Raw genomic sequence first — 72,089 nt, forward strand, 5'->3', positions numbered from 1 at the left:
AGTCCTCAACTTATGAGCACGATTAAGCCCAACATTTCGGTTCCTAAGTGAGATATTTGTTAAGTGAGTTTGGCCCCATTTTATAACCTATTTTTGCCACAGTTGTTAAGTGAATCATTGCAGTTGTTAAGTTAGTAACCTGGTAGTTAATCTGGCTTTCCCATTGACTTTCCTTGTCAGAAGGTTGCAAAAGGGGATCATAGGACCCTGGGAAGCTGCAATTGTCCTAAATAAGAACCAGTTGCCAAACATCTGAATTTTGATCACTGATCATAGGGATGCTGCAACAATTGTAAATGTGAAAAATGATCATAATTCACTTTTTTTTAGTGGCATTGCAACTTTGAACAGTCACTAAATAAACTTTAATGCAGACATTCAATGCAGAGAAAAGTAAAATCAATTAAAACTAAGAACAAAACAAGAATTACAAGAATTAGGTATTGACTTGGATTGGTGGCAATATATACAGATTAGCTCCAGATATCAAATGGATATTAAAAACTATATTTTTTGAAAAGAAAATAATGTATTAAGTAAATTATTACTTCAAAATCAAGTGAAATTAATTGGAAATGTATATAAATATTTAATAAATCATAGAATGATAGGTTGGATACTGAAAGATAACAGTTGGTGCAAAAATTTTGGCAAAGAGATAAATTTAGAAACATGAGAAAAGATATGGGTGTATAATTGGAAAATAACAAAATCAATTTCTTTCAAAGAAAATCAAATCAAGATGTTTTATAGATGGCAACTTCCACCATATAGGATTTCCAAAATGTTTCCTACTGCTTCGCCCCTCTGTTGGAAATGTAAAAAAGAAGCTGGCACATATTTCCACGCATGGTGGACATGCTCTGAAGCCAAGAAATATTGGAATAAAGTAGAGAAATTGATAAACGAAATAACAAAGGAGAAGATTAAAAAATCTCCCATACAAACTTGATAAAACCCACATTCAACAGCAGTGACTATGAGAGGGATCTTGAAGTCTTAGTGGACAACCAGCTAAACATGAGCCAGCAGTGTGCAGCTGCAGCCAAAAAAACCAATGCAATCCTAAGGTGCATTAATAGAAAGATACAATATAGGTCTAGCTTTTCTAGAGAAATAGCTTTTCTCATTTCTGTGCGATCATAGAAGTGAGAAAATGCTGTCTTTCCAAGGCCCAAAGCCATGTTTTCAGGCTATGTCATGTTATGGCTGCTAAATAGCAGTAGCAATAGCACTTAGACTTATATACCACTTCACAGTGCTTTGCAGCCATCTCTAAGTGGTTTACAAAGTCAGCATATGGCCCCCAACAATCTGGGCCTCTTATTTTACCAAACTCAGAAGGATGGAATTCCGAGTCAAACTTGTGCGAGTCAGAATCGAACTTCTGGCAATCGGCAGAGTTTGTCTGCAATGCTGCATTGTAATCACTGTGCCATCATGGTTCTTGAAGAAAAACTAACTGGGCTTCTTCCTTGAAAGATAACTGGGAAATATATCCTCCCCCCACCCCTCTCAAGCCAGGCCATTGACACTTTCCAATAACACCACTTTCCTGCTTTCAAGTACCCCTGAACAAATGACCCTGGTAGTAGTGCAGCGTTTCACTCTTCTTCCTTGTCTTCTGCGCTTCCTAACTCTGATTTGATCAGCCAAATCTGAAATGATGTGTGAAAGTAATGATATTTTGTAATTAAATCTCTGGTGATGGTGCCTCTAATTTGTGGTACATGCATTGTTCATAAAGGAAAAGGCATCAATTCATTTTCTGACTGGCTACTCCTGGGACTAGTAATTAGACCAGCCCCATCTTTTGCTGCCTTGCATATTAAAGAGCTGCTGAGATACAAAGAGAATTTGTGTAGGTTTTTCTTTTCTCCCCCCCCCTTTTTTTTTGCAGTTAAAAAAAACACAAGATCTAATCATGTTAGCTCAGGAACATCAGGGGACTTAAAGCAGGCACAGGCACATATACATATTATTTACAGGGATGAAAACAACCTATTGGGACTCTCTCTTGAACAAACCTACTCTTAAATAAACAAAAGTGACAAAAGAGGATTGCTGTATGTTCTTTTTACACATTCCAGACAATTGTGTCCACATTTTTAATGTTTCACGAGTTTCTTTTCTGTTAGTGAAAGTGTGTTTTGCCTTTCTTTTCCCTGATTAAAAATGAGTAATCTAGGATATTTTGATTTAAAAATACCTTCCTTTCTTTTGGGGAGAGTAGGGGCAGGTTTTTCAGAAATTTGGATACATTTTCAAAATGTACATGTTGGCTGAGAAGCATCTTTCAACTTTTTTATGTGTTTTAAAAAGCCAGGAGCACGTATAACAAATTGCTTGTAAATAATTTCATCCACATTTTTTCCTTCGCTTGCGTGTCTGTGTCAGGGATCATAAATCCATCAACCAACAAACTTTTTGTTTTTAAGTGGGAATACATATTTAGCTAAATTTCATTCCTGCTAGGATTTATAAATTTCCTGAAAGAAAACACACAAAATTGCTCTCAGCATGATCAGTAATGGAATTATTTTCATTCAATGTGACTGATTTCTTTTTAAAAATCACTCTTTCTTTCTGGAATATTCTGCTGTCTAAGATGATTAAATCCTCTTCAGTTTTAAAGCAGCAGCTTACAACTTGTTTCAGTTCATGTATTCTTTGTTACACTTTTTTTCTTTCATTTTCTACTTCTATTCATATTGTATTTTTGTCTTATGGCATATTGCTTTTAGATAGGTAATTCAATTTTTTTGTAGTATAAGAAAGCAAGAAGCACTATCTGTTTTGGGAGAAAATCCTGATAAACTCAATACAGTACATGTAACTGCCAAGAAAATAGGCTGAATATAAACTGTAACAAGGCTTCAGACATATGTTCCTATGTCTGCTATCTAATTCTAACCCTAACCTAGACAGGTCATAGTATCTGAGCTATTATCCGCCCCGGGTCTTCGGAGAGGGGTGGCATACAAATCTAATTAATAATAATAATAATAATAATAATAATAATAATAATAATAATAATAATAATAATAAATATTATTATTATTATTATTATTAGTAGTAGTAGTATTTAATTATTATTATTATTATTATTATTGCTTTGTGTTTAAAAATGTGATGTATTTTAGCTAAGTCGTTAACTTATTAGTTACAGAATACACTGTAGAATTTTTGAAGAGTGGTGTTAAACTTCACCTACATCTCTGAGGGTTTAAGATGTATTGCATTTAACTTTAAATCATTATCTGAAATAGAGCAACTTTCTCTTTTTTTTATTAAAACAAATGTCTGCAACAGGCTATAATAAGTTAAACTATTACCGTTTACCCAATAAAATCACTAACAGACTTTTGTGTCAAGGCTTATAACAATAACTGCTGATGACACTTACTTGAAACATGCAAAGTAGCAGAATTCTGAACTACTCTTTTTGGATTGTTGAAATGAGTTCTGATTAAATTCATTTTATTTTTCTAATGGGATCTTTTTAAGCATGTCATGTGTGACATTTGTCAGGTACTTTCAAACAGACAAATTGAGATAACATTACATACAATGTAGGTACCATACAACTTTTTCAAATTGTCAGTTATTCTTCATGGAAACTTTTTTTATTAATGTGTGAATTCTTCAGGAAGATTAATATTGATATAATCATATTCCAAAATTTTGAGATCCACCATGCAGTTTTCTGTTAACTATTTTTAAAAACCTTTCTGTCAATTGCTTCAGATTGCGATTTAAGAAACACATAATGAATCAGTAACTTTGACATACAATGGTTTAAAGTTATAGAGAGCAATGATAGAAAACTTGATAATTGTCTTGATAAAAAATGAAGAAATGTGGGGGCTTTTTCAGTATATTCAAGTGAGAATTATGTTTTTATTAAGAAACTATGAAAGGATGAAAGAAATTTGTTTTCATGATTAATTGTTCTGAAGGTTTTATGAGCAAGCTTCTTGCTGTTGATTCCTATTGAATAAATATATGATATTTTAATGGGTAAAATATTTGAGAAAAGAGAACCCATTAAAGAAGTTAAAAATGGACGAATGTACAAAGTAAAGATCAGAGCTTGTAATTAAAAATACCTGCATTAAAATATTATTTAAAAATCAGTGTTCATTCAAGATGAGCTAAATATATTTTTATTTATACTTAGAGAATTGTTTTGGGTTATATTGGAATAATATTACAGCAGGGACTTTGCATGTATTTTGAAAGAATACATAGGGGTCTTGTCTTGTGTATTTTCCCTTACAAATTTAATGAATAACCTGTTTCCACAAAAATAAGACATCCATAATAAGCCCAATTGGACTTTTGAGCACTAAAATCCTCCCTGAAAATAAGCCCCCCCCTGAAAATATTTAACAAATGCACAGTTGGTCTCCGCCATTTTGTTAGGTTAGGGCAGGGGTCCCCAAACTTGGCCACTTGAAGACTTGTGGACTTCAACTCCCAGAATTTTCCAGCCAGCATAGCTGGCTGGAGAATTCTGGAAGTTGAAGTCCACAAGTCTTCAAGTGGCCATGTTTGAGGACCTCTGGGTTAGGGAGACAGAGCTGGGAATCAGGTAAGATGGCAAGAGGAGCCCCATCTTGCTCCATGTGCCCCAAAATAATAAGACCTCCATGTGCCCCAAAATAATAAGACCTCCCCCAAAATAAGGCCAAACACTTATTTCAAGGTTCAAAAAAATATAAGACAGGGTGTTATTTTCGGGAAAACATGGGCAATACCAATTTAAAATTCTTGCACATTTCTTTATGGAGGCTAAAAGATGTAAAAGATGTTATACTGATAACTTGAAATAAAATTTTATTGCAGGCTGAATGCTTTGTAATGAACTAAAAGTGTAACGTTCTATGAAATGTATATAAGATCAAATGCTATGTGGTACATAAACAATGTCATTTGAAATACCAACTTTTATTTGCAAAGTTCCAAAATAATAAATACCAGACAATATTTAACCATAAGTTGCCTATTTATTTTGATTTTCTTTTCTTTTAATGAATATTTATGTTGTTGGTTCTGCTTTTTTCACCTAATAAATATAATAATAAAGCAATTATTATTATTATTATTATTATTTTATTATTTATTACAGTGTTTTTCAACCAGTGTGCCGTGGCACACTAGTGTGCCGCGAGACATCGTCAGGTGTGCCGTGAAGAAGGAAGCTCAGGTTCCGGTCTCGCAACTTTTTGCTGAGAGAGAGAGTGAGAGAGAGAGAGAAAGCAAGAGAGAGAGAAAGAGAGAGAAAGAAAGCAAGAGTGTGAGAGAAAGCAAGCAAGAAAGAGAGCGAAAGAGAGAGAAAAGAAAGCAAGAGAGAAAGCGAGAGAGAGAGAGAAAAGGAGAGGAAGGGAGAGAGAGAGAAAGCAAGAGAGAGAGAAAGAGAGAGAAAGAAAGCAAGAGTGTGAGAGAAAGCAAGCAAGAAAGAGAGCGAAAGAGAGAGAAAGAAAGCAAGAGAGAAAGAAAGCGAGAGAGAGAGAGAGAGAAAAGGAGAGGAAGGGAGAGAGAGAGAGAGAAAGCAAGAGAGAGAAAGAGAGAGAAAGAAAGCAAGAGTGTGAGAGAAAGCAAGCAAGAAAGAGAGCGAAAGAGAGAGAAAAGAAAGCAAGAGAGAAAGAAAGCGAGAGAGAGAGAGAGAGAAAGCAAGAGAGAGAGAAAGAGAGAGAAAGAAAGCAAGAGTGTGAGAGAATGCAAGCAAGAAAGAGAGCGAAAGAGAGAGAAAAGAAAGCAAGAGAGAAAGAAAGCAAGAGAGAGAGAGAGAGAGAGAAAAGGAGAGGAAGGGAGAGAAAGAAATGAGAGAAAAAAGGGGAGGAAAAAAGAGAAATGAGAAAATGATTGAGACAGAGAATGAGAGGAAAGAGAGAGAAACAAAAGAGAGAGAGAAGTGACTCTTGATTTAAAGCAAATGATAAAAAGCACCTAAAGAATAAGAGAGAGAAAACTCCCAGCCCTCACCTGTTTTTGGAAATGGTTCAAGAGTGTGTATATATACACACACAGAGAGAGGGGGGGGAGGAGACAGGGATGGAAAAAGAGAGGAGAGTGTCTTAGGGTGTCATTTTGTGTCATTTTGGTTGGTGGTGTGCCCCAGGATTTTGTAAATGTAAAAAAATGTGCCGCGGCTCAAAAAAGGTTGAAAATCACTGATTTATTAGATTTGTATGCCGCCCCTCTCCAAAGACTCGGAGCGGCTCACAACATTATAAACGGCAGAAGATTAGATGTTGATGATGATGATGACTCTTTTCAGTGTAATATGTCAGGACCTACTTAAGTAATTGTCGGTAGAAATTATCAGACTATGTTAATGTATATATCTTAGAATATGTCAATAATATATACAATTATACATTTTTATCAATCATTCTTAAATCAGCATCATATTTTGCACCTATTTTATATTGCTGTTCATCAATCCATTGTTTTTCATTTCTTTACACTCCCCTCCCTCTTTCTCCATCTCTTCCCTCTATCTTCTTACTTCTTCTCTCCCCCTTCCTACTTCCCTCTACTCCTTCTCTTCTCCCTTCACCCTTCACCCTTCTACTTCCTCTTTCTCTTTCTTTCCCTGAGTGATTCTTATCCTAGTTCTTGTATGCCGCCCTGAGTCTTCGGACAGGGGCGGCATACAAATCTAATAAATTATTATTATTATTACCGTGTTTCCCCGATAGTAAGACCCCCCCGATTGTAAGACATATGGGGGGTCTCAGGAGGGTTGGCTAATATAAGCCATACCCCGAAAGTAAGACATATGTCTTACTTTCGGGGAAACACGGTACTAAAAGCGAGGGAGGCGTCGGAGCAGTTCGCGGCGCGGATAAGGACTCCTCGGCCGGCAGAGGAAGCGCGGCGGCGGCAGCAGGCTCCGGAGGGAGCTCGGGCGGTGGCGAGAAGACGGGATTCCGGGTGCCGAGCGCCACCTGCCCGCCGTTCATGCCAAGGACAGGCACCCCCAGTTCCAGCACCTCGGCCTGCTCGCCCAGCCTCTTGCCCGGCGGGAAGAGCAAAGGCGGCGGCGGAAGTATTGGTGGCGAGGCGGAGAAGGCGGAGAAGAAAGAAGCAGCGGATAGCTGGCGAGGCGCCGACTAGAGGGCTGGACCCCGCCGCTTTGCCGCCGGGAAAGGCGACGAAAGGGGCTATCGGGTCCCTTCCAATTGCCCGGCCGGCGTCGCCTTAGTCAGCAGCGGAAAAGCAAAGGAAGCAGCAGGAGAAGCGAAGTTCTTGAATGATGGTGGCGGCCCTTGATCGCAGCCGATGAGGTTCGGCTTTCTTCGCTTCTCCTGCTGCTTCCTTTGCTTTTCCGCTGCTGACTAAGGCGACGCCAGCCGGGCAATTGGAAGGGACCCGATAGCCCTTTTCGTCGCCTTTCCTGCCGGGCAAGAGGCAAAGGCGGCGGCGGGGTCCAGCCCTCTAGCCGGCGCCTCGCCAGCTATCCGCCGCTTCTTTCTTCTCCGCCTCGCCTCCACTACTCCCGCCGCCGCCTTTGCTCTCCCCGCCGGGAAAGGCGACGAAAAGGGCTATCGGGTACCTTCCAATTGCCCGGCCGGCGTCGCCTTAGTCAGCAGCGGAAAAGCAAAGGAAGCAGCAGGAGAAGCGAAGAAAGCCGATCCTCATCGGCTGCGATCAAGGGCCGCCGCCACCATTCAAGAACTTCTGCAAAAGACGCAGGAGCGGCGGCGACGGCGGAACGCTGCTTGAACCGCCCCCGCCTTCTGCTTAAAACCCTCGGTTCGTGCCTTTCCTGCCCGCCTCCACTCACCCGCGCTTCTGCCACTTCTAGATTTTATTTATTACATATTTTAAAATAAGAAATTAAAAAATTGCCCAGGACAATATAAGACATACCCCCAAAGTAAGACACAGTGGGGCTTTTGGGGGTAAAAAGATAGTAAGACACTGCCTTACTATCGGGGAAACACGGTAGTTCATCTCTTGCTTAACAAACTGGTAACTTATTCCCATGCAATTTGAAACTGTCGGTGTCTCTTCTGAATTTGTTATTTTTAATCATTTCTATACATACAATTCTTTATTTTAGGTATATCCTATGTATCTAATGCTGCCTCCTCAAAACCTAATTTTGTCATCTGGGTCTACCACCATTCATTCTCCATTTTCATGTTTTATAGTCATTCTATTTATTGTCTATGTACAGTGTTCCCTTGGTTTTCGCGGGTATTTTCAAAAATATTAATTAAAAAATACTTTGCAGTCTTTCCCCCTATACCACAGTTTTTCCTGCCCGATGATGTCATATGTCATCGCCAAACTTTCGTCCGCCTTTAATAAATATATTTTTAATAAACTTTAATAAATAAGCATGGTGTGTAATAATCTAAATGGTTGCTAAGGGAATGGGAAATTGTAATTTAAGGGTTTCAAGTGTTAAGGGAAGGGTTGTGATACTATTCATAGCCAAAAATAGTGTATTTACTTCCGCATCTCTACTTTGCGGAAATTTGACTTTTGCGGGCGGTCTCGGAACACATCCCCTGCGAAAATTGAGGGAACACTGTACATTCATTTTCTATTCAATCATAAATTTTCACCCATACTTTATAATATTCGGCGTCTTCCTTGTCCTTAATTTTCATTATCAGTCTATTCATCTCTGCACAGTCCAAAATTTTCGTAATCACTTCTCCCTCAGAGGGAATTCTTGATGCTTTCCATTTTTGTGCAAATACAAGTCTAGCTGACTGTTCAGCAAGTTATTGTGACACATAAAAAAGAGGGAATTTGTCAGCATTCTATGATTGGATTAAATCAAGGGTCCCCAAACTTGGCTACTGTAAGAATTGTGGACTTCAGCTCCCAGAATTCTTCAGGAGTTAAAATCCACAAGTCTTAAAATTGCCAAGTTTGAAGACCTCTGGATTAAATAGATACCATTGGGACATTTATACTGCAACTTGGCTTTCATACAGCTTGCTAAAATTTGGGGAGCGAGGGGGAGATGGTTTTTGTTTTTTACTTGTCTTGAAAATGGAAAAAGCTGCCCTCCACTTATCTATAGATATTAGAAACAATGAAATAAGAAAACAGATATCCTCCACCTCTGTTATTGTTTATCCTGCATACGGTGCACTCCTTCACAATTTCCTAATAGGCACACCATTGGCCATCATTCCTAACCAAGGAAGATATCATGCCTTCAGAACAGTTTAATTATTCCAAGAATGCTTAGCTATTAGCAGAGACAAGAGAGCTTAGGGCTATTTTTCAGCATTAATTTTCCATTTGAAATGAATTCCTTTTGGTTACACTTTTTAAATGTTTCTTTTAATTAGACACAATTACTTCAGAAGAATCGCTTTTATTTCTATGCCTGAAATCTCAATGATAAAGCTGTTAACTGGCCAGGCTGAATGCTGTGTATGGCTCATTTAGCGAGTACACTAAAGTATATTGAACTAGGAAATTATACAGTGAATCAGCTATTAATTCATTTTATGATCTTTCACTCTAACATCTTGAATGAGCTCTTCAGGGGGAAATTTAGTCACAATACATATAATTGTCCAACTATATATGTGCCACTCATTTATGACCATAAGGTTACTGGCACTCTCGATCTAATCGGAGTGCAACTGTGCAAGCAGAGTTGACTCCTAATCTGCAGAATATTAAGGAGATCATTAATGTTCTTTTGACCAGAAAGAACTGGACCACATATTATGTGTTTAGCAATGAAAAAAAGTCAAAGAAGAGACATACTCTATCAGCAGGGTTTAATTTGAGGCAAGAGTTCACTGAAGTAATTGCCAGTATCCATTTCCAGCCCTAAAACACGAGCAAAGAAAATAATGCCTCTGGGTATACAGAGTTCAATTCCTCAACTCTCTTTCCAGATTTTCATAAGGGCATCTTCCACTCTCTCTCAAAATATCCCACAAACATGACTTACAGTGGCAAAGAGTCACAACTTAGAAAAACAGTCCAAACGAATGAATTCAGAAGGTTTATGCTTTCTGGCTTTGTGGACCAGGGTAGGGGAGAGGGGATGGTTCCACATGAGTGGCAAACAAGTGTGCACATGCACAGCTCCTTTGTGTGAGCAATGGACATGCTCACCTGCTTCTTGCTTTGCGCTCAGCCGCCACTTCTGCAGCCCATGTTACACCAACATTCTGCAGTCTGCATTGGTTGCCGATCAGTTTCCGGTCACAATTCAATGTGTTGGTTATGACCTATAAAGCCCTTCATGGCATCGGGCCAGAATATCTCCGAGACCGCCTTCTGCTGCACAAATTCCAGCGACCGGTTATGTCCCACAGAGTTGGCCTTCTACCGTCGACTAAACAATGTCATCTGGCGGGACCCAGGGGAAGAGCCTTCTCTGTGGCGGCTCTGACCCTTTGGAACCAGCTCCCCCCGGGGATTAGAATTGCCCCCACCCTCCTTGTCTTTCGTAAACTTCCTAAAACCCACCTCTGCCGCCAGGCATGGGGGAACTGAGACATCTCCCCTGGGCCTATACAGTTTATGAATGGTATGCTTGTGTGTATGTTTTCTTCTAAATAAGGGTTTTTTTAAATGACTTTTAATTATTAGATTTGTTTTATATTGTGTTATTATTGTTGTGAGCCGTCCCGAGTCTGCGGAGAGGGGCGGCATACAAATCTAATAAATTGAATTGAATTGAAATTTTATTTTATTTTATTTTATTTGTATGCCGCCCCTCTCCGTGGACTCAGGGCGGCTCACAACAAACATAGAATACATAATAAAACAATTTGGTCCAATTAATGACAGTTAAAAGACTTTAAAAAAATCCTAAAAACTAAAAACATTCAATTATCATTCACTCAATCAATAACTTATTCTAAACACATTTGTTGGTCGGGTGGGTGGGGAAGAGATCTAATGGCCCCAGGCCTGGCGGCAAAGATGAGTCTTCAGACTTTTTCGGAAAGCAAGGAGAGTGGGGGCAGTGCGAATCTCTGGGGGGAGCTGGTTCCAGAGGGACCCCCCCCACAGAGAAGGCTCTTCCCATAGGCCCCACCAGCTGACATTGTCTGGTTGATGGGACCCTGAGAAGACCAACACTGTGGGATCTCACCGGACGCTGGGATTCGTGCAACAGAAGGCGGTCTCGGAGATAATCTGGTCCTATGCCATGTAGGGCTTTATAGGTCATAACCAACACTTTGAATTGTGTCCGGAAACCAATCGGCAGCCACTGCATTCCGTGGAGTGATTTTGAGATATGGGCATGCCTCGGAAGGCCCAATACTGCTCGCGCGGCTGCATTTTGGACGATTTGAAGTTTCTGAACACTTTTCAAAGGTAGCCCCATGCAGAGAGCATTGCAGTAGTCAAACCTCGAGGTGATAAGGGCATGAGTGACTGTGAGCAAAGACTCCCTGTCCACATAGGGCCGCAACTGATGCACCAGGCGAACCTGGGCAAACGGTCACTGTTAATGGTCACGGCCCAGTAATGGGATGTTGTATAAGGGTTGGAGACCCCTGCTTTAGAACTATAAACTGGGCATACAAAAGGTACATACGAGAAGAATTGAGACATATTTTATTTACTTATTTATGTTTTATATTTATACACTGTCCATCTCACTGTCAAGCAAGTCTTGGGCTTTCCTGCCCAAGCAGGGGTTTGGACTAGAAGACGTCCAATGTCCTTCTAACTCTGTTGTTGTTGTTGTCGTTGTTGTTGTTGTTGTTGTTATTATTATTATTATTATTATTATTATTATTATTATGGGAGATAGAGGGAGATAGAGAAAGAGATGAGAGAAAGAAATGAGAGAGGGAGGAAGAGAGAGGGAGAAAGATGCGAAACGGAGAGAGGGAGATGAGAGACAGGAAAGGAGAGGGCGAAAGAGAAAAAGAGATGGGACAAAGAGAGAGAAAAAAGGGAGATGAGAGGGAGGGAGGGAAATAGAGAAGGAGTAAGGGAGAGATGGGAAAGGAAGCGAGAGAGAGAGACCTGTCTCTCCTAGAAAAGAAGTCATCTGGAACCACAAAACCTAGGTAGGCATGGCTGGTGTGTGTGTGTGTGTCATGCGATTAGGTGAGAGTGAGTGACATTGAGCTGGCCACACCCACCTAGATTTTGTGGCTTCCGGTGTTCTGTTTTCTGTGGAAAATGGGTCCAAATGGCTCTTTGAGTGTTTAAAGTTGCAGACCCCTGGCCTAGACACATACGTTAAACAACAGAGTCATCTCTCAGGGGCAGGAGGAATAATGACACCATTTGAGACTAGAAAAAGAGGGGAAAGGGTCAAATAGTTTAACCCTGCTCTAGGTACCAATTCCTTTCTTTGCACTTAGGAGAAAATAGGCTCAGTATGGATTTTTAGGACTCAATGCTGGGACAGAGATTTCTTTACTCACTTCTCTCTCAGAAAAATCATTGATTTTAGATGAGGTTTTCCACCCATCATCAGGATTGATAGAGGCTCCTTGGCCAAAGAGACTGCCACATACTTTGAGATCAGGAGGAAGGGACAGCCCCATGGTGAAATCCAATTTTTTTAATACTACTAGTTCTATGTGTGTGGCTTGGTGGGTGTGATGTGGCTTGGCCGGTATGGCTCGGTGGGCATGGCAAGGGAAGGCAAAATCTCCATCCCTACCTCACTCTGGCAAATACCGCCAGCCAGTTCTGTCAGTTCTCTGAACTACTCAAAATTTCCACTACCGGTTCTCTGAACTACTCAAAATTTCCACTACCGGTTCTCTGAACTACTCAAAATTTCCACTACCGGTTCTCTGAACTACTCAAAATTTCCACTACCGGTTCTCCGAACTACTCAAAATTTCCACTACCGGTTCTCCGAACTACTCAAAATTTCCACTACCAGTTCTCTGAACTACTCAAAATTTCCACTACGGGTTCTCCAGAACCTGCTGGATTTTACCCCTGGACAGCCCTCTCATCCCTTGGTTTGTGTGGGGACAATGGGGTGGATGGTGTTTCTCTCTTCATAGCAAGGGTGGATGTGCTTCGATTCTCCTTTGAGAGCAGAAGGATAGTTGAAGGGCTTAGCCTTTGCAAAAGGGGAAACTAAGAGTGTCACAAATAAATATTATTAAAATATACCAATTGTCGGCACAAATTGGTCAAGCACTTCAAAAATCACGTCAGCATGGACTGCAAGTTGTTTCTCTGACCTCAATCAAGATTTTCAGTTTGCTTGCATTTATCGATTGCATATGAAAAGAAGGGGGGAAGGGAGGAAAAAACACACTTAGCCTCTATACTTTCCTGCTAAGATTTGTGATGAAAGATTATAAATGGCAGCTCCCCAGAGACCTTGCCCTTAAAAAAAAACATCCAGAAAAAACTGACTTATTTTTAAAATTAAATTAAATCTAACTCAGAAAAAGCCATGATATAACAAATGAAATGCTTTCAATGAAACAGAAGGATAAGAAGAATAAGCATACAATATAAAAAGGTGGAAAACATCTAATATTTATGGAGGAGAAAAAGATTATAACTGTCCTCAGATGGAAGTCAAATATTACATTATACTTTTCTGAGGTGGAATCTTAAAAACAGCCAGCAACTTATCAGTGTGTTGTGATGCAATGGAGAAAATGGACAAAATCCTTGTCTATTTTGCATTATTGTTTTAGGGTAAATGTTAGAAGCATAAATATGCTCACAGTGCAGTAATTTTGATGATAGTGATAGTGAGGCATATCATCCAAATTGGGAAGCATGTTTGCAGCATATTTTATTCATTCATTCATTCATTCATTCATTCATTCATTCATTCATTCATTCATCCATCCATTCATTCAATTTTTATGCCGCCCTTCTCCTTAGACTCAGGGCGGCTTACAACATGTTAGCAATAGCACTTTTTAACAGAGCCAGCATGTTGCCCCCACAATCCGGGTCCTCATTTTATCCACCTCGGAAGGATGGAAGGCTGAGTCAACCTTGAGCCGGTGATGAGATTTGAACCGCTGACCTTCAGATCTACAGTCAGCTTCAGTGGCCTGCAGTACAGCACTCTGCCTGCTGTGCCACCCCTGCTCTATTTATTTTATTTATTTATTTTGTCAAGAACGTACAAGAAAATAAGTTATAAACATATAAGTATAAACAGGTATACGCATAAGAAATGAGTGCAAATAAATGGGAACAATAGGACAGGGACGGTAGGCACACTGGTGCAGTTATGCACGTCCCCTTACAAACCTCTTAGGAATGGGGGTGAGGTCCACCGTAGACAATTTAAGGTTAAATTAAGTCTACGGAGAGGGGCGGCATACAAATCAAATAAATAAATAAATAAATAAATAAATAAATAAATAAATAAATAAATAAATAAATAAATAAATAAATAAATAAATAAATAAATAAATAAAGTTTTGGGGATTTGAGGATGTAACAACTGAGTCAGGTAGAGCATTCCAGGCATTGACTACCCACAAAAGTTATATTTTCTACAATCAAGTTTGGAATGGCTTACTATGAGTTTATTGTTGGGTTGTGTATTATTGCGGGTGAAGTAGTCATTGACAGGTAGGACATTGTAGTAGACAATTTTGTGTATTAAGCTTAGGTCAGACTGGTGGCTTAGTTCTAGATTGTCCAGGCCCAAAATTTCAAGCCTGATGGCATAACTTATTAATAAATTAATAATTTATTAATTAATAACTTGCAATTTCAAATCTGTGTTCAGTTCCAGTTCTTATTCAAACTTTTTTTATTATTCCATCAATGATGACATTTGTCTCCATCAGAAATACCTTGTTTGTATATTTGTTGTGTAGATGGTTTTGATATGTTATTTTACAATGTTTTTTTCTTTTTTCTGTATGTCTTTTTTGTCTTTTTTTCTTTTTTGTGGTGTTTTCCCCCCCTCTCACTTTGTATCCTGTTTTTAAAGTTTATAGATCAATATAAATAATTTAAAAAAAAAACAGAAATAGCTTGTTTGAATATTTCTAATGGCAGTGGAAAATCTTTGGAATTCAAAATGCTGTGTATCCAAATTTAATGCAGCAATTTTAACTTTACTGTCAGGCTTCTAACATTTCAGAAGTATGAGTTTGAAAGATTTCAAATTCAAAATATTTTGAGGTGTTAAAATAGGATCAGGGAGACCCAGGATTAAGTCTAGGAAAACTAATTAAGAGCTTTGGGCCAGTGATATTATCCCAACTCACATCAAAGGGCTGTTGAAAAGAAACCTGGAACATGGCCTTGACCATCTGGAAAATAGGTGGGAGAGAAATCCAAGAAATAAATAATAATGAAGATTGAAACTTATTGTTAGTTGCTAACAACGAAATGCTTCAAGCTTGAAATATTTTAAATTCAAAAGGATTTTGCAGATAAGTACAATGATCCCTCGATTTTCGTGGGATTTTCCCAGACTGCCCGCGAAAGTCAAATTTCCACGAAGTAGAGATGTGGAAGTAAAAACACCATTTTTGGCTATGGACAGCCAAAAACTACCCCTGCACACCCTTTTCCAAGCCCGCTCAAGGAGCCGGGCTTGAAGTTGGGGGTGGGGAGTGACGAAAGTGCAAAGGCCAGCAAAGATTGTTTTGAATGTCGGCCACCCTCACCCCCACAGTGCCTCCGGCCCCCTCACCGCTACCCCCCTGACCACCCGATCCGCCCCTCTCACCGGCTTTCTTGGGGCATGGGTCCTCCTGCAGCAGCGCTGGCGGCTATGGCTTCTCGTCCTCCTCATTTGGCCGCTAGCCACTCTGAGCGCTTTGAGAATGCCTGCCCGGCTCCTCCTGCAGTCCCTTAGCTGAGAGCGCTTTCGTCCCAGCTGTCAGCAAGGGGGCTGCAGGAGAGGCGGGGCAGGCATTCTCACAGAGAGAGAGCAACAGACAGAGCGAGATAGAAAGGAGAGAGGGAGAGAGAGAGAGAGCAAGAGGGGGGGAGAGTGGAAGGTAGAGAGAGAGAGAGAGAGAGAGAAATGATAGAAAAAGGGAGAAAAAAAGAGAAATGAGAAAATGATTGAAGCAGAGAATGACAGGAAAGAGAGAGAAAGAGAGAGAGAAGTGACTCTTGGTGATGACGTATGACGTCATCGGGTGGGAAAAACCGTGGTATAGAAAAAAACCCGTGAAGCATTTTTTAATTAATATTTTTTGAAAAACCGTGGTATAGCCGTTTTGCAAAGTTTGAATCCGCGAAAATCGAGGGATCACTGTAATTGGATAATATACGGCTCAAAAAAATAAAGGGAACACTCAAATAACATATCTTAGATCTGAATGAATGAAATATTCTCATTGAATATTTCATTTGCACAACTATTCCATTTGCACAACAGCATGTGAAATTGACTATCAATCAGTGTTGCTTCCTAAGTGGACAGTTTGATTTCACAGAAATTTGATTTACCTGAAGTTATATTCTGTTTTTTAAGTGTTCCCTTTATTTTTTCGAGCAGTGTATATGTAAATGTTGGTTAGCTGATCGCCAACACCCTGATTGTTGTCCTTTTCGGGATCAGAGACCACTGAATTTCAATGACCCTCCCTCCATCTACGTACTGAAAATATATTGTTGAAGACAGTGCACATTACAAAAATAATTGTCCTTGTGGAAGCTGCATCAGACAGCACTTCCCCTCATGTAATCATATTTCACATTGTTGGATTTTCCAGATCGGTTTCTGATCGGTTTCAGCAAGATACCCAAAAAGGATAATATATCTTTACTTCAGCAAATCATTTGACAAAGTACCCCATGACAAGCTGATTAGCAACTTAATTATGTGTGGGCTGGATGGCATGACAATTAAGTAGATACATAGTTAACGCAACAATTACACTTACAGAGTGATCATCACTGATTCCTCATCAAAATGGGAACCACAAGGATCAATCCTGGACCCTTACTCTTCAATATTTTTATTCATTATTGCTAGTTGAATGATGAGGTAGAATTCATAACATGGTTTTGGATGACACAAAATGAAGTAGAATAGTTAATTTCAAAACAGTCCTGATTAGTTAGAGAAATGGGCTTGATAATGGAATTTGTGGACAAGGTAGTGGAAGTTGATTGTGAAGTAAATTTGAGCCAGTAGTGTAATAATAATAATAATAATAATAATAATAATAATAATAATAATAATAATAATAATTTATTGGATTTGTATGCCGCCCCTCTCTGCAGACTCCTCTCCGTGTAATGTGGCTTCAGGAAAGAAAAGCAATTTTAGGCTGCATTAACAGAAATATTCTTTGCAAATCATAATAATCATTTACCCTTTTTTTTATTAAACCCACCTTAAATATCATTCCAGCTATCTTTTTCACACTTTCAGAAGAATTCAAAGAAAATTCCAAGGACAGCAATGAGAATTGGGAGACTAGAAACTATTCCATCAAGAGAGACTAAAGGAACTGATTACATTTAGCTTTGAAAAAAAGTAACTGAGGGGAGATAGAATGGTATTCTTAAATAATTGAAAAGATATCACACAGGAATTATCACTTCCTATTTTTATTACAGGAATGTACTTTACATGGGATTATTCTTGAACACTATTTGCACTGATTCCCAGTAGGATCCTGGGTACAATTTAAGGTGTTGATTATCATCTACTTCATTGCACAATCGCGGGTTATTTGCATGATCACATTTCTCTGATTATTTTGGCCATTCTACCAGATCTGAGAAGGTGAAAACGTTTTGGATTTAAAGATATGTGTCACCTACCCTATACAATATATACTTTCAGGATCTGAATAGTTCTGACACTGTCAGTCTTTTGTAAGGCCAGCTCGTCTTTAGGGGTGATTAGGTAGATGCATGAGTGGCTTTATGCACACAGTAATGTATTATTTTTAGTCATTCTCAAGATGGATGTTGACACATTCGGAGTCACATTTGATGTTGGGCAGTGTTGTGCTGTGATCTAATTGGAGTTGGAAGAACTCAGTACAGGCAGATCACCACCACCAAGTTGCCTTTGCCAACTCACCATCGCCACCCACCACCTTTGTCAACTCACCACTCACCCACCACGTTTGCCACCTAACCACTGCCAAATCACTGCAGGACAAGTTGGCTAACTCACTTCAGGGACAATTCCACGTGGGTGACCAGAGGGAGAGACAGGCAAGCAAAGACACAAGCGAGTAGGTGTGCAAAGTGCAGAACAGCAAAGGTGGCCAGGGGCTTCCCATTTTCACTCACCCACCACCATCACTGTTGCCCCCATTGAAGTTCTGGGAGCTCTGGGACCTTGGTGCAGCAGCGGCGGTGGTAATAGTAGTAGTAGTAGTAGTTGTTGTTGTTATTATTATTATTATTATTATTATTATTATTATTATTATTATTATTATTATTATTATTATGTCAGTACAACACAGCAAACGGGATCACTATGCTGGATTTCGTATTTCACCACCAGTCGGGTGCTTCCCAAGCACTTAGGACTGCGTGATGTATTATTATTATTATTATTATTATCATCATCATCATCATCATCATCATCATCATCATCATTATTATTTATTAGATTTGTATGCCGCCCCTCTCGGCAGACTCGGGGCGGCTCACAGCAGTGATAAAACAATATACAATAACAAATCTAATATTAAAAGTCTAAAATAACAATTTAACATTAAAAGTCTAAAAGCCCCATTATTTAAAAAAGCATACACACAAACATACCATACATAAAACTACATAGGCAAGGGGAGATGTCTCAGTTCCCCCATGCCTGACAGCAGAGGTGGGTTTTAAGAAGTTTACGAAAGGCAAGGAGGGTGGGGGCAATCCTAATCTCTGGGGGGAGCTGGTTCCAGAGGGTCGAGGCCATCACAGAGAAGGCTCTTCCCCGACATTGTTTAGTCGACAGGACCCAGAGAAGGCCAACTCTGTGGGACCTAACTGGCCGCTGGGATTCGTGCAGCAAAAGGCAGTAGTGTATGTGAAAACAGGAAGTCCACAGCTCCTGTCTCCCTGCTACTCACCCCACCCCCCATCCACCCACCGCCACTGCCACCAAACGAATCAAACACTACTGCTGTTGTCAAATGGCCTGTGGCAGTAGCAGAATATGTGAAAATGGGAATCCTTGAAATTATAACCCGATTAACATGTTACAATTCCTTTCTTTTAAATTGGAAGAAGTAGTCTATCATGTATACTTTACAGATTCCTGTGTATGATGTTGGTTCTCAGCGGCCAATATGAGAAATGGACTGCCTGTTGCTGAAATCAAGAGAATTGTCTTCCCATTTGGCTTTTTATCTTTTTTCCTGCTTGATCTAATAACATCACAAGTTCGCTGCTCTGTCTTTGCTGTAAAAGGTCAGAGATGAGAAGAAACAAGATAAAATTACTTCCAATTTGAGTTCAACTCCCGATGACTTCATGGACCATTCATATAATACTCTTGGCAGCAGTACAATTGTTTCTCTTGGGATTTTTCAAAGTTCTCTCTAACCCACAGTGCTGGGATTCCCCTGAAGTCTCCCATGCAAACACTAACTAGATCCAGTTCCACTTATTTTGTTAGCCCATACAACATTGATCAAGTACTCTCACCAATTGAGTCCAGACTTAGTTACTGCATTAGCAAATCAAATGGTGAAATCAAATCAAATTAGTTTTTAAAAGAAAATGCAAACAATTTTAACATTCAACTCAACGAGACACAAGTACAACCGATAATGACCATTAACCTAATGTCAAGCTGGTGCAGAAGTTGGTGTATAAATTAACAGCTTGCCACACTATCTAAAGAAGGCCTGATGTTTATGGGAACTTGGGAGGGGTGATTTCATAAAGGAACAGATACAGCCACAAAGCATTCTTTTGAATGGTTCAAGGACATCCTATGCCCACCCACCTGGGCGGAAGCGGAGGAAGGACTTGCCACGCTGGCACAATCTGAAAGTTTGTGGGTGGGGGACAAGGGATGTGAACTTTCAACTGAGTGGGAAATTCAGATTCAGGGTTCCCAGCGTAAGGATGGCTCTGGAAATAAATTTGAACTTTGAGGAGTACTTTGACTTGGATTCTGATTTAGTTCAGATGTTACCTGGAACCTTGACACCTAAAGCCTGAGAAGAATCTATTTTGATTAAATTTATAAATTTCACCTACTGATTGTGACCAAAGCATGTGTTCCTGTAGGGAATCAAAATTTTCCATTACTGTAATTCTCCTTTGAATAATTCAGTATTTTCATTTCCTAACACAAGTCACCTGATTGTGGTCTTCCCCACAAAGGGGAAGTGTGCTGTATTTCATTTAAATTATGACCATTACTCCCACCTCTGCATATATTACTCCCACCTCACACACAGAGATTTTATGCAATTCAGTCTTATCTTGTTCTCCTTTTAGTATTTTGTCTTTTCTAACATGGCCTGAAAGGGCTACCCTATTTATGATTCTAACAAAAAGCACACTTTGGAATGCATTGAAGAGTGTAACATTTCCTGTATAGATGATTTGTGATTAGGGTCCTGTCGACCAAACAATGTTGGCTGGTGGGACCTAGGAGAAGAGCCTTCTCTGTGGGAGCCCCGACCCTCTGGAATCAGCTCCCCCCAGAGATTCACACTGCCCCCACCCTCCTTGCCTTCCGAAAGAGCTTAAAAATTCATCTATGCCGCCAGGCTTGGAACTTTTAGATCTTCCCCCTGACCATTGAGTGCTTAAGTATGATTGTTGAATGATTGGCCAATAAGTTTTTCTTTTAATTGTTTTTAAATGTAGCATTAATTGGATTTATATTTTTGTTCTGTTTTTTATATGTGCTGTGAGCCGCCCCGAGTCCTTGGAGAGTGGCGGCATACAAATCCAATTAAACAAACAAACAAACAAACAAACAAACAAACAAACAAACAAACAAACAAATAATATACAGTGGTACCTTTACCTACAAACGCCTCTACTTACAAACTTTTCTAGATAAGAACTGGGTGTTCAAGATTTTTTTACCTCTTCTCAAGAATCATTTTCCAATTACAAATCTGAGCCTCAGAAACTGTAACAGGAAAGGCGGGGAGAAGCCTCCAGGGGGCCTCTCTAGGAATCACCCGGGAGGAAACAGGGCCTCCACCCTCCCTGTGGTTTCCCCAATCGCATGCATTATTTGCTTTTACATTGATTCCTATGGGAAAAATTGCTTCTTCTTACAAACTTTTCTACTTAAGAACCTGGTCATGGAACAAATTAAGTTTGTAAGTCGAGGTACCACTGTATGTTGTTTTAAAAAATCACTTCCCTTCTCCCAATATAGCCAGCTGAGCAAAAATCCAGGTAGATTGTGATGGATTCTGTATCCTATTTGGTCAGTCAATAGTGAGTGAGAATTACAAAACTCAGGAGGAAATTCATTCCATGTCCTTCAGGCTATTGACTTGCTCAGGACTTTATAATACAGCATTTTTGCTTTGTGTAAAGTTTGCATTAAAGGCAGACATTGGACAATATCAGTAGAGATGTGGGAGACAGTGCTATCCAGGCCTTCCTGTTAATTACTTTTTATGGCTCTTATAAAATGTAACTTAAAAAAAAAGATTAACGTTCTTTTAGATTAGATTAGATTAGATTTATTGGATTTATATGCCGCCCCTCTCCGCAAACTCGGGGCGGCTCACAACAATAATAAAAAAACCAGCACAGTACATAGTACTAAATCCAATGCCCACCAATCTAATTACAATTTAAAATTAGTAATCTCATAAAAACAGTATATATAAAAAACAGGCACACAGTCAATCAATCAACAAAACAACATGGGCAAGGGGGAGGTGTTTTAGTTCCCCCATGCCTGACGGCAGAGGTGGGTCTTAAGGAGTTTACGAAAGGCAGGGAGGGTGGGGGCAATCCTAATCTCAGGGGGGAGCTGGTTCCAGAGGGTCGGGCCCCCCACAGAGAAGGCTCTTCCCCTGGGTCCCGCCAGACGACATTGTTTAGTCGATGGGACCCGGAGAAGGCCAACTCTGTGGGACCTAACCGGTCGCTGGGATTCGTGCGGCTTTTCCAGGAGTAGGTGAAGATCCTTTCAAAGCAAGCAACCGTGCCCTCTTTACCTTTGTTTGTTCTAAGTCAGTGATAGGAAACCTTATTTGGCTCGAGTGCCAAAAGGGTGTGCGCATGAGTAATAGCGTGTGCATGCATGTCCACACCCATGATGCAATGCCCTCCCCCATGCATATACACACAATCCCCACCCTGCCCCTTGCATGCACACAACCCCTCATATGATCCCTCCATGCATACATACAGGCCTCACCAAAGCCTCTGGATTTCCGGTAGGCCCGTTGGGCTGTTTTTTGCCATCCCCATGATTCAGGAGACTTTCCTGAAGCCTGAAGAGAGCAAAAACAGCTGAAAAGAAGGCCGAAAATCAGCTAACTAGTGCACACATGCACACTGGAGCTGACATAGGGCAATGCCCATGTCATAGATTGGCCCATGCCATAGGTTCGCCATCACTGTCCTAAGTGGTTCTGTTCAGACTTGAAAATTATGTTGAGTGCTGGTCTTTCCATTTGTCTTCAAGTGACTCTTTAAACCGTATTTTCCCCCTACTGAGTTCTATCTCATTGACTTAGAATAGAATAGAATAGAATCCTTTATTGGCCAAGTGTGATTGGACACACAAGGAATTTGTCTTGGTGCATATGCCCTCAGTGTACAAAGAAGAAAATATAGATTTCTCAAGAATCATCTGCTACAACATTTAATGATTGTCATAGGGGTCAGAATTAGTAAAAAGTGCAGAAATAGTAAAACGTTTGACAGTGTTGAGGGAATTATTTGTTTAGTAGAGTGATGGCGTTCGGGAAAAAACTGTTCTTGTGTCTAGTTGTCTTAGCGTGCAATGCTCTAGCGATGTTTTGAGGGTAGGAGTTGAAACAGTTTGTGTCCAGGATGCGAGATGTCATTAAATATTTTCAAAGCCCTTTTTTTTTCATACAAAGACTAATGCAGAATTACAGGTAAGAGGCATCCCTAGAATGTGATATGTGTGACCTTCAAAGAAGCCATCAAGATCAATGCTGGAGGCATTCAGATCATTGCAGCAAGATGCTGCTGCAAAGAATCACCTGGTCAAAGTCAAATGCCTGGTTTTCAATAAATACAAGCACACTGAATATGATACTGTAGGTTTTGTTGTTGTTTTTGCAGAACATCTGTTTGAAGGAGACTTCATTGCCATATTTTGTATTGTTTTGAAAAAAAATATTTTTTTATTTTATTTATTTATTTAGTCCAATACACAATGAGGGGTTTAGTGGGTGTATGTATGTATGTATATATATATATGTATGTATGTATGTATGTATGTATGTATGTATGTATGTATGTATACACACACACACACACACACAGTAAAATACATGAATATAGAGGAGATACTCATAGTAACGTATATCTAAGAAAGAATAGAAAAGAAGATATAGTAATAGAACATATCAATGAAAGAATAGAAGAAGAGATATAGGAATAGAACAAAGGTATAGGAGATATAGGAGAGCAATAGGACAGGGGACGGAAGGCACTCCAGTGCACTTGTACTCGTTCCTTACTGACCTCTTAGGAATCTGGATAGGTCAACCAAAGATAATCTAAGGGTAAAGTGTTGGGAGTTTGGGGATGACACTATGGAGTCCGGTAGTGAGTTCCACGCTTCAACAACTTGGTTACTGAAGTCATATTTTTTACAGTCAAGTTTGGAGCGGTTAATATTAAGTTTAAATCTGTTGTGTGCTCTTGTGTTGTTGTGGTTGAAGCTGAAGTAGTCGCCGATAGGCAGGACATTGCAGCATATGATCTTGTGGGCAATACTTAGATCTTGTTGAAGGTGTCTTAGTTCTAAGCTTTCTAGGCCCAGGATTGAAAGTCTAATCTCGTAGGGTATTCTATTTTGAGTGGAGGAGTGAAGGGCTCTTCTAGTGAAGTATCTTTGGACATTTTCAAGGGTGTTAATGTTTGAGATACGATATGGGTTCCAAACAGATGAGCTATATTCGAGGATGGGTCTGGCAAAAGTTTTGTAAGCTCTGGTAAGTAGTGTGAGATTGCCAGAGCAGAAGCTACGTAGGATTAGGTTTACAACTCTTGAAGCCTTCTTGGCTATGTTGTTGCAGTGGGCTTTGGCACTTAAGTCTTTTGTTATTAGTATACCGAGGTCTTTAACCGAGTGGGGATTATCTGTGATAATTCGATTATTCAGTTCGTATTTGGAGTCCAATTTCTTCCCAATGTGTAGGACAGAGCATTTGCTAGTTGAGATTTGGAGTTGCCATGTGTTAGACCACTCAAACACAGAGTTCAGGTCTTTTTGGAGAGTAGTTGTATTATCGGTGGTGTTGAAGAGTTTTACATTGTCGGTGAAGAGGACACAGTTGCTTGTGATGTAATCGCAAAGGTCATTAATGTAGAGAATGAAGAGCATTGGTTTTAACCGCTTTTAACTGGGACGGGGGTGGATATGGTACTTCCTATTTTGACCATTTGTTGTCTGTTTGACAGGAATGCTGTAATCCAGCTATGGAGGGATCCTGAGATGCCATAGGATTTGAGTTTTAGGAGTAGTTTGTCGTGGACCACTGAATCAAAGGCTTTGCAGAAGTCGATATAAATTGCATCTATAGATTTCCCTTGATCTAGATGGGTTGTCCATATATTTTTGCAGTGGAGGAGCTGCAGGTTGCAGATAGTTTTTTTCTGAAACCAAATTGCTTGTTAGAGAGCAAATTATTAGTTTCTAGATGGAGAGTAATTGATTTATTTATAATTGATTCCATGACTTTGCATGGGACACAGCATAGTGAAATTGGTCTGTAGTTATCGACAAGAAAGGGGTCTCCTTTTTTGAAGATGGGGATGACCATTGCTTTCGACCATAGCTTAGGAAGCGTGCTAGTTCTGAAGGATTTTACGAAAATTATGCTTAGTGGTTCAGAAGACAGCTTTTTTAGGAAGTAAGCACATAGACCATCTGGTCCGACTGATAGAGAAGGTTTAAGGTCACATAATGCTTTTTCAACTCGGTCTTCAGTGAAGTCTACTTGGGTTAGGTCGTTGAGGGAGTTTGAGGTGCGATTGGTGAAATTGGGGGATGAGCCATTGCTGTTAACAAAGACAGAGCCAAAGAAAGAGTTGAGGAGGTTGGCTTTGGATGAATCATCGTGGTATTCTTTGTTGTTGGGTCCTTTGAGAGGTGGGATAGGGTTAATAATGTTTTGTGAAAGAAAGGAATTAAAATGGAAAGACACTTGTAAAAGTTCAAAAAAAATAGCCAATATATTTTTCTTTATTTAAAAAAATGAATATGGTTGTATATTGCAGATAACAGGGTGAATTGATAAGATTGTGATGGTACTATAATGCACAATACCATTTGGGGATACAAGGGTAACAAAATGTGATCTTCCCTTGTTAAAAAAGTTACATCATTGCAAAGGGAGTGCTAGAATTTTTTCTCTAGTTCTTATTTCTTAACATTTATGAATACTAACATTTATATTTCAAATAATTTCATTTTATATTATACCAGATTTTTTTTTTAAAAGGTTCCAGGCAAATCAGACATCAAAATTCTGCCTTCCTCAGAAGAGAGAATATCAATTTTTCCACATTGGCAAAAAGAATCCTAACTGCACATATGAACTGAATAAACAATCTCTCACTGCCAACCCACATTCTGTAAAGGACCTTGGAATACTAATATCGAATGACCTAAGTGCTAAAGCCCACTGCAACAATATTGCCAAAAAAGCCTCTAGAGTTGTCAACCTGATCCTCCGCAGCTTCTACTCAGGCAACCTCACCCTACTCACAAGAGCCTACAAAACCTTTGCCAGACCTATCCTAGACTACTGCTCATCTGTCTGGAACCCATACCACATCTAAGACATCAACACCCTTGAAAATGTCCAAAGATATTTCACCAGAAGAGCCCTTCACTCCTCCACTTGAAACAGAATATCCTACGAAAATAGACTATCAATCCTAGGCCTAGAAAGCCTAGAACTATGACGCCTAAAACACGATCTGAGCATTGCCCACAAGATCATATGCTGCAATGTCTTACCAGTCAATGACTACTTCAGCTTCAACCGCAATAACACAAGAGCACGCAACAGATTCAAACTTAATACGAACTGCGCCAAACTTGACTGTAAAAAATATGATTTCAACAATCGAGTTATCGAAGCTTGGATCTCACTACCGAACTCAATTGAGTCAACCCCTAACCCCCACCACTTCTCCCTTAGACTCTCCACGATTGACCTCTCCTTCCTAAGAGGCCAGTAAGGGGAGTACATTAGTGCACTGGTGTGCCTTTCGTCCCCTGTCCAATTGTCTTTCCTTTTTTTTCACCTATCTTATATATTCTCTTCCTTTCATGTATCCTCTCCTCTAAGTTCACCTTCACCCTCTTTTTATATTATCACATGTCTATTTTCCTCCTATGTATTTATGTATTGGACAAATGAATAAATAAATAAAATAAATAAATAAATAAATAAAATGTATCCTCCTTTACCTACTGTTTGTTCAAAGTGGCACCTCTTTTCTACGCATGCTATGTCTGATTCCCACCTAGGAAGCAGTGTTATATCTAGTTAGGCAATTAATCCATCTAATCCAATATTGTTTTACTCTGAGTAGCAGCAGCATTTCTCTGAACTACCATCTGGTACCCAACTGTATCAATGAAGGTAAACGCCAGGCAAATGAAGGTCCCCTGCCAGCCAGAAAGAAGGAAGAAGGAAAAGGGTAAATGGGAGAAAACAAGAGAGATATGCTATAAGGAATGAAATTTGCTCAAGCCAGAAACAGGGCTTGTGAAAATATCTACAGACCCTTCACATCCTGGACCTAAGCAGTTTCAAATTCTACCCTCAAAACGATACTATAGGACACTTGCATGTCAGAATAACTAAACACAAAGGCAGTTCGACCCCCATGCTAAACAACTAATTCCCACAACAATGTCAAGCTATCTAGAAAGGCAGTATTACCATCATTATTCCCATCTTCCTTGTTACCTGTCTCCTTACCTTATGACTATAACATAATTGCTTATCACTTTTGTATGTACATTGAGAGCTTATGCACTGGAAACAAATTCCTTGGGTGTCTAATCACACTTGATAAATATATAATTCTATTCTATTCTATTCTATTCTATTCTTTGAAAGCCAAGACCTGGGGTGTTTTTAATAGGAAAGTGAACACAAGAACAAGGGGGCACAATCTGAGGTTAGTTGGGGGAAAGATCAGAAGCAACGTGAGAAAATATTATTTTACTGAAAGAGTAGTAGATGCTTGGAACAAACTTCCAGCAGACGTGTTTGGTAAAGCCACAGTAATTGAATTTAAACATGCCTGGGATAAACATACAGTGATCCTTCGATTTTCACGGGTTCAAACTTTACGAAACGGCTATACCACGGTTTTTCAAAAATATTAATTAAAAAATAATCCACGGCTTTTTTTCTATACCATGGTTTTTCCCACCCGATGACGTCATACGTCATCACCAAGAGTCACTTCTCTCTCTCTTTCTCTCTCTTTCCTGTCATTCTCTGTTTCAATCATTTTCTCATTTCTCTTTTTTCCTCCCCTTTTTAAATCATTTCTCTCTCTCTCTACTCTTTTCCCTCTCCCCCCTCTTGCTCTCTCTCTCTTTCTCCCTTTCTCTCTCCCTCTCTCCTTTCTATCTTGCTCTGTCTGTTGCTCTCGCTCTGTGAGAACGCCTGCCCCACCTCTCCTGCAGCCCCCTCGCTGACAGCTGGGACAAAAGTGCTCTCAGCTAAGGGACTGCGAGAGAGGCGGGGCAGGCATTCTCAAAGCGCTCAGTGTGGCTAGCGGCCGAATAAGGGGGCTGGAGGTGCTAGGGGGCGGCCGACATTCAAAACAATCTTTGCCGGCCTCTGCACTTTCATCGCTCCTCGCCCCCAACTTCAAGCCTGGCTCCTTGCGTGGCCTTGGAAAAAGGTGTGCGGGGGTAGTTTTTGGCTGTCCATAGCCAAAAATGGTGTTTTTACTTCCGCATCTCTTCTTTGTGGAAATTCGACTTTCGCAGGCAGTCGGGGAACGCAACCCCCGCGAAAATCGATTGATCACTGTATATCCATCGTAAGATAAAATACAGGAAATAGTATAAGGGCAGACCAGATGGATCGTGAAGTCTTTTTCTGTCGTCAATATTCTATGTTTCTAAGAACCAGTGGCTCCCCTCTTGAATATCCTGCTGACACAAATCAGGTAACTTTTATGACTGTTAAGAAAAGATTGAATATTAGTTGGCTCAGAAAATTAGGGGAAAGAGTATAAAGTTTAAATCTTAGAACCCACAGATCTATAGTATATCTACTGTACATTTTGGCTTCTGTATAGCATATTGCATTCATGTCTGCAATAACAAGACAAATTGTATTTAGTCATGACTATGAGCCTTCTGCCTAGTACATCAACTTGTGAATAAGGGATTCAGTGTTCAGAGAGCTGAAATTTGCTGGCATGACACTTCTTATCTAAAATTGTTTTTAACAAGTGCCTGAATTCTTCAACTAAGGCTTTGATTCCTGAGTGAAATATTTTATTTATCATTTTCCCAAAACCAAGGTCCTTTTATAAATTAATAAGAGTAGTAATTTTTCTTCAGACTTTCTTCAGAGCAGAAATTAAATTCTTTTCTGAAACAGCATTCTATTTTATTTTAGGAAAACCACTGCCTAACCATTCAAGTTAGGAGCCTTTGCTTACCGCAAACTATATTTTGTATTCAGTTTGTTTGTTTGTTTGTTTGTTTGTTTTGTCTGTCTGTCTGTCTGTCTGTCTGTCTGTCTGTCTGTCTGTCTGTCTGTCTGTCTATCTAATCTATCTATCTATCTATCTATCTATCTATCTATCTATCTATCTATCTATCTATCTATCTATCTATCTATCTGCTGCCCTTCTCTGCAGACTCAGGGCAGCTCACCACAAAATAGGTACAAAAATACAATGTATAAGGAATCTAAATTTAAAAATCATATCTAAAACTCCAATACATTAAAATAATCATCCACACTCATCCCATGTACATTCCAATCCCTGGCCAGAGCTAGGCCTAACACCCAATGGCCTTAGCCTGCCAGAAAAAGTGAATTTTTAAAGCCTGGTGGAAGGCCAGGAGGGTGGGGTTGATTCCAGTTAATATTCTCAAAGAGAAATAAAAAAAATAAACATTCTGAAACTGCCTCCAATTCCTTATATTGTCAGCCTTGCCATGTTTCCTCTTTCCACTACACTTCGGTTGTCATAAGTAATGGGGGGGAGAGGGTAGGGTTATGGGGGATTTGGGAGGGGAAGGTTCTGGAGGGGCCCTGGTAAGTTTTGTTTCTTCTGGCAAAGGCCAGAATGAGTTTTGTTTCTCCTTGAGAAGAAAGTCCGTTAGAAACTATGTGACGGTGAAGATGTGTCCACCTGACAGAGATGTACATTGGGGATTGGTTATTTCCAGTGACGGGCTACCAAAAATTTTACTACCACACTGTGGGTGTGGCTCATGCAGGATGCCCTGCATTTTCTTTCATCTTTCAGTGCAAACAGGGTGCTCTGGGGTGGAGCTCCATTTTTGCTACCCCACTGCGTTTTCCCCCTCCCGTTCGGACAGCAGCCCACCCCTGGTTATTTCCCAAAGGGGGGCAAGTGGGATACATTGATATGGGCAATTATTGCACCTTTTTCTCCAGACTTTGCTTTCCTTCTGATCCATTCACTTCTGATTTTAGCAAAGTTCACTTTTAAAGTTCAAAATGGACTCTTGAGTTTTACTTTTCTTAAATACTGAATCGAGCCATCCTGACACGTATTCTGCAGAGGACAAGGAATTTTAAGGCCTTTCAGAAAATGAAACATGTACACCTTTTAGGAAACATTTACTTGTGATTTCTCTTTGCTGGGACTGATTATATGAAGAAGATGTATGTATGTACTGTCAAGCCTTAGACAAGTTTGAAAAATGAGTTTAAAATGTTCTTTTGCTGTAACAGACTCCTAATCCAGTCCTCTTCGTAATGCACATATGGGACAGCTGCCTGTCTTGTTTGCTCCAGTGTAAGGATGACCCACTAACCATTCCTCAAATCAAGATTGCACAGCTTCATCCATAGCCACCAAAACCCAGGCTCCCAACATCCTGAAGACAATATCCATTATTAATTAGAGGAGCAGTGGAATAGTGGCTCCTTCCTTTCCCAAGTGAAATTCAAGAGTTTTGCTAATTTCCTCTTTTACAGCTTGACAGAAAAACAGGAAGTCTTCAGTCAATGAAGAGGGGGTCATACAACTGGCCCCTCATTTTACACCAATGGGGGGAAAATCAATTTTTGTTACTTTTCCTGGAATGGGTGGGAGAGGTTAATAAAAAGCAGTAGAAATGCTTATACTGTATAGAGCAATTGGATGCAGAGTTGTTTTCTTGCTTTCTGCTATGACTACTGGTTTCTGTAAAGTAGTAAGCAAAATTTTTCCCAGAAAGCAAAAAAATGTTAAGGAAGGTAATGGCTAAGTCACCTTATCTGTGACAGAAAAGAGGAAAAAGGACAAGTGCTATGGAAAAAGCAATTACACGTGGCTATTTAAAAGTAGTTTTTACTAAATGCAAGGAGAAGTTCTTGTAAGGTTTCTTAGCTTGGGTGTAGGGCAGTGAAGGGCTACCAATTTTTTTACTACCACACTGCATTTTCTTTCAACATCTTTCAGTACAAATTGGTGCTCTGGGGTGGAGCTCCATTTTCACTACCTCACTGCGTCGTCGTCCCCGTCTGGGCAGTAGCCCACCCCTGGTGTAGGGACTACTATTCCCACAATTCAAAATAGTGCAAATACTAATGGCTGTGCTTGGAACTATCCCTTTAGACTAGTGGTTCTCAACCTGGGGGCCCCTTTGGTGGTCGATTTAAATCAGAGCTATCTCAGGTGCTAATAGATAGATGGCTCAAAACATATATCTAATTCAAACTATTGAATATTGAAAGACTACTTTGTTAAAAAAAATCCAAAAATATTGTAGAATACAGCACTTTTTTCATTGCTATTTGACCAAGCAATCTAACATCAATAAATCATTTTACTTTACAAATAGAAAGAGCTCTGCTTCTTTAATCCTTCCTTCACTTCATATTTTTTATAAAAGAAAATAATTTTCTTTTATATTCAACTTTTAGAGCATCTTAAATCTTATATTCAACTTTTAGAGCAGGTCAGTCTTCAGGATATATGATGATGGATACTGATATGTGGTACAAAGCTAACATCTGAGCAGTTTAAACCTGCACTATAAAATTCAAGTAAAACAAATTCAACTGACATCTATATTTTTTTCAGGCTCATCATACCACTTTTGTTGTACAAATTGCAGCACTTATGGATGAAATTTAGGCATTCCAATTCTATTCTGCAACAAGTTCATCTTAGCTTTTTCTCATCCCAACACTCTCCAAGGCTACTTGCTTAAATAGACAGGTAAAGAATAAATTGAATTAATCATGAAATAAGACTTTCTATTACTGTACGTTTTGGAGTATCAGAAGCACCCAAATTTTCAGCCTCTTTTAGGCAGGAAAAATGTGTGACTTATATTCCCCAAAATATGGTATGTTTCATATCACACTTTTATCCTCAAGTGATCTCATAACAACCCTAAAACATGATAATAACAAATTGAGCAAGCATGCAATTCACATATCCACTATCTTCCTATAATTATACACATCACATACTCAACATGCTTCATATTTATTTCTAGCTTTTTATAAGTTACCAAATCCCAACATATTATAGCATTTTCATATGGAGAAATTCATGGTAAATTTGAATATTTATTTATTTACTTACTTACTTACTTATTTGATTTTTATGCTGCCCTTCTCCTCAGGGCGGCTTACAACATGTTAGCAATAGCACTTTTTAACAGAGCCAGCATATTGCCCCCACAATCCAGGTCCTCATTTTACCCACCTTGGAAAGATGGAAGGCTAAGTCCACCTTGAGTGGGTGATGAGATTTGAACCCTGACCTACAGATCTACAGTCAGCTTCAGTGGCCTGCAGTACAGCACTCTACCTGTTGCGCCACCCCGGCTCATCTTATGTTACCACTTTACCGGTGCAAAGGCTAAATTTTGTACATGGGTATGAATGTCGTATCCTCCAATATCCTGGGGTCGTGCAGACTGTGATAAAAATTAGATAAATATTATGCATCATGAAAAAGGTCAGACCTTCCTTACTGACATGTTTCTCTAATTGTTTTGGATATGTCCATTTGGAAGCTGCTTTCTGGTTGCATGATTAGCAGGCCGACGGTGCTTCTAAGTAGCAGCTTTTAATTATGAAATTACTAAATTCTTTCCCCCCCCCAATTTTGATTTTGCAGCTTCCTTCTTGCAGGTGCTATGTTTTCTTAACACACGAACTTTTCACCTCCATGTTAAGCCAAATATTATACCTGCCGTTAATAAACCTTGTGAATTTCACACCTATACAGTCCTCAACATTACCTTCAAAATGGGCATGATTAGGGGAAAAAATGAAGAAAAATAAGTGATAAAAACATCTGATGATATATAGATGCCTCCACCTGCTTCATCTTTAATGATGATTGCTGTTCTATCCCAAACCATATGCTCTTTCCCCTCGGTGTCTAGAACCAATAAAAATTTCTGCTTAACACCAAAACCAGTGGAATACCATCAGTTGAGATTTCAATATGCAAACATGATGGTCATTATAAAAGGTCAATTTTATAGATGCTGGAGTTAAAAATCAGTATGTTTTTTCCACCTCACTCGCACAGAAGTGTACATTGGTTATGTCACAAAAATCCCAATGTTTATTTGTTGGTGATGTTCTTGTTTAATAGATCAATACAGGTATACGACTTCACATTTTTGCAAAACTCAAAGCTTAAATGAAAATCCTTAAATCTATTTCCCCAGTCTATCATAGAACTCATTTAAAGTGAGCAAAAAACCTAGCTTTACATCAAGTAAGGTGTAGCTTATCTTCTTCATCCTTTTATTCTTACCAATTTAATAGTCAAAAGAATATAGTTTACTTTTATTTCTAGCATAAAAAGGAACCCTGCCAAATCCATCACTCTAACATGTACTTTTATCTGCTGGATATTCTTTAATATTATATTAAGTTTAAAAAGTTCTTGCCAATTGGTTGCAACGTTATTGGTTGTGCTGATGTCTAAACCATTTCAGTGGATTTCATTTGAAGTGTTCTATGTTGCCAAACTATCAAAAACAGTTTAAATATATAACTTTTACTCAGACAGTTTTAATGAGAACCAAAGTCTGAGTGCAGACATTAAAAGAATTGGAAGGGAGCTTGCAGGTCATTTAGCCGAACCACCTGCCAAAGCAGGAGACCGTACACCTATCTAGGATCAAACTCCACAATCTCTTGATTGTGAGGCAAGAGCTCCACCTCTAGGCCACAGCAGCTGAGTGTCTTCCTTCCTTCCTTCCTTCCTTCCTTCCTTCCTTCCTTCCTTCCTTCCTTCCTTCCTTCCTGCCTTCCTGCCTTCCTGCCTTCCTGCCTTCCTGCCTTCCTGCCTTCCTGCCTTCCTGCCTTCTTTCCTTCTTTCCTTCTTTTCTTCCTTCCCCCTCTCTCTGTTCTTCCTTCCTTCTCACCCTTCCTTCCTTCCTTCCTTTTTCCTTCCTTTCTTCCTTCCTCTTCCTCTTTCTCTCTCTCTATTCTCTCTCTCTCCTTCCTTCCTTTTCTCCTTCCTTCCCTCCTTCCTTCCTTCCTCTTCCTCTTTCCCCCTCTCTCTTTTCTTTCTTTCTCTTTCTTTCCTTCCTTCCTTTTCTCCTTCCTTCCCTCCCTCCCTCCTCCCTTCTTCTTTCTTTCTCTCTCTTTTCTTTCTTTCTTTCTTTCTTTCATTCTCTCTCTCTTTCCTCCCTCCCTCCCTTCTTTTTGGATAGGAATTGTTAAAATGTGCCAAAAGTCCTTGGCTATTGCCACAATGCTTCGTTGATGCTTAAATGATAACTATACTTCATTTTCAGCCGAGAAAGTTCCAGGATTTTCAGATTTTAAAAAGTAAACATAAATCTCTTCCTGCTGAAGAAACAGAGGAAGCCTAAAGACTAAAGAATCACCCTTCTTGCTGGGATGCTGCTGGTCTCATCAGGTTACCTGCAGTAGAGCAGTAGATTGGAAACAATAGAATGTACAAGTCAATTCATCACATGAAGTTGAAAGACATTTTGAAGGCATGGAAAGTCTTGTTTTGGCTCTCATCTTTCTCCGCTACTTCTTTTCCTTCTCTTAACTCTAAGGTTAACAATTAACCCAGGGTTAATAGATACAGTTTGCTGACCACTACTATCGGAAGTCCCCATGTTCAGGAAGCTGTCAAAGTTGAATCTAACAATGTATCTGTTTTGTCAGTGGGATGCCTGTCACCTTCCTTCACTGCCTGATGTACAACTGTTCAAAGTGTTCCTTCGAACAGTCACTCTTAAGTCTCCTTCAAAGACTTGCTGACACAGTGGACTGTGGAAGAGTGGGTGGAAATCCTTTGAAGTGTACGGAGTTTTAACAATTTTCCATGTCATTGGAATGTTCACTATGGTCATTTATAGTTCTAACATATACATGCAAACACCATTATAGCTTCAAATACTATAGCCTAAACTAAAAGAGCAGAATTCTGCATCATTTCAGGCAAGTGACAACCTATTCATAAGTTAAAAGTCTGCCAAATCCTACCATCTACTATGTTGTTTATTGTGCACTAGAGTCTAGAATTAGCATCTTTATGGGTCTGTATAAATTTGTGAGGTATATGATATGAGCTGAATATCTCGCAAACCTTTAAAATCCATTTTTATCATTCATCTTGACTTGTTCTTACAGGTTGCTGTGATGTATTTTTTAGCTATAGTCAAGTTTACATTTTCAGTGTTCCTGGAAGTTACATTCAAGTTAGGTATAGTATGAAGCTCAGGTTTATTTGGAAAAGATATTCTCCAAATTTCCAGAGATAGTTTCTTCATTTTTGTATATTTTGAATAGGACAATTGAATTTATATTTTTGCAGATATGCTCAAAAGATTACTTACTGTCCATTTCCTAACATCTTAACATTGTTCAGAAACTAATTAGCTTTTGTCCATCAGTGCACAGTTTATATTTCTTAACTCATATTTTTTTATCCAAGCACCTTGCTGAAAGCTCTATCCTAAAATTACACTATTTCACTGAAATAGCCAGATGGCATGAATCTTAAAGTTCTTCACCTGTCAACTCTATATCTTTAAGGCACATAATTTTAAAAGATGTGATGGGATGATGAAAGGTTGGAGGAATAGCTGGATGTGACACTACAATCTCTTTAGCTGTAAATTTCTCAATTTCTTAAATAGTAGGCTAATGTCTGCCAAAAATTATCTGCCATAAAACTGAAATACCTTGGCATTCCAGTTACTGAGGTGTGAATAACTTAACAATTCTTTTCAAAGTTAAACCCAGTGAAAAACCTAGAAAGATGGTACTGCTCCATGCTTCTGTTAGGATGGTTATTGTCCATCTTCTTCTAGAAAGTGGTAGAAGAGTGTGTTGTGGGAACTCTAAGAGATTAATTGACCTTCACTAGACTACATTTAATCCCAAACTGAGCCGGTTAAGCATAAGATTAAACTAACTTCACATCAATGTGTTATGGGTATATATATTAATTGTTTTGCATACCTAGTACAAAATTCACTGACAAAACAAGTTTGAAAAGATTGTTTGTTTAGTCAAGTACATATTGGTAATATACATAGATATGACATTGTTTATATACATAGGATGGGTACTGATAAGAGGGAACAATTAGACAAGGATGGTAGGCATGCTGGTGCACTTATGCACGCCTTTTAATGAACTCTAGGAAAGTCAATAGTGGATAGTCATGTGATATTTTAGGCCACTTTTGTAAATGTGATATTTTAGGCCACTTTTGTAAAAATGGAAAGCAGTCTTGACATATTGGGCTGTCAATCTACCTTCACCTACGAGATTAACTCAGTTTATGCTAAAACTAATAGTTGTAGGGTATTAAGCTTCCCCATGCACGATTAAATAGGTGCCATGTGGTTGAAATTGCTCCATTTCTCATTCAGCATGTCTATCTGATTTTTAAAGTAAGTTAAGCCCACAGTGATCCATCTACAAGTATTTGTGCACCTGTTCCAGATTTGTATCGCAATTCTAAAAATGAAAACTGTTTTAATAACATTTAGAGAAGTGTAATGGTTAATGAAGTCAAAGGTGCCAACCCTGACTAATTTTCCTTTATTTCTAAGTCGTGGTGAATGTTGTTTCAACTGATCAAAGTCCACCTCAACCATTTATATTTGAGATAAATGACTGCTATAAGTAGCCAGCTTTCCATTGTTGTGGAAACAACATTATTTCTGAACTAAAATGTCAAAACTAATTTTATCAACTAGTCAGAAAATATTTTCATAAAAGTTGTGGTCAGGCAATATAAGAAGGCAAAACTTTGGGATATGCTCCGAGGCTATAAAATTCCAAAATCCGTACAATAAAAAAATTAGTTACATCTTTTACTTGTCATCACTTTATTGACATAGTTATTACAGTTATCCTTCATTCTGCTTCAATTCAGGAACATACTGTAGGTGTGAATGCTATCATCTCAATCCACTTTAGGAAGTAGATTATATAGCAAATGTGTATTTTCTTTTATGTACACTGAGAGCATATGCACCAAAGACAAATTCCTTGTGTGTCCAATCACACTTGGCCAATGAAGAATTCTATTCTATTCTATTCTATTCTATTCTATTCTATTCTAACCTGCTTTCCAGTTTCTGACATGTCTTAGGATTCTTATTTGATTAATTTCAGATTTCAGTTCCATGTCAATTATTTAGACTGCGGGACAGAAACTACAACACCAGCATTTTAGGAACTCAAATTGCCCATTTTCATCTCACTCAGTTCAGTCTCTCTTTTGGCTTCTTTTTATTGTTCCTGAATAGCAATTGAGACTCCTCCCAAACCCTTCACATTTTCCTCCCACTGTTGTGTTTTATGTTCATTGTTCTTTAAATATACTCCTCGGGTGTCCTTATCCTATCCATTCAATGATTAACTGTGAGAACTGAATTAATTTTGCTGATGGACATAGAGGATTTTCTTTGGAGCCAACACATTTGAAGCTCCTTAGTGTATACAGTTTCCTCTAGCACCAACTTTTTTTTATATACTTTGTTTTATGTTTGATATGAATGTGCTGTTTGGTTTTTTTAAATAATGATAGGGTTTTATATGTTTTTTTAATATTAGATTTGTTGCACTGCTATATTTTTTTTATTACTGTTGTGAGCCGCCCCGAGTCTTCGGAGAGGGGTGGCATACAAATCTAATAAATAAAAATAAAATAAAATAAATAAAAAGTTTAGAATTGAATACAGGCAATAGATGTTTTCAATTGACGAAAACATTGAAATAGGAGAGCACCACAAAGTATCATAACTGGAATATCATATAGGTATTTTAGAACTATAAAATGACATAGCTAATTCATGGAATTTGTGGATGATGGCTATAAAAAAATTATGTGGATAACGGCTATAAAGAATCATGCATGTTGCACTTTGAAGAGATTAGAACATTTTGAAAAACTATCACAGTTTAAATGCATCACTTATTTGAAGAAGTGACCTGTCCAAATGTAATTTACAGATTTAAAAAATCAAAAGAAGGAAGAATAGTAACCTTGAATTGGCCCATCAATTGGCCCATAAACTAGGAGAAAACTGAGCAGGCATACAATCATTTCCATTATTTAAATTATTAATTATTGTTCCAAAATTCACTTCTTCTAAATATTTATCAAACACTATTAATTTAATGTATGATTCAAGAATGAAACAAGTTCTAGTTATTTAAACATTAGTTACATCTTTTACTTGTCATCACTGTAGTGGATAGCTTTTAAATATGATTTATTTATTTATGATCTATTTTCTACCATCCTTCTTCTGAAATCTGAGACAAATGAAACCCTTAACAATAAATAGTAAAAATCATAACTCCTCAAAGTATTCAATCACAAAGGCAGTTTGTGATCTTTGCAAAAATCTTATGAGAGGTTTTCACTGCAGACTAGGGTGTTCTTAATACAGGGGCTATCTCTAAAATAGACAACCCTCAGATTCTTCCATCTCTTCCATCTCACATGGAACTCACATCTCAGCAATTTTGTGCTTGCTTGCTTTATTTTTCCTTTAATATTTCTAATTTGACCCAAGTCAATCTATCAGTGGGAAGAGATGATATAAACTTTATCTGTAGAGTATTGGCAAAATGGCCACACAACTATTATTTAATGATTGTACATTATGTAATAATAATAATAATAATAATAATAATAATAATAATAATAATTTATTAGATTTGTATGCCGCCCCTCTCTGAAGACTTTCACAGGATCTATAAATAAATAAATTTGTATCTTTATTCCTTTCTTTTAATTATATAGTGATACCTCGTCTTACAAACCCCTCGTCATACAAACTTTTCAAGATACAAACCCGGGGTTTAAGATTTTTTTGCCTCTTCTTCCAAATTATTTTCACCTGACAAACCCAAGCCACCGCCACTGGGATGCCCCGCCTCTGGACTTCTGTTGCCAGCAAAGCACCTGTTTTTGCACTGCTGGGATTCCCCTGAGGCTCCTATCCCACTTTTGGACTTCTGTGTTTTTGCAATGCTGCAGGGGAATCCCAGCAGTGCAAAAATGGGTGCTTTGCTGGCAACGGAAGTCCGGACTTGGGGTTTCGAGGACCTCAATGTTTTCACAATGCTGCAATTTCACTGAGGCTCCCCTCGCTGGGAAACCCCACCTCCAGACTTCCGTTGACAGCGAAGCACCCGTTTTTGTGCTGCTGGGATTCCCCTGCTGGGATTCTCCTGCAGATCACAAAAACATGGAAGTCTGGAGGTGGGGTTTCCCATGGAGGGGAGCCTCAAGGGAATCCCAGCAGCGCAAAAACGGGTGCTTCGGCTGGCAAAAGGGGTGAGTTTTGGGCTTGCACACATTAATCGCTTTCCCATTGATTCCTATGAGAAACATTATTTCATCTTACAAACTTTTCACCTTACAAACCTCATCCCAGAACCAATTAAGTTCGTAAGACGAGGTATCACTGTCATTTTTATTGAACATATTTCAACATTTATACCACATTCCCATCTTTTACAGCATTCCAGTATCAGTATCATTCCTAAATAATAGTTCTTTCAGTTTTCTTTCTTTCCAATATATACATTGCTATTTATATATTATCTATATATTATTTAAATACATCTAATATCTTTTCCCTTTAACATAGCTTTTAAATATGATTTATTTATTTATGATCTATTTTCTAGCCATTTATACCATGTGTTCCAAATCATATAATATTGTATCTTTTCGTTTCATACCTTTATTCTATCCACCATAATGATCTGACTATGGAATCTTATGGATACAATAAGTGCATGTAAACTATCCATATGTTTTCAGCTTTAATCAATTTATTTATGAATGAATTAGTTCCCGTATTGTTGAAGCCCAGCTTCAGCAAGATTCAAAGGTAAGAATACCTAAAGAAAAGATAACTTTGCATTTGGTCATAAAAGGAAATGTGATAATGAATGGCAAAGAGAACATGAATACGATAGCAAAACGTTTGAGAAAGAAAGGAAAGAACCATCAGTTAGGTTTTGGAAGAAAAGTTTTTCAACATTCCTAATTTTCATGTGAAAATGATTGTGCAAAAGGTTATCTTGGAATAGAACCTTGCAGTCAAAGTATAATATATTCATGTCTTGACAATTCCATAATTTATGAGCTTGTCTCTCCCTGACAACTATTTCTTTGAAGACACGAGGATACTATTATGATGGAGATTAGCTGTGCAATGAAAACTTTAAAATGTATTAAATTGTAATTACAAGCATGGTACTTTCATCCACTCAATGTTAAACATTAAAATGGGTAAAGCATCCCTCAAATCAAGCTTGAACTTCTGATGGTTCATGAACATGTCAAGGTACTTCTCTTGCAATAATGTAGAATGGTTTATCATTACCTTTAATCAGCCCATGATGCTTTTGAGTTGTCTCTCAGGTTCACGTCCATCTTCAACCCTGGTTAGACACTTTTAAAATTATATTTACCCCAGAGAATTATTGTAGGCAATTGGGAGGAGAGCTATGCACAGTATGTTGCCTTGAACTGCTATAGGAAAAGTGGGATATAAATACAACAAACTAAATGCAGAATATTTTGATAATTCTATTCTGTACTATTCTTCTTAATATTATTAGTAGTAGATTCTTGGAACAAACTTCCAGCAGACGTGGTTGGTAAATCCACAGTAACTGAATTTAAACATGCCTGGGATAAACATATATCCATTGTAAGATAAAATACAGGAAATAGTATAAGGGCAGACTAGATGGACCATGAGGTCTTTTTCTGCCATCAGTCTTCTATGTTTCTATTATTAATCAGTCATATTTATCCATCCTTTAGTTGCATAGTTTTGTATGCTTCCTTGAATGGTCTTCTGTTTTGAAATAATAAAATTTACATGCATACATATTTTTGATTTTTAAAAAATATAATTTTATTGTAGGAATTTTTAACAAGATATTTTAACAAGAAATTTTAATGAGACAACTCTAGTATTAGAAAAGAAACAAAGAAAAGAAGAACAGTGAATAAAAACGAAAAGAGAAAAAGAAAGAGAAGAAAGAAAGAAAAAGAGAAGATTATAAAGAAGTGTCTTCTGATCTTTTTGACAACAATTATAAACACATTTATATTGTACCTTTTTGTTTTGAAGGTAACGTCGTAATTTCCTTCTTTGTAATCTTTAAACCTATAAATCACAAGTTAATTTTCCTCTTTCTTTTTTCAGAAAAACTTCCATAAGGAATTTCCAGTCAGAGATAAAGATAGTTGTTGAAATCCTGAGGTCTTGTTTTTGCTGGAAGAGGGTTGCAGGAGATCCAGCCAAAAATGGAGCTCGTGAGAGCCACTGGTGGTCCTCCTGAGCTCCATTTTTGCTGGCAGAGGGTTGCAGGAAGCCATCCCAGCCGAAAATTAAGCCCCTGTGGTCTATCACAATCCTGACGCGGCCCTCAGTGTAATTGAGTTTGACACTCCCAATCTACAAAGCCCTGAAACATGAGATTTCACTATAGCTGACAAACTAGTAGCTTGTCTATTAGAAATTTAGTGGGTTTTTTTTAAAAGTTAAAAGACAAAGGGATAACATTAACAGGAAGCCTCAAGCACAGCAATAAACACATGATGAGATTACTTTTTAATTTTCAATCATCTCAGAGATACCAGTTGAAGTCTCCTGAAAATAAATCTAATTGCAACTTCCACACATGTTTTAATGCTAAAGGACACTTTATCGTTTGGATATCCAAATGGGCACTTTTTTCAGGCCTGGAAACCTGGCTTCAACTTCATTTATTTTGATGTCTTTTATCCCAGCTGCAGCTCTTCAGGATTTATCTCTATGGTTAACTTCCCCTTTCATAATATTAGCACAGCTGAATCGCTTGCTTTTCCTGTTGCAGGCAGTGATTATATAGCAAATTAACTACAAGCTGTTCAGTCCAAGTCCAGCAGTTGGAAAGATGCTGTTCTGAGTAATAGCTTTTGTAGCTGATGCTTTCATCTGTAATTTGCCTGGGTAACAAGTGCAGAAAATAAAATTTAAAAATAAAAAAAAATCCTGCCAAGTTCTTTGATGGGTCTATATAGTCAAAAAAAGACTTTGAATGAGAAGGGTAAACAGCAACAAGAGTGTACTTTGTGTAAGAATCTTAACAGTCCAATAACCTGCCTGCATCATTTTATTTCTGTCTTTTTACACATTCATTGAACATATGAATAGAAATGCAGAAAATTCAATTTTTTTCTTGTAGAAAGTATTTCAAAACTTCTTGTTCAAGAAAGGGAAATGAATCATAGAAACATAGAAGATTGACGGCAGAAAAAGACCTCAGGGTCCATCTAGTCTGCCCTTATACTATTTCTTGTATTTTATCTTAGGATGGATATATGTTTATCCCAGACATGTTTAAATTCAGTTACTGTGGATTTACCAACCATGTCTGCTGGAAGTTTGTTCCAAGCATCTACTACTCTTTCAGTAAAATAATATTTTCTCACGTTACTTCTAATCCAAGTAGTGGATGAACCAAATGGATGGTACAGCAGGATTTACGTATGTGTGAATGCCTCTGCATCCTGTGAATGTGAATATTTTATTGTCTCTCCTTTATCTCATATATCTTTTCTTCCTTTCATATATCTTCTCTATTTTTATATCTTTTCTTCTATCCTTTTCTTTATATATATTACTACATGTCTATTCTCTACAATATGCATTGTTTTTTGACAAAAATAAATAAATAAAAATAAATATTGTCAAGCTTCAACAGAAAAGTGTGGTCTCTAAACAGGACGAGGGCCTCAATCAAGTCATAAAAGGAACAAGGCCAAACTATCCATGAAATTTGTTTAGCTACCTGTTCTCCTGATTATGGAACCCTTCCCAAGATGTTTCTTCTCTAACCAGACTGTTCTCCACTCTTCCGTGTGGTTTTCAGCTTCATAGTGATGTTACCTTCCAGGCTGACTGAATAAGACTCCAGATCAGTACCCGATTATAATGAAAAAGATCCTGGAACTGAACATTATTCTGTTTTGCTTCTAGAGCTACTTGATCAACATCTGCTGATGGTTCCTTAGAAAAATAAGAAACAGAGTGACAAAGGCCATCACGCTAAGGTATTGAACTAAGATCTAGGACCCAGGAAGACGCAAGATTATATTCTCCCTCATCTTTGGAAACCTGTGATCTCACCGATTTCTTGTTGCAGATAAAAAGCTAGGAGATAAAGCCCACTATCCTGAGTTCGTGGAGAAAAAATGTGACATGAAACTAATAAATTAATAAGCAATTAAGTATTAACTGGATTCTAATTTCTCATTTAGCTTTATGTTATCTCAAATATTATTTGAAGAAGATTTGGTGGACAAGACAATAACAAAAGTAAGTGAACCTATACATTCCTATTGAGTACAGCAGGTGCACTGTTTTGGGTGAGCGTATACACACAATGAGAGGAGGAGGAAGGGGGAAAAAAATCTTCCTGGAGACTAGTGAGATTCTATAAACATAATCAAAATTCAATAGAAACTTTTTGGAAATGCTATTAGAAGGAGAAAGCATCAATCTTCATGGAACTCCACTCAACAGGCTTTCTCCAGCTAATCCATCATGCTCAGGACATGGGCCCTCCCATCTGTCTGTGCAAAGGACCAGGAGGAGATTGCTAAATCCCTGGGCTGAAGCTACCATCTCAATACAAGGCAATTCATCATGAAGGAACAGGAAGGGGGAGGATGAAAAATAATATAACACTAATAAAACAGTTCCCCTCCCTTTCTTACTGCACAGTTTCCAGTGAATTTTTAGTAAATGAGCTCAAATTGTAGGGAAGGAAGATGGGGGTTGAAAGCTGGCTAGATAATATAGTTTATAAGATGCACATCACTAAACAGGGACAATAGCTGTTATTTGCATACAAGTTCTGATAGTAAAGACTGGACTTGCCCCTTCATGAGTTCATGTTCAGGCATAGACAAACATGTACTAAAGAGGTAATATCACTATGCCAATGCCATTATTCCTACTGGAAGGGTTGAAGATTCAGGATGCTTTTTTGACATGAAATTTTTGTGAGAAACATCATAGAGTAGTACTTTTTAAAGAAGGATTATTCAATTTGAAAGTTCAGAGCACAAGATAAGATTTCAATATTTTGATTATAACATTCAGTGTTTGTTGCTGAATTTTGCTAGATTAAAGATTAAAAACTTGTAAGTGGTGTATTTGAACTGGGGGGGGGATACTATTTGCCTATTATTACAGTAATGGATAAGTTATGAAAAACCACCATCATCACCACCACCATCATCATCTACATTTGTGTGCCACCCCTCTCTGAAGACTCATAAATCACAGCTATCATTTTTTTCTTTCTTTCTGAGATGAACTAGCTAATAATATTTGGCAAGCTAAAACTATTTGGGTATTATTCACTTTAGTATCAATTTAGAGTACTGTAGATACTTTGAAATCAGTGGGGTTGCCAGTATCTCATGATTACCTTAATTCCATTTCAAGGGATCTGTGTGACCACATTTTGCTCTATTTATATGTGTTTTATGTATTTATTCTAACAGCAATCAAGACAAGCACAGAGCTATTTATCGACAACACTGCTTGCTTTATAATTTTCATATTTCACATTATGGCACTACCAAATTCATTGCTCATTGCTCACAGTCACTCATGCCCTCATCACCTCGAGGTTTGACTACTGTAATGCTCTCTACATGGGGCTACCTTTGAAAAGTGTTCGGAAACTTCAGATCGTGCAAAATGCAGCTACGAGAGCAGTCATGGGCTTACCTAGGTATGCCCATGTTTCATCATCACTCCGCAGTCTGCATTGGCTGCCGATCAGTTTCCGGTCACAATTCAAAGTGTTGGTTATGACCTGTAAAGCCCTTCATGGCATTGGACCAGAATATCTCCGAGACCGCCTCCTGCCGCACGAATCCCAGCGACCGATTAGGTCCCACAGAGTGGGCCTTCTCCGGGTCCCGTCAACTAAACAATGTCAGTTGGCGGGCCCCAGGGGAAGAGCCTTCTCTGTGGCGGCACCGGCCCTCTGGAACCAACTCCCCCCGGAGATTAGGACTGCCCCTACTCTTCCTGCCTTCCGTAAACTCCTTAAAACCCACCTTGCCATCAGGCATGGGGGAAATGAAACATCTCCCCCTGGGCACATTTAATTTATGCATGGTATGTCTGTGTGTGCGTCTGTTAGCATATGGGGTTTTTTAAATATTTAAATATTTTTAAATTTGTCTGTTTACTTATGATTTGTTTCTACATGTTGTGAGCCTCCCCGAGTCTTCGGAGAGGGGCGGCATACAAATCTAAGTAATAAATAAATAAATAAACAAATTACTTTGAACTGGTGTCTCGTGGAAAAAAAATATTAAGAGGAAACACAATCCTCCTGGGTAAGAGGTAGGGGGCAGGGGAGACCAACTGCTGTTCAGATCAAGATGTATCCTGACAGATCAACTTGGTGAAATCCATTAATTAGCACTTTTGGAAACAGTTGCTAAGTTAATTATTCCTTTTTCAGATGAAAGAAAGCTAATTTCTGGCATTTACATTGACAGTGATAAGCGCTAATGTTTTTAGAGTTGACATCCCTCAAGATAAATGATATTTTGAAATGCATATCCAAACATTTTGGTAGGAAGCAAGTGAAATGGGGACTCTGGAATGCCATGAAATATCTCCAAGATTGAAATCCTTTCCAAGGTTACTCCAAGGGAAATTCCACTGCAAGAGATTGCCATGTAAAAAAAAAAAAATCTGTATCGGGTTAGTTTGCAGAGTCTCAGTACCAAACTGTGGCAGCAAACCCCATTTGTCACTCCTAACACTGGGAAAAAAGCAAGAAAATTTTATGTTATGTGTAACTAGCTCTCAGCTACATCTGTGAACTTCAGCACTCCAGGAATAGTTCAGCTGTTCATGAATCTGAATGAGATACGTTGCAGGATGCAGCTGCGGAAAAGGACTTCTCACTTGACTTCCCCACAGTTCAGCCTCTGCCAAAATGACCATGTCATGTACACCTGTTTCTGGATTAATTGTAAAATGAATATCCTGCAATTCTTTCCCAAAGGGCATTCAAGGCAGCTTTCCACTCAACTATTACAAATATAAGTATGTAACTGCAATAAGATTGTTCACAAGGGCACAGTCTAGTTAATGTAAAGCCTTTCTGTATTCTATCCATGGTTAAGTCAATTCCATGCTTAAGTCTTCAAATTCTATTTTTCCTTAGTTGGAAATTAAGCCCACTAAACAAAGGAAAACATAATATATATTTTAGGCACTGAGGACTTCTGTGATAGATTTTGTCTTTTGTTTGGATGGAGGGTTTCTACTTTTATTGACAGGTAGAAATAAGGAAATTAAGATAGGGGGAAGCAACCTTCTTCCAATTTTCAGATGCTGTAGACCAGTGGCCCCCAAACTACAGCCCCGGGGCCACATGCAGCCCGCAGAGGCCATTTATCCGGCCCATGGGTGATGACAGGAGCACAGGATGCGTTCATATCCTGTGCTCCTGGCCACTGTTCCCTCTAGCCTGTGTGGTCGCATGGCTGCACTGGCAAAAAACAAACTCCTAGAGCTGGTGCCATTTCTCCCGCCCAACAGCTGATCTGCTGTCGGCTGGGAGAAACCCCTGTGGGCTCTGAGCCCTGCCCAGCTTTTCCGGCTGTGTCTGGGGACCATGCCCCACCCACTCCTACCGATATTCTTCCCATCACCGGAAAGAAACAGGAAGCAAACACCCCCCCCCCCAGGAAACAAGAGGCAGCGGTTGGGTGGCCTTGCCACCTGTGCGCAGAAGTGGCGCCCTGGGATAAAAGCGGCATAAACTTGTGCCTACACCAGAGCTGTCACCTCGCCCTCTCTCCACCTTTCCCATAAGTTGACTTGTGGGGAGTCTCATTTTTTCAGCAGAGAGAGAGACGCACCCCCTCAAGTTCATGACCGGGCACAGAGGTTTTGTGAGAAAGGGAAAAGAGAGAGAGAAAGAAAGAAAGAAAGAAAGAAAGAAAGAAAGAAAGAAAGGGGAAAGAGGGTGAGGGAAATAGAAGTGGAGAGGAATGAAGGAGGGAAAGAAGGAAAGAAAGAAGGAAGGAAGGTAGGAAGGAAGGAATGGAGGGATAGAGAAAGGAAGGACTGTTTTGGGGGGCGGGTAATTTTTTTAAAATTTTCTCTTAGCATACATTCAAACAACACAGTACCATCTAATTTTCAATGAATAAAATTCGATATTAGTAACTAATATCAATCATCAAAAAAGTTTTTTTTCTAATTTTGTCATCCAGTTACATTCATTTTCTTTTAATTAGATTCCCTCCTTAATGTACACCACCAATTATATTTCTAACTTATTACCCATTATGCCAAAGTGCTTACTTTCTTTATACATTTTTCTATAAGCCAAGAAAACCTTTTATAGCCAATCAGATGTTAACAAAAGAAAATTAAAACATAAACATATATGAATTTCAGACTTCTTCCCCCCCCTCTAAATATTATGTTCCCATTTTGTTTTTACTTTAAAATAAGGTATGTGCAGTGTGCATAGGGAATTGTTCATAGTTTTTTTTGTATAGTCCGGCCCTCCAACAGTCCGAGGGACAGTAAACTGGCCCCCTATGTAAAAGGTTTGGGGACCCCTGCTGTAGACCAATGGTTCCTAACCTTTTCTTCACCATGGGCCTCCATTAAGTACCTTTTTTTTGGCCACGGATGGCAGCCCAAGGACTTAACTCAAGCCTTCTTGGACCTCCTCTCATAAACAACATCAGAGCCCTTGAGGGCCCCCCCAAACCACAGGTTGAGTGAAAGGAAAAGCAAAAAGAAGGGGTGGGGGGTGGGATAATGTTGTGATTCCGTCTGAGGCTCCTCAGGGAACGGCTGAACCTCTGCCGGCTCCATGCTCAGAGGGGGAGGATGAGGAACAGGAGGAGGAGGAGGAGGCCCAGGCAGATGGGGAGGAGGAATATCAGGCCGAGGGAGAGGGAGAACAGCCGGAGTCCCCCGGGGTGGAGCTCTCCCCAGCAAGCAGCCTGGAGTCCTTAGATGAAAATGCACAAGCCATCATAGATCTCAGGCAGAGAAGAGCAGCACAACGAAGGGGACAATTAGCCAGGTATTTCCAGCCCTAAATAGGCAACAGCTGGGTTTGGGTGTGGTTCTCCCCAGAAAGGCTGAAAAGGCAGACCCACCCTTCCTGCATTGTGGAGTATTATCTTTGGGAGTCCTGGGACCTGGCTGTGATCTTTGGCATCTCTGATTCTGGCTTGTGGCCTTGAAGGCTGAAACCTTGGGGGGAAAGGCGTGGGTCTTATTCTCTACAGTGGTGTGTGTGCCAGCAAGAAGTCTGCTGTATTGTCTGGCCGTCATGACTCTGCTGTGAAGCCTCATAGCCTGCCTGTTGGGAAGTACAGGTTTTTCTCTGTGTTTATGTTTCAAACTATAAAGTGCTTTTGCTTTTACCAGTGTGTCTGGCTGCTTTTTCCAGTTGGTGTTGAAGTCTGGGGGCACCCAGACAGAACAGATAACGACTGATTTCTCTGAGGTTTTCACATCAGAAGTAGATACTCTAAGAAAATGTGGTAAAGGCATAGAATATAAGCAGTTTGAAAAATTATAAAATGTATAGCAACTGCATCCAACTACCTCCATGAGAAAAGCCATTTCTAAGGAGAGGGTACTTCAGCAAATGAACAGATGTAGACCTCCAACCTTCCTATTATAAGAGGAACAGGAAATGCTTGGAAGGGGTATCTGAAAGCAGAACGTAGATGAGTTACTTCGCTATTAAGCTAATTCACTACAATTTGTTAAGTTATTCCTCACTAGGGAGATCACTTCTAGCTATTCTAGTTAATTAACTAATTAAAGACAATGCTGTGGAAATAGAATAACAGCAGCACATGGAACAATCCATTTCCAAAGCACGTTTCTAGTGTAGCCTTTCCCAAGATATTTATTTAAAGTCCAGGGGTATGTGGACTTTAGACTCTAATATGACTTTAGAATATTTGGAAAGTCTATATCCAAATATCTGGAGGGCATCTAAGTTGTAGAAAACTTCCATAAATTTATTTATTAGTTTCCTATGCCGTCCTTCTCGAAATGACTCAGGGCGGTGTACAACATAATGAAAACAACATGTATAAAAAAATCTAATTATTGTTAAAAAGAATTATTTATAAAATTGTAGAAAAAAAACCATATGCAATCTGTTGTGGTTAGCTCTGGCCCAGCTCCTGCCCCAAGGACTGTGGATGTGGGGGAGACATCCACATGCCGCAGGCCTGTTTTGCCCCCGGTGGAATCTGCTGATGAAGGCTCCTCTGACCAAGAAGACATGAGTGACAGGGAGGAGGAGAGTGTGGCAGACAGCTCAGAAGGAGATCAATTATCTAGCTCCTCCTTGGATTCAGAACAAGAGTTAATGATACAGCCACACATGCGAAGAGCGATGCATAGGCAATAACAACTGAGAGATTATTATCAAAGAAAATGAGGCCACCTGTGGTTGGGTGGGGGCTGTGCTAATTAGTGAGGCTGCTATAAAGAGCAGCCTGTGGGTTTGGCCATTGTGGAGGATTATCTGATCGTGTTTCGTGACTGCTTTACTGACTTTGACCTTTTGTGTGCTGATTTTTCCCCGTTTTGAAACTAAACCAGGGCAAAGTGTGTTTCACTAAAAGAAGGACTGTGAATTGCCTCACAGCTGCAAGCTAAGTATCAGAACTGATAAGGGACTTGTACAAATTACCAGTTTGTTTGGAGACAAGTGCTCTTTTCTATACCAAAAGAGGGCTTGGTTTAAGTGAATATTCATTATAAAGAACATTGTTTTGAATTTTCAAACATGTGTGTGTCTGAAATTGTATCTGTGCATTTTTGGGAGGATTCTATCAGAGAGCTCGACAGAACACAATCATTCCCATTTGTTCAATTAATCATTCACAACATCAGCTGGAGACAATCTCGTCTCTCACGGCCCCCATGCCCACTGGCAGAGCTTTACAAAAGACCAGGAGGGTAGGGGCAGTACATATCTCCAGAGGGAGTTCGTTCCAGAGGGCGAGGACTGCCACAGGCTTTTTCCCTAGGCCCTTCCAGATTATATTGTCTGGCTGATGGGACCTGGAGAAGGCCAACTCTGTGGGACCTAACCGGTTGCTGGGGTGCATAAGGCAGGAAATGGTCTTGTAGGTAATCTGGTCCTAAGCCATGTAGGGCTTTGTAGGTCATAACCAGCACTTTGAATTGTGCCCGGAGACCAATTGGCAACCAGTGCAGCTCACATTGATATATCTGTGGAGATTCTTAATCATCCAGGTCCTGGTTGTCCCATAGGTGCTTTTTCAGGAGTGAACCCAAGAAAACTATTGGTCTATTTTGTGGCTATAAATGCCTGAGTCTACATATAACCTGACTACATTAGTCCCAAAGGCCCATGAGCCATGACACACAGAATATTCTGCAGATGTTCATTCTGCTTATATAAAAATCATGCAATACAGATTTAATTTATTCAACTTCTATGCCGCCCAATCCCGTAGGACTCAGGACGGCTTACAACAATAATAAAAAGAAGTTGAACATCAACAGTAGATTAAAACCCCATTATAACCCGAACGAACCCATTATAAACCCCCCCCAAATCAATCTAACAAGCATATATACTAGCCAAACATAATTTGGGCATGTCTGATGTTAGAGTTCACCGCCCCCTGTCCTGTCGACAAAGCCAGGTCTTAACAGCTTTTTGAAAAGCCAGTAGACTGGGAGTAGTGCGAACATTGGGGGGTGGGAGTTGGTTCCATAGAGTTGGGGTGGCAACAGAAAAGGCCCTCCCCCGCGGTCCCGCCAACTTACATTGTTTAGTCGACAGGACCTGGAGGAGGCCGATTCTGTGTGATCTAATAGGTCTCTGGAAGGTATGTGGCAGAAGACAGTCCCGTAAATAGCCTGGCCTTTAGCCATGCAGGGCTTTATAGGTGATAACCAACACCTTAAGTTGTGACCAGAGACTAATCGGCAGCCAGTGCAGCATGCAGAGTGTTGGTGTTATATGGGCACACCGAGGTACAGTGATACCTCATCTTATGAACTTAATTCGTTCTGTGACGAAGTTCGTAAGTAGAAAAGTTCATAAGATGAAACAATGTTTCCCATAGGAATCAAGGTAAAATGCTTGAAAACCAATTAGGAAAATTTGGGGCAATGTAGGAATAATAATAATAATATTAATTTGTTAGATTTGTATGCCGCCCCTCTCCAAAGACTCGGGGCGGCTCACAATAGTAATAAAAAGCAGTATAGCAATAGAACAAATCTAATAATAAAAAGATATATAAAACCCCAACAATTAAAAACCATACAGCACATACGTACCAAACATAAAATATAAAAGCCTGGGGGAGATGTCTTAATTCCCCCATGCCTTTTGGAGCTTTTGAAGAAGTGGTTTGGGGAGCAATTTGGGGTGGCATAGGAAGCTTTTGTAGTGGTGATTTTGCGAGCAATTTGGGACGGTGTAGGAAGCTTTTGGAGAGGTGATTTTGGCAGCGAGATGGGGCAAAGGAAGCGGTAGGCTAGGGGGGATTTTGGCAGCAGGATGCGGTGGCTATGGGGAGCGGAGGAAGCTGGGGACTAGAGGGGAAAGTGGCAGGGAAATGGGGCAGCTCCGGAGTTCCCCGCCTCGGGACTGCAGGTGCAAGCAAAAGGAGTCAGGGAATCCCGGTGGGGGCAGCAAGCAAATGGAAAATCCTGACAGTGGCAGTCACAAGGCAGGGGAATCCCTGCGGCAGTAAGAGACCCCATTCGCCTGGGCTCAGGTTCGTAAGGTGAAAATGGTTCTTAAGAAGAGGCAAACAAATCTTAAATACTGGGTTCATATCTCCAAAAGTTCGTATGAAGACACGTTCGTAAGACGAGGTATCACTGTACACCCATAACAGCTCGCACAGCTGCATTCTACATTATCTGCAGTCTCTGAACACTCTTCAAGGGTAGGCCCATTAACTTTGGTTATCAAACTGCCATAATATTCTCATTGAATATTTCATTTGCACAACTATTCCATTTGCACAACAGTATGTGAAGTTGACTGTCAATCAGTGTTGCTTCCTAAGTGAACAGTTTGATTTCACAGAAGTTTGATTTACTTGAAGTTATATTCTGTTTTTTAAGTGTTCCCTTTATTTTTTGAGCAGTGTATAACATTTCATAGCCATCTCTAAGCAGTTTACATATTTCCCCCACAATCTGGATCCTTATTTTACTGACCTCAGAAGACAGGAAGGCTGAATCAACCTTGGGCTGCTCAAAATCAAACTCATGGACGAGTGAGCAGTGAGTTTGCCTTCAGTACTGTATTCTGACCACGGTGTTACTATGGCTCTTAGGAGATATTCGATGTTAAGATAAATTCTATAGCCAAAAATGTGATAAAATTATACCAGAGATTCCTAGCAATAGTATATGGTTTAGACTTAGATTTAGAACAACTTTATTGTCACTTTGTATGTACACCAACTGGCATACATTAAAATGAAATTTCATTGCATACATCTCTTCTATATACATCTCCATACATTTATTTTATTTATTTATTTTATTTATTATTATTTATTATTTTATTTATTAGATTTGTATGCCACCCCTCACTGAAGACTCGGGGCAGCTCACAACAGTGAATTAACATATCAATATATATCTCCAATATATACTACATAAATCGGACAAAAATAAATAAATGCCCGTGCACACCCACATACTCACACAGACAAATTAGGCATATATCCACATACCAACATATTTTATATGACACAGAAACAACATAGTCAAGTTTGTATGTATAAATGTACATGGCGAGAAAAATGAATCTTGTGTTTGTAACAGAACGGATGGCAAAGCTGCTGCATAGTCTGGTAATCCTGCTAGAAATACTTGTCTGTGGTAGCCCCGGCCCTCTGGAATCAACTCAACCCAGAGATTAGAACTGCCCCCACCCTCCTTGTCTTTCGCAAATTACTTAAGACCCACTTGTATCGCCAGGCATGGGGGAACTGAGACACCTCCCCCAGGCTTTTATATTTTATGTTTGGTATTCGTGCATTGCAGGGTTTTTAAATGAAGGGGTTTTTAGATGTTTTTTTAATATTAGATTTGTTCCATTGTAACATTGTTATTATTATTGTTGTGAACTGCCCCGAGTCTTCGGAGAGGGGCGGTAATCCAGGAAGTTACTGCCGCCGGTCAGCTGCATTCCACCCCATCCTGCCTGCTGGCCACTCCTGGGTGTGGGCACTTGCACATGCGTGATAGTGAGCACTCACATGCTTTTGGCACCCAAGGAAAAAAAGGTTCGCCACCACTGTCCTATACCATTCCAGGCATGTGTCTCTTCTAAAAGCCTCCAGCCATGTAGCACCCCTACTTCTGAAGATATTTGGCTAATTGTTCCACTGACTAATTGTTTTCACTGTTAGGAAATTTCTCCTTAGTTCTAGGTTGTTTCCTTCTTTGATTAGTTTCCATCCATTGTTGTTTGTCTTGTTTCTGGTTCTTTGGAAAATAGGTTTTTGGTTACTGTTTATACCAAAACACCAGTGCAGTTGTGAAACCCAGGTTCCGACATTCTAGAATCCAGACAAAAATGCAAATCTTTAGCACGGACCTTTAGAAACTCTGTTGAGTACAGGGAGGTGGCACTCCTGAGCTAGGAGACCTGATTTGTGTTGGAAGATGGGCTGCATTCCTCTTTGCACATAATTTCTGGACATATATAATAATTACTGGTTTGCAAATTGAAAGCTTTATTTTCATTTATCTGCTAATAGTTATAGGGATATAAGTGAGAATGCTAAATTCTAATTTAATTCCAGGCAGAAATATATTAGAAACAGAAATATGTTTTATACAAAATGTGCAGTGTTTATGACAGAAAAAGGGGCTTCAGGCAAGTCTTTTCTCTAATAGTCACCCCATGGTTTGTCTGTCTTCTGTGGGCATGTGTGTGTACACATTACACATTACTATACTATATTATACTCTATATTCTGGTCCGGTGCCCTTCATGGCACCGAACCAGAATATCTCCGGGACCGCCTTCTGCCGCACAAATCCCAGCGACCAGTTAGGTCTCACAGAGTTGTCCTTCTCCGGGTCCCGTCAACTAAACAATGTTGTTTGGCGGGACCCAAGGGGGGAGCCTTCTCTGTGGCGGCCCCGACCCTTTGGAACCAACTCCCCCCAGATATCAGAGTTGCCCCCACCCTCCTTGCCTTTCATAACCTCCTTAAAACCCACCTCTGTCGTCAGGCATGGGGGAATTGAGTCTTTCCCTTCCCCCTAGGCTTATAAAATGTATGCATGGTATGTCAGTATGTATGATTGGTTTCTTAAATTGGGGTCTTTTAAATTAACTTAAATATTAGATTTGTTTACATTGTATTATTATTGTTGTTAGCCGCCCCGAGTCTGTTTTGGAATTTCTTTGGCTAACATTGCAATATTGGTGTTGTGATTCAGCCTGAGGCTGCTCAGGGACCAGCTGTGTCTCTGCTGGCTCCATGCCCGGAGGAGGATGACAGTGCAGAGGAGGGGGCTGAACAGTTGGACGGGGAGAGGAGAGTCAGGAATGGGATGAAGGAGAACAGCATGAGAGCCCCGGGGGGGGGGGGGCTCTCCCCAGCCAGTAGCTTAGAGTCATTAGGTGATGACGCACAAGCTGTCATTGACATGAGACAGAGACGTTCAGAGCAACGAAAGGAGAAGTTAAAGAAATATTTTCACCATTGAATTAGAAACAGCTGGGTTTGGGTGTGGTCCTCATCAGCAGGGTTTAAAAGGCAGGCAAGGCCTTGAAGCCATGTGGAGTGTTATCAATTGGAGTTGCGGTGACCTGTTTTGATTCTCAGCGTCTCTGATCTTGGCTTGTGGCCTCGCAGTCTGGAAGACTCGTGGGAGGCGTCTGTTTGCTATCTACACCTTCGTCTTGGCAGCAAGAATCTGGTATTGCTTCATGGACTATTTCCTTCGTGTATATATTTGAAGTTCCAGTGTTTTTCCTGTGTGTAAGGACATTTTCTGTTCCTTGTGTTTTCCTTGGATTATATAAATTGCCTTTGCCTTTTACCAGTGTGTCTGGCTTCTCTTTTTGGGTTGGTATTGGCTTCTGGAGTGACCCAGACAGAACAATTGGTGAGCATATTTCATTGCAGAGGCTATCAGCTACATCCGCAGGACGTTGTTGGTTTTGTTATCCATTTCTCCATCAGTTTGCTGCTTCCCTGGCTGCCACACTTCCTGTTCTGAAAAAGCTCCATGGGAAAAACTCCTGTCATGATGTCTTTCTCTTTTTAGGGAGGAGGACTTTATTGAAGCACAGGAAATCAGAGCAGATCTTTTAGAGAAACAGGACACATATTTAATTTATACGAGCTATGCATCCTATAGGCATTGCACAGAATTTTCTTTGCAGGGAATTCACCCTTCCCCCAACAATCAGATTTAATGGAATACTTGAAAACTGCAGAAGTGATTTTCTTCACAATTATAATTACTATTACACATGTAAGGCGGAAACTGAGAAAAGTGGCCTGACTCTAGATGCCTGGTCTAATTATTTGCTAAAAAATGCCCAAGTCCAACTCCATTTCCAACTCCGAGTCTACGGAGAGGGGCGGCATACAAATCTAATAAATAAATAAATAAATAGATAGATAGATAGATAGATAGATAGATAGATAGATAGATAGATAGATAAATAAATTTCAGTCCAAATGCAAATGGCAGCCAAATATCTGGTCTATGATAACATCTGGCTACCTCTTCCTCTTCCTCTTCACATTACAGCAGGGTTTTCATGATTTAAATATGAATGTAAATATAAATCTAAACATAATAGTATCAGATTGTAAAGCAGTAAGCGTGACTGGCACAGCAACCATCGCCCCAACCATTGCCCATTCTTACTAAACTTCAATATGAAAAGTTGTAAGTGACAATAGGTGTGCGTATGGGGTATCGTTTAAGAGAGATGAGTGTAATGACCTAGGAATGGTACTAGGTCCACCTTAGACATAAAAACAAACTTATACCCTTGGGCAACTCACTCTCTCTTAGTTCAGGAAGGAGGCAATGGCAAGCCACTTCTGAAAAATCTTGCCAAGAAAACATCTTCAAAAGGAAAAAAACAAGAACATCCAGTTGTGTTGTGAATGCTCCTTGTTCATGTCTGGTAATGATAGATTCTGAGGAGGATGCATCAGGCCCATCTGGGTACCTTGGGCCAATGATGCAGAGAGTGAGTGAAGGAGAAATAGACCTGGATGAAACGGAGGGACCACCAGAAGTGGCATATATGTCAATAGGGATTGGTTCGAGTCAGAGGACGAAGGGACATTAGTGATAATGAGCCACTCTTAGATGCTCGTTTCAGGAGATTACAAAGCAGACAACAACATTTGTATGGTAAAGAAAGTAGTTTGTAGTTTTAATTCTAGGGGTTTGTTGACCACTCTCAGCAGGTATATAAGCCAGGCCTTCTGGGTAAGTCTGGGTGGAGTTTCAACGCTGCTTTCATGGATGCTGTGATGGATCTTGGGTTCCAAAAATGTTCCCCAAAATACCTGATTTTTGCTCTGCAAAACTCATCTTCTAGAAGCTGCCTGTCCTGCCAGAATGTGGTGAGCTGATTGTATTACCTATGACTCATGCCTGGTTTATCTTGCTGGAATTCAATTAGCCCTGACTCTGGTGTTTTTCCCGGAAGCCTATCTGATAACTCTGCAGCTGTGAAAACCTATTGCAGTGAACTTTCAAAGACTGACTTTTGCTTGTAAATGTGGCTTTTTCATATAAAGCTTGTAATTCAAAGCTTAAAATGTGGATTTTTGCCTTTTATTTCAATCTGAATAAGCCCGGAATAGAACAAGTTGCCTCCTGAAAAAGCACGTTTGGGACAACCATGACCCGGATGACTGAGAATCTGTACAGACTTCTTGCCAAGAAAACTGCAGGTGCATTACAAACTAATAATAATAATTAATAATAATGTATTAGATTTGTATGCCGCCCCTCTCCGAAGACTAATGCAACACTATCATGAAGGCACAAATATCTGTCATGTGTGAAATGCATAGGTATGTATTGTATATACACACAGAGAGACATATACCCAAAGAAGGGGTGGGCTCCATTTACCTTCCCTACTGATTCGCATCATGATGGAAGTGCGTGTTTTGCACATGTGTGCTTCACTTGTGCACACGCCCCATCATGTTGCACAAATCAATATGCCGATGATACCCAGTTATACATCTCCACCCCATGTCCAGTCAATGAAGCAGTGGAAGTGATGTGCCAGTGCCTGGAGGCTGTTGGGGCCTGGATGGGTGTCAACAAACTCAAACTCAACCCAGACAAGACGGAGTGGCTGTGGGTCTTGCCTCTCAAGGACAATTCCATCTGTCTGTCCATTACCCTGGGGGGGGGAATCATTGACCCCCTCAGAGAGGGTTCGCAACTTGGGCGTCCTCCTCGATCCACAGCTCACATTAGAGAAACACCTTTCAGCTGTGGCGATGGGGGCGTTCGCCCAGGTTCGCCTGGTGCACCAGTTGTGACCCTATTTGGACCAGGAGTCACTGCTCACAGTCACTCATACCCTCATCACCTTGAGGCTCGACTACTGTAACGCTCTCTACATGGGGCTACCTTTGAAAAGTGTTCGGAAACGTCAGATCGTGCAGAATGCAGCTGCGAGAGCAATCATGGGCTTTCCCAAATATGCCCATGTTACACCAACACTCCACAGTCTGCATTGGTTGCCGATCAGTTTCCGGTCACAATTCAAAGTGTTGGTTATGACCTATAAAGCCCTTCATGGCACCGGACCAGATTATCTCAGGGACCGCCTTCTGCTGCACGAATCCCAGCGACCGGTTCGGTCCCACAGAGTGGGTATTCTCCGGTCCGGATCCCATCAATTAAACAATGCTGCTTGGCGGGACCCAGGGGAAGAGCCTTCTCTGTGGCGGCCCCGGCCCTCTGGAACCAACTCCCCCCAGAGATTAGAATTGCCCCCACCCTCCTTGCCTTTTGTAAGCTCCTTAAAACCCACCTCTGCTGCCAGGCATGGGGAAATTGAGATGCTCTTTCCCCCTGGGCCTTTACAATTTCATGTGTGGTATGTCTGTATGTATGTTTGGTTTTTTATATTAATGGGTTTTTAAATCATTTTTAGTATTTATTGGATTATTATTGTACATTGTTTTATTACTGTTGTTAGCTGCCCCGAGTCTCCGGAGAGGGGCGGCATACAAATCCAATAAATAAGTAAGTAAGTAAGTAAGTAAGTAAGTAAGTAAGTAAGTAAGTAAGTAAGTAAGTAAGTAAATAAAATAAAAAAAAATAAAAATAAAAATAAAAAAATAAAATAAAATAAAATAAAATAAAATAAAATAAAGTAAAATAAAATAAAATAAACACCCGGAAATGACCATCTGCACATATGCAGAAGACTTTGTACATGGGCAGAGGATTTTTTTTGCAAAATGGGGCGAGTGGAGGACCGGTTTGGGAACACGGACCACTGGTCATCATCACTGCCAGTTTGGCGAGCGGTAATAAATTTCTGCTACCAGTTCTAAAGAACTGGTCCAAACTGGCAGCAACCCACCACTGACACAAAGATATAAATTCTAAACTCTATTACCGTTTAACTAATTAAGAAGCTGCCCACAATTGCTCTTTTGGCCATTAATTTTTAGGGTTTTTTAAAAAAAGAAATCAAGCTTTTTAAGCTTTCTAAATAAAGGCACAAATTAACGGAGCACCGAGCACTTATCCTAGTACATGTATTGTATAGTATAAATCTTGTGATTCTGACATACAAATGAAAATGTTGGAAGAATGGTAATGAAATTAATCTTGACAAATTACTATTGATATGAAAGATATAGCTGGATTTGGAGTTCTCCTTGCTGACATGGGCAAACAACATCCACAGTGATATTAGAATATATTTATTTAATGAATGCTATACTGCCAAATAGTAGTGGCTCTGGAAAAGTAATTTTAAATAATTTATTGAGAGTATATAAACATGTTTCTTCTAGAAAGTTAAGAATATTCATATGGAAATCCCCCTTTGTTTTGTTTTAATAACCATTCTCAGTTTGGGCTGAGATGATAATTAACTGCATGGTGAATCTAGGCTCTCTCTACCTTGTCCCAAGTCATATAAATACTACTACTTGCAATGAAGTTCATTATTCTTACTTTATGTAAATGTCATATTTGGTAAACCCAACACTATTTGTTTAACTTTCCTTTATAATAGCATAAAAATATGCAACAAAAGGGCTATTTTTGTTTTCTATTTTTTCTGCTTTACCAATCTCTTTCCTTTGCTTTACTGCATATTTACAAGACAATACTTGATTTAAAAGAAAAACCTCAGGGGGATTAACTATGATTAAGTATAAAATGAATCCAGTCAAAGCCAGCAATGAAATAGATAAACTGTAAAACAATAGCAGTGTGCACAAATAATATTGCAAATAGCTAGTTACTAGTAGCAGAATCCAACAAAATATTTTTAAAAGTCAGTCTCTTAATTCAGCAAATGTTATTTATTAGAAGATATTTCATGCCAAACATTTCTAAGGCACTAATATTAATGTTTGAGGAATTAGATTTTGTCCATTTTGCAAAATTCTGCACTTTAAATTTTGTCACCAAGGACCCAAGGTTGTTAGACATAAAATTACAACTGTAATATTTTAAATAATAAAATGCACAAAAATCAAATGATCAGTTCAATTTATATTAAAGTAAAATCTACATCTTTGATAAGACCTTTATAATTCAGAAAACATTAAAATATATGGGGAAGTTATCACCCAAACTAATGTAGTCAGTGCCAACTCTCTTTGATACTGACCAAAAAGAGAGAGATGCTATATTAGTCTACTCAATTCTAGTAATTTTGTTGTGTTATTCAGGAGAACCAATGTTCATTCTTTTTCACTGCCACCATGGTCTGCACCAGAACTTTCATGAATCTGCAAAATTCTGTGTTTCCCCCGCATTTTTTTCTGACTTGATCAGTCAAGCTATCTGGTAGCCACTACACTGTTTGGGTGGAACTAACTGATAAATTAATTCCTTTGTCTGCATTAAAATTATTGGAGAGGCTGGAAAAGACCTCCCTGCAAAACCTCTACAAATTTCTGGAGGCATTTCTCCATTTATTTGCATCCCAAGTCATTTAGGACTTTAAGAATGGTCATAGGAACATTGAATTAGATTCAATTGTGAACACTTAACCAATGAACTGTCCATAAAACTGAAGTAACTTCATCTAGGCAAACTACTATAGCTAGCATAATAACTGATTTCAGAAACAACTGAAATTTTAAACAATTTTCAAGGCCACTCAGAATATGACAGTTTATAGTAATTCACCCTAAAGAACAGTAGAATATGAAGTCATAATGGTCAAAGTAGCAGCTGGCAGAAAAGGAAAATGCTCAGAGCAATAAAGTTACCGTAGCTAAATCTCTACCAAACAATGGTGGTTCAAGAAATTCTCTTGAATTAGACACTTGCTATTCCAAAGAGACGCAAACGGATTAAACACCAACTTTTGCAGATTTGAAAAGGAAATACTGACTTTAGATAGCAAAAAGAGCTATCTAAATTTTTAAAGTTTGAGAACTCATGCATTTTAGTATCAAAAAGTTAAAAGTTTCAATGATGACAGAGACGATTTGGCTATTGTCCCAATCAGATTAAGCAACCCATGAGACTGCTACAAATGTGACCTCTTGCTTGCCTGTAACATTTACCAAAAGGCCATTATGGGATGGTGCATTGATCCACCCACCTGTGGTGAGCTGTCAAGTTCTCAGATGTTCTCCATGGCTCACATTTGAAAGACATGTTTACTCCTTTTATTTAAATTCCACCTTCCCCCGGCAATGGAATCAGAATATACAGTTATTTATTCTGAAGAAGAATTTTGTTTTCTTTGGCATAGCCAAAAGAGCCACAACAGAACTGCCAAACTTTATGCTGACCTTGTTTTACTTGGACAGTTTGTGCAAATGGACGTTTCCAAGAACTTATCAACAAGCATGTGCAATACTATTCATCCAGATATATTAAAACCTGGGGTAGGGAGGTAAAGGTATAAAAATGGTTTTGGAGTTTATGTTGCTAGCAGGGAAATAACTCCAGAGGCATGGATTTATGTACTGTACTTGCATCTTATGTCATTCATAATCCTCAAGACGTTAGAATGTTTTTCCTTGCTTTTGTTTTGATTTGTTCATATAGTTCAAACATCTCCCAGGGAGATACTCCAGTTGCAGGGATTGTAATATTTTCTGAACATTAAAAGCAAACCGTTTCTAAAGGTACAAGATGTAATGCATCTCACAGGCTGTGTGTAAACTATAGCTGTGCTTGCCATCTGGAATGTGAATTGTTATAGTAAAAAGTGTCCCTGCAGTGTCTTTTGTCCACAGCTGCTTCCCCCCAACGAATATTCACCTTGCCCACTATGCTCTAGTTACAAAAATGAAAAAAAAGAGAGCACAAAGTAAAGAATGCTGTTTAAAAATAAAATAAAAACAGGAAGCTGCGTGCTTTGCAATTAACATACCGGTAGTTTACAAGACTATGAAGAGACACTGTTTATCAATATAGATGTAATTCCAGAAAACAACTTTGGATTTAGCTCAGGAAAAGAAATGGGTATATATGGGAGAGTGTGATTCATTAAAGCAAATACTTCCAGATTTTTCATCTGCAGTCCCAGCAGCCAGGTGTTCCGAGGGAAAGATGTAGCTAATATAGATAGGTGCTCTTCCAAACTGAATCCAAAATGTGGTACAGCCATACAAATAGCCCTTATGACCACAATTGAGCTCAAAATTTGCGTTGCTAAGGGAGACATTTCTTAAGTGAGTTTTGCTTGATTTTATTACCTTTTTTCCAAGTTGTTGTTGTTGTTGTTGTTGTTGTTATTATTATTATTATTATTATTATTATTATTATTATTATTATTATTATCTTCTATAACAAGTTAAAAAACAGTCTATCTGTTGTGGTTGACTCTGGCCCAGCTCCTGCCCCAAGGAATGTGGAGGTGGATGTGGGGGAAACATCCATATGCCACATACCTATTTTGCTCCCGATAGAATCTCCCGACGAAGGCTCCTCTGACGAAGGAAGCGTGAGTAGCAGGGAAGAGGGGAGTTTGGCAGACAGCCCAGGAGGAGATCAATCATCCTTATCATCCCTGGATTCTGAACAAGAACTTATGATGGATCCACACATGCATAGAGTGATGCATAGGAGAGAACAACTGAAGGATTGTTACAGGAGATAAGTGAGGCCACCTGTGGTTGGGTGGGGCTGCTGTAATTAGTACTACAGATAAAAGAGCAGCGTGCTGGTTTAGCCTTGTGGAAGTTTGTCTGATTCATAGTTTCGTCAAGATTGTGGTTTTGCTGTTTCCCTGTTCAAGACTGTGTGTGAACTTTCTGGACTTTGGAATTGGACTCAATTTCCCAGTTACTGGGTGAGAAATTGAACTGCATTTAACCTGTGTCTTGTGTGTACCAGAAAATCCCTTTGACATTTAAGGGAGGTTTTTTTGCTTTTCTGTTGATAAAGACTTTTGGTTTTCCTTCTATTGTGTGGTGTGTGTCTTTTTGGACTAAGTACCCTGTAATTACGGGCGGTTGGGACACGCCGGCAGAACACTATCTATAGAGGTAAACATTCTTAAAATTAACTTCAGGATCCACTGTTCAAAAATATACTTCAGTACATTCACTAGCAATTCATTCTGTTGTAGTGTTTGGCCCTACTTTCTGTAGAACCATCTTCAGTCCACTATTTATTTCCTGGAAATTCATGTATAATCTGAGTTCCATATAGCCCCAAAGTCAGAACTTTGACTTTGAATAATTTAATAACGACTAGGAAAAAAGTATTCCCATTTCACTATCCACATATGTTTCAAGCTTAATTTTGCAATGATAGAGTCTGGAAATATTATTCATTCAAAAGCAAAATACTTATTCAAATAACAGATTTCAGAATGAAAAACAATATGATTAAGTTGCTGAATTCTGCCAATAATTTATTTTTCTGCAAAGTTTACTGTCATTGTACATGATTAGAATGGAGCCTCTTGATGATTTGTTGATACAACACTTGTGTTTTCTTCATTTCTAAATATGTATTTGAGATGAGCAACCATATAAAATGAATTTTTAAAAAACTGAATAATATTTGAGGTTAAATTCATACAATATGGTCCTGACTACTCTGGAAGTTTGCAACAAACCACCACAGAGGAAGTAGCTGTGCCTCTTTTATTGTGTGAGATTTGATGCTAATTATAAGTAGAATGAGATATATCTTAGAGAGAAAAAGGTTATTAAAAACAAAGTGTATGGGAAGGGAGGGGGCATCCCAAGCTTTCAATGGGCATAGCAAAGCTATCCAGCCATGCTCCCAGTTTGCTCATACTTGTCTGTTGTTGTTGTTGTTGTTGTTATTTATTTAATTACTTACTTACTTACTTACTTACTTACTTACTTACTTACTTACTTACTTACTTACTTATTTATTAGATTTGTATGCCACCCTTCTCTGAAAACTTGGTTCGGCTCACAGAATAAATATAGAAACAAAGCGTACAAAACAAATCTAACACATTAAAAAAAACTACAGCTAAAAACCCTATATATTACTCAATCAGACAATCCAGCAGTTGATAGGGAGCTGATCATGAAGGGAACATGAGGCTCTGTCCATCTACCCAGATGCCACCATTTGGGTTCATTCATTCATTTATTTATTGGATTTGTATGCCGCCCCTCTCCGCAGACTTGGGGCGGCTAACAACAGGAATAAAACAGCATATAATAGTAATCCAATACTAAAGTCTTCGGAGAGGGGCGGCATACAAATCCAAGTAATAAATAATAAATAAATAAATAAAACTGCTATGTCCGGATAGTAACAGCCGGCTGTCAGAATCTCGCTCGCGTATCCCTCTCCAGGGTGCTGATTGGGCGCGTAAGCTTAGTAACTCGTAAGCGGGAACTTTCCTCTGTATTCATTGGTAGCTGCCTCAGAAGGCGTGCTGTATATAAGCCTGTGTATTCATGTTTATGTTCTTAAGCCTGTACCTGCCCTGTTGGCACGTCCTGTCATTAAACTGTCATGTTTGATTAAAGGCCTCAGTTATTATACTGGCGACGAGAATTCGACCCTACCTTTTCCATCTCGCATCCACTTCTGCAGTAAGTGAAAATGTCTGTGCAGCTTACTTTTCCCCCTTTTAATCCACAATGGGAGACTTGGGACTCTTATGTCGCCCGGTTCGACTGTTTCCTAATCTCGAATGGGTATACCGAGATTTCTGGGGACCGCAAAAGATCTTATTTTCTCGGTTTCTGCGGCCCCGAGATGTTTGAGACGGCCAGGGCTTTATTTGCTCCAGTCTCCATACATGATGTGCCTTGGCAGACATTCCTGTCAACGCTTCAAGACCATTATGCCCCAGCCCCATCCCGCTGTGCCCGGAGATACGTCTTTTATCAAAGGAACCAGGCGGAGGGAGAATCGATTAATGAATTTGTGGCCGCTCTCCGCCGGGCAGCTTTATATTGCGAGTTTTCAGACCTGAATGATTATTTACTGGACAGGCTAGTGTTCGGAGTCCGGGATGGCCGCCTTAAACGCCGCCTGTTAGCCACCTGAGAATTAACTTTTCAAACGGCATTAGCTGAGGCTCGTGCTTTTGAACTGTCCACACAATCTCTGGCAGCCATGGACAGTTCCGTGAATGCTACGACCAAAGGGCCAGCTGTGCCGGAGAAACCTAAAACCGCTGCGGAAAAGGAGGACAGCGGCGAGGCTGAGGAGGAGGAAGTCTGCCGGCTGGGGGCTTCTCGGGGACGTGAGCCTCCTGTTAACCGCCCCCGTCCCCCTCTTTCGCCTTGCAGAGGGTGTGGGGGAAACCATTATCGGTCCAATTGCCCATTCAAGGAAGCGGCTTGTCGGCGTTGTGGGGCCAGAGGCCACATTGCGAGAGTCTGCCGTTCCCGTAGGTCCCCTCCAGCCGCCCCCAGAGAGCAGAAGGAGTTCCAAGGATTCAATCCCCGCTGGCAGAGGAGATTTTCTTCCACTAAGAGGGATGACTGCAATGCTATTTATAGCTGCCCGTGCCCAGCAACCACTTATGTGAGGAAAACGTCGGATTCAACGGAAAAAATCTCCGTGGTGGTTCGCCTGGGAAGCGTGTCTTGCTCCATGCAAGTGGACACGGGCTCCGCTCATTCCTTGGTTTCCTGGGCCACGATAAAGAGATGCATGCCCTGCTTGAGCAAGAATCGCCTACAGCCATGTAATGTGACCTTACGGGACTACCAAGGGGCACCCATTCCGGTTTTGGGGGAAGGGAGATTCCCTGTCAGATTCAAGTCGTTCACGGGAAAGTTGCCTCTTATTGTGGTGGACGGCCCATTTTCCAACCTTCTGGGTTTAGACTGGTTCAAGTCTCTGGGGCTCTCTGTCTCGGGAGTGAACGCTGTTAAGGGGGGGTCTGTATTTAATGAGCTTACTAAGGAGTTTCCCTCAGTCTTCGATGATAAGCTGGGTTGTTACACAGGGACCCCGATTTCTTTCAGCCTTGACCCCAAAGTGCCCGCAGTGCGGCTGAAACCCCTCAGGGTGCCCATTCCCCTCAGGCCAAAAGTTGATGCTGAATTAGACCGGCTGATTGCCCAAGGGGTGTTAGAGCCGGTTGACCAGGCTGTTTGGAAGACCCCACTGGTCATTGCTTTCAAGGGGGATGGGGGTTTGAGATTATGCGGGGATTATAAATGCACTGTCAATAAGGCTCTGGCTCACCACTCGTACCCGCTCCCAGTGGTGCAGCAGTTACTTCACACTCTTGGTAATGGTAAGCTCTTTGCCAAGCTCGACCTCTCCCAGGCTTACCAGCAGCTCCCCATAGACCCCACGACCGCAGAGGCTCAGGCGATTATCACACATCGGGGGTTTTTCAGGTGCCATAGACTACAGTTTGGGGTTTCTATTGCACTGGGAATGTTTCAAGGATTAATGGAGCGTTTATTGTATGGGCTGGAAGGCACGGTACCCTACTTTGACAATGTCCTGGTCTCAGGGAGTTCCGAAGACGAACTACTTCGCAGGGTAAAGAAGGTACTGATCAAGTTCCAGGAGGCGGGACTAAAACTCAAATCGAAGAAATGTGTCTTTGGGGTTTCAGAGGTTGATTTCCTGGGGTTCAGGGTTGATGGAAAGGGAATCCATCCCACCCCGGAAAAGACAAGGGCTATCTGGGATGCCCCCAGACCCCAGTCGAGGGAGGAGCTGCAGGCTTTCCTGGGGCTTTTAAACTTCTATGCGGTCTTTATCCCGCATAAGGCTTCGGTGGCAGAACCGTTGCATAGGCTGCTGGACAAGCGGTCTGCCTGGCACTGGGGGGAGCGGGAAGAAGCTTCTTTTAAAGGGGTCAAAGGGATACTCACCTCAAATAGTGTCCTAGCACAATATTCCCCAAGTCTGCCATTGGTACTTACCTGCGACGCCTCCCGGTACGGAGTGGGGGCAGTCCTCAGCCATAGGTTGCCAAACGGCTCGGAGGCCCCTTTGGCGTTTTTTTCTCGAACCCTGGCCATGGCGGAAAGAAACTATGGGCAAATAGATAAGGAGGCATTAGCCCTTGTGGCGGGAGTCCGCCGTTTCCACGAATACTTGTATGGTAGAAGGTTCGAGTTAGTAACGGACCACCAGCCATTGTTAGGGTTATTATCAGGTAATCGCCAGAGCCCAGCTGTGTTGTCTCCGCGCATGACGCACTGGATTGTTTTTTTGGCCAATTATACCTATACCCTAATATATAAGCCGGGTCGCCACATTGTGCACGCCGACGCACTCAGCAGATGCCCTATAACTGAAGAATTAACAGACCCCGCGCCCGCCAGCTCCGTTTTTGCTCTGTCAGAAGGGCCTTTAGTGCTAGCTGCTCCAGAGGTGTCTAGGGAGACAGGAAAAGATCGAATTTTGGCCCAGGTAAGGCAATGGGTCTTGAGGGGGTGGCCACTCACTGCCCCAGCTGACCTGTTCATTCCTTTTTTTCGTTGCCGCACTGAGTTCTCAGTTGAGAAGGGAGTTCTTTTGAGGGGAGGCAGAGTTGTTATACCAGGTAAACTGTGGAACCAGGTGTTGTCTCTGCTGCACAAGGGTCACCCCGGCATTGTGAGAATGAAGGGTTTAGCCAGGGATTACGTATGGTGGCCAAGCTTAGATAAGGAGGTGGAGCAGCGTGTGGCTGACTGTGCTGTATGTCAGGAGAGCAGGTCTATGCCCCCCCGTGCTGAACCTTTGACTTGGGAGCCGCCCTCCGGCCCCTGGACGCGTTTACACATAGATTTGGCTGGTCCCTTCATGGGGCAAACGTTCTTAATAACTGTAGATGCATATTCCAAATGGGTGGAGGTGGCCCAGTATCAGTCCACTCAGTCGCAGGCCATCATTGATTCTCTGATGGCCCTTTTTGCCACACATGGATTTCCGGACCTATTGGTCTCGGACAATGGGACGCAGTTTAAATCTGTCCTTTTTGAGTCGTTTTTAGCAACTGCAAGTATTAGACATGCCTTAACCTCGCCATGGCATACGGCCAGTAATGGCCAGGCGGAACGGGCAGTTCGTTCAGTTAAAGAGTCCCTCAAAAGGTTGCCCCAGAATTTTTGGAAAGCCAGGTTGGCTGATGTGCTCCTGGCCCAACATACTACCCCATGTGGAACTACTGGAAGGACACCAGTGGAGCTCTTGATGGGTCGCAAGTTGAGGATTATACTTGACAGGCTGCACCCAGGGTACACGGCAGCAGTACAATGGCCTGAAGCAGCCGGACGAGAGGTGTCAGTGGGAGATGCGGTATTTGCCTGCGCCTATTCGGGTCCAAAGAATTGGGAAAAGGGCATGGTGTGCAAGGAACTGGGGCCTCGCTCGTTCGAGGTAGAGTTGAGGGACGGGCGAATATGGAGAAGACACCTGGATCAGGTCAGGCTAAATAGAGAGGGAAAGTGTGGAGACCGGGAAACCAATGAGTTTCAGGGGGAGTGTTTTCAGGAACCGCCCATGGCAGCAAAGAGTTCAGGAAATTCATCCTCGGCCAATAGCAGGGAGGCGGAGGAGGTTCAGACTCCCCAGCCCATCCACCCGGCTCTAACCGAGGACACCGGTTCAGGACATTCCGCAGAGCCCCGGCGCTCTGAGAGAATCTGTCGCAGACCGTCATATTTGAAAGATTATGTTTGTATCAGCCGAAGGGGTAGGAGTGCTGTGTCCGCATAGTAACAGCCGGCTGTCAGAATCTTGCTCGCGTATCCCTCTCCAGGGTGCTGATTGGGCGCGTAAGCTTAGTAACTCGTAAGCGGGAACTTTCCTCTGTATTCATTGGTAGCTGCCTCAGAAGGCGTGCTGTATATAAGCCTGTGTATTCATGTTTATGTTCTTAAGCCTGTACCTGCCCTGTTGGCACGTCCTGTCATTAAACTGTCATGTTTGATTAAAGGCCTCAGTTATTATAAAAACAGTTAAAAACCGTTATTATAAAACCAAGCATATGTACAGACATACCATGCATAAAATTGTAAAGGCCTAGGGGGAAAGAGTATCTCAATTCCCCCATGCCTGGCGGCAGAGGTGGGTTTTAAGCAGCTTACGAAAGGCAAGGAGGGTGGGGGCAATTTTAATCTCTGGGTGGAGTTGGTTCCAGAGGGCCGGGGCCGCCACAGAGAAGGCTCTTCCCCTGGGTCCCGGCAAGCAACATTGTTTAGTTGACGGGATCCGGAGAAGACCCACTCTGTGGGACCTAACTGGTTGCTGGGATTTGTGCAGCAGAAGGCGGTCCCTGAGATAATCCCTATGTGCATGCACAAAGCATTCTGCACATGCGCAGAAGGTAAAAGAACCCCAATGGTGGCATCTGGGCGGGTGGGTGGAGTCTCACATTTCCTTCGTGACTGGCTCTATAATGACTGACAAGCACAAGCCATTTCACCCCTGAATCCAGTATCTTACCCAGTAGGACTACTATGCTCAGACGTGTGTATAAATATTGGCTACCTGATAAATTGAGCTTCAAGCTTAGGTCTGAACTGCTTTCTTTCTGTGTTCAGTACACCATCTGGAAACTGAAGAGCATAGCAAGAATTTACATTACAAAATGGCTGTAATTTGGAAGGTGAAACACTGTTATAATACATTTCATAATGCTTTCAAGTCTTACTGAACAATCTATTGCAGTGATGCAGAAGCATGCTTACAGTTTTGGAGGGGAGAAGAATCGAGCGAGGGAGGAATGAACTGTATGGTGCGGAACATCTAATCATTTTAATCATGCTTGATACTACAGTGTGAAATTGTAATTAACTTAAGAAGTCAGTCAAGAACAATTAATAACTGCAGTGCTACTGGGATAATTTAAACAGGAGCTGGGAGGACAGAAAAGTGACCGACACACCAGGCTGCCAGGGGAGTGGTGTATGGTTAACAGAACTGAGCTTTGGGGAGGTTAAAAACGACTTTCACATGTTCAGATTATTCAGACTGAACATGTGCTTTTAGACAAAGATTGTTTGGGTTCTTTTTCTAGCACCGTCTGCTAGAATATGTAGAGCACACAGGCTGAACTAAAAAAGAACTGAAGTTGTACATGAAGTAAAACCAAATGTTACATTTGTTTCTACTTTGTGGACTGTTTTTCGGAAGCAATAATTTGTATGAATGAGGACACTTCCATACTGTTGCCCACCCCAGTGAATATTTTATTTGTTTCATTTGTATTTTATGTCATTTGCTTTTTATTTTTATATGCTTTATATTTTTATAAAAAAAAATATTATAAAGGTATTTTATTTGTTTTGCATATGCATTCCTATTAAAAGCTATAAATTAGAAGCAATGCCTAGTTTTGCAATCGGGCACTTTTATACTTTTGGCAACTGTGAATATAGATTGCAGTGTGGAATCCCTGAGTGTGATTGGATGCAGGCAGAAAATGCCTTACTTGAGCCCAGGGACTTTGAGTTCAGAGTGAGGCAACACTGTGCACTGCTTGTACAGTATAAACAAAGTTTGTGAGGTACTACAAATATCTAGAAAGATTAACACTGGGTTCTGCATGCTGAAGATCTCTTGAGTGCAGATGACAGATTGAGGCAGCAATTTGTATTAATAGATCAACTGGTGTTTGAAATACAGTGATACCTTGTCTTACAAACTTCATTGGTTCCGGGACAAGGTTCTTAAGGTGAAAAGTTTGTAAGACAAAACAATGTTTCCCATAGGAATCAATGGAAAAGCGATTAATGTGTGCAAGCCCAAAATTCACCCCTTTTGCCAGCCAAAGCGCCCGTTTTTGCACTGCTGGGATTCCCCTGAGGTTCCCCTCCATAGGAAACCCCACCTCTGGACTTCTGTGTTTTTGCGATGCTGCAGGGGAATCTCAGCAGGGGAATCCCAGCATCACAAAAACAAGTGCTTCGCTGTCAACGGAAGTCCGGAGGTGGGGTTTCCCATGGAGAGGAGCCTCAGGGGAATCCCAGCAGCGCAAAAACGGGTGCTTTGCTGGCAACAGAAGTACAGAGGTGGGTCATCCCAGCGGCAGCAGTGGGTTGGTAAGGTGAAAATAGTTTGTAAGAAGAGGCAAAAAAATCTTAAACCCCGGGTCTGTACCTCGAAAAGTTTGTATGACGAGGTGTTTGTTAGATGAGGTATCACTGTATACTGTATCCAATGACATTATTTTGGAGACCATTAGATGCAGCAGAAGTATGATATTTGACCCAAACTCCATTATAACTAAATATCAGTGCAGCCAGTTTTCCTGCAAGATCTTCAAACGATATGAAGGCAAACTGACTTTTATCACTAAATACTCACTAGTGAGCTTCTTTGATTAGAAAACTTCCCAGGTGCACTTTCAACCTTTCTTTTTATACCAGAATTTAATGCTACTCTAGATCTCTAAGTGAGCTCTTCTAATGTCTTTGCAACACAGGATGTTGATAAAAGCATATGGACAAAAAGTAAAAGTAAATAATCAAATGCTATATCTCCTTCCCACCCATTATGCTGTCTATCTATTATTCAGGAGAGCTACTCAGACAGCAGTCGTACAATAAATCCCCATTAAAAACAGTAGGACCAATTTCTAGGTATACATATATATATATGGTTTCAACATAGATCTATTTTACACACAGACGTATGCAACCACACATATACACAACCACGCACAACTACACGCACCGATAACATAAAAATTAGTGCCATAATTTACAAGAGATACATTTCCACAAAACATTTGAAGGAATAATGTAACAAAAAGACAACTTTGGCATTTGAATTAAAAGTCAAAGGAGCTTCATTCTTTTCTGGGAAGACATTTTTAAAGGTTGACTGCAAAGGAGGGGTCTGTTGCATCCTGTTTCAGGGCCAATTCACTTTGATTGCAATATTTCCATATTAGCTGGGAATTCTCAATGTTGCAATCCATTTTCTGTTGGCGAGCACCTGGTTAGGTTGACTGGATTAAGATACCAGTTAATAATTTATACAGGTTGTTTTCCTGGGTTCCCAGTGACTGATTTATTTAAGATGTTACTTGTTTTGGAATATTGAATAATATCTGATGAATTGCTTAAGATTTATAGTGTATAACCCTTTCTCCAATCATTATGCATATATTATGGCAGTTTTTAAAAATCTCTAGTTTGATGTTCTTTAATTTATGACCTTGAAATTTGGACTGCTGCCTGCTTGAGGTATATTTCTTATCTCACTATTGTCTACTTTCTATTTGGCTATTTGACAAAAAAAAAGAACAGATAGATCAGCTGGTGCCTTTTATTATAATTTTGGATCTGTAGATGTTAAACACTGGTTTATTTATTTGTGGTGATTAATGTGAAGGTTGTTTTTAATTCATTCCAGATTGCAGTTACTTTGAAGTCATAAGTTTTCTCTTGTGGCTCCTTGTTTTGCACCCTTCTGATTTAAAAAAAAAATTAGATACCCCAAATTGTGGTCATATTATGAAAACCAGTCCTCAAGGAAAGTTTACAGAGAAATAGGATCCTATTGATGGGCAATGGAGAGGCACGTCCAATTTCAATGAAAAATAAATAGAAAAGCACAACTTCAGAATGACTTCAAGTTTAAATGGATAAGAAAAGAT

Source organism: Erythrolamprus reginae, chromosome 3 (assembly GCF_031021105.1).
Source record: "Erythrolamprus reginae isolate rEryReg1 chromosome 3, rEryReg1.hap1, whole genome shotgun sequence".
NCBI lineage: Eukaryota > Metazoa > Chordata > Lepidosauria > Squamata > Dipsadidae > Erythrolamprus > Erythrolamprus reginae.